Genomic DNA, 70832 nt, shown 5'->3' on the forward strand with positions numbered 1-70832 from the left:
TATTGAATTGGGATTCTTTTAAAAGATGAGAAGATATATTTTTAAAATAATAAATATAGTGATATGATAATGTCATAATAACCCATTTACATGGATGTGGAGGAGCCAGGATGAAAGTGACTTACGAGAGGGGGACAAATTTCTACTTCTTTTTTGCCTTCTAATTTTGATAAAAAAATTTCACCATGAAAACATTTATGAAACTTAAAAATACAATCTTTTACTTGTCCTACATTTTTGGAAGGCAATTCCAAGATCATTTTTCTATGGATAGGGGGGTCTATTTACAGTTTGAAGATGGATGAGGATAGAGAGAGAGAGAGAGACAAAGGGATAAAACATTGAATGTATGATAACTTAATGGATATTTAGATACATTTTAAATGATTATCGTATTATTAATTCAGAATTTATCATGTTATTATTTGAATCAACAAAATATTTATGCATAAGCTATAAATTCTAATTTTTGCACATTATGGTTATTTTTTACTAAACTCCTTGACTTCTTTGAAGTCATGCAGTTTCTGTCATGATGAGTATTCTATAGTTTCACATGTGAAGAAATTCACACGAATAAGAAGATACATTTCTTCAAGAGTTGGAGAATTTTTGAGAGTTTAGTGATTTTCAAAAGGGGGCTTGAAAGGAGAAAAAGAGTGTTTGGGCCTTCAAATGAGAAATCAGAGGAAGATGGGCCACTACCTGACCTGTCCATTGGGCTCTCAAAAGCCTTCCAAAGAAAGAAGATGAATATTACAAAGGGAAACTCTCAACCCATGGAGAAAAAAAGGCAAAAATGGCAAGAGAAGAAAATTAAAAAATACCCAAAGGGGTATTTTAGTAATTCTTCCAATATATAAGTACTCCTTTCTCCCTCATTTCCCCTCATTCTGGACGTGCTCTAGCAACTGGCTGGCCAGCAGGACAAGGTATATTTCAGAATCCAGGCTGTTCAAGCTGCTTAATGTAAGTTTGTTGAAGTTTTCATTCAATCTCATCTCTTGTTTACATTGAAAAACGCCTGATCCTGGAAAAATATAAGGATCCAGACTTGAGAGGAAGCATTGAGGGCTCAAAAGGTTTGCACTGAATTTTTAGGAACCTAGATTTCCTTTTTCACATCATCATTCATCCATTTACCATTAAAATTCATCAATTTCTCACTCTAAATACATATTTTCCCTACTTTCTCTCTCTAGAATCATTCATTTTCTCTCTAAATTTTCATTCATATCCCTAGTTCATCCTCTAAAAAGTTATCAAAAGTTTCCTTCATTTTCACCTTCAAATTCTATCTCAAACTTCTTCTACACTCTCTCCATTTTCACCTATCTCTTCATTTCAGTCATTTTCTCTCTCTAAAACCATTTCTTTCTCTCTATAAAATCCATTCCATTCTCTCTCTATATCATCATTCACTCTTCCTTTAAATTTTCAAAAAAAAGTTAGTGTTAGAATTCCATCATTTAGGGCAAAAAAAGTGGAGAGTGGAGGACTTAGTCAAATTGACTAAGTCCTAATCATGTTGGGTCAAGCCCATTTGGCTAAGTCTTGACTTAGCCGAAATGGGCTGAACCTTAGTGGGTGACCCAATAAGGCCAGCCCTATAAGGGCTACACAAGGACCGCTGGCTCATCCGGTCCACCGCCGCCGCCGCCGCTGCCGCTCTGTCACTGTCGCCGCTGCCGCCACCGGCGATAGCTAGAATAGGTATTTTTATTATTTTATATATTTTCAAATTCTTTAAAAAATGAGGAAAATCCCTAAAATTAATTTAATCAATATTCAGTATTTTGTAACATCTACAAAATTTTAAAAAATATTTAACTCTCTTTTTTAATATTTCTAGCATTTTTGGTGTTAATTAAATTCAAAAAAATTAAAATATTTATTTATTTCCAATTTCTAGTGTTACTTAAAATTTTTAAAATTAGTCTAAAATATTTTTCGTGTTTTCTTTATAATTATGATTTAATTAAGACCATAGGAATTTATATAAATTGACTAAAAATCCATAAAATCTCAGAAATTATATATCTCACTTTTAAACTAACTTCCTTCATTCCAAGCTTGAGAAACATTCTGAAATTAAATTTCTGCCTCTCTGTGGATCGACCCCTTACTTTCCTTATATTAATTATAGAGTATTTAAGTGGAAAATTTTCATCAATATTGTTGGTTTAGTCTGAATCAAAACAACGACATAAAATCCCTAAATTTGGACTTATCAATATACCTTCTGGGGAACTCGTTCCACCCTTGACTTTTCTGCTCTAAGATTATTCTGAAGCCGATCGCTCGGCACTTGGATCTCCACGTCTTCTTCTTCAACTCTTCTTGAAAATCTAGAAGATCTTCTCACCATGAAGACACTCTCCTTGGATGAGAGGAGAAGAGAGTGGAGAAAGGGAGGGGCTCTCAAATCTTGCTGGCCTGAGTGCTTGAAATGAGAGCCATTTTCCTCTTTATATTTCACTTAAGGTTTTTCTAAAAAATCCTACAAAGTAAAATATATCCACAATGCCCTTATGACCTTGTGTGTATGACCCTCTAGGACTATGTATCATTCTAGTAAATAACTTTAGTGGCCCAATAACATTTATTGACCAATCTTATTATTCAACTATATCAACATATAGATTAATTAAATAAAGATTGATTTAACCCAATCGATAGGTTAAGTTTCCAACGCGTGGGGTGCCAAGCTACAACTCGTGCTCTAGAAGATACCGAGTAGTGTTGAACTCTCTCATGGAACCTTTACTGTCATCGGTTACCGTATATGTATAATCCATGATCCGCGCAAGACTCTCGAACAACTTACGGTATGGTTTATCGTCAAACCCTAATCTGCCATTCGATTAGTATTGATGCGTAACGGGGATCATTGGAGAACTCCTTATCCGATATCCTCACTACCCTGGCCAAGGATTTTTATGCATCGTCTTCCTTGAGTCGATCTTCTCTTATACCGAGGGCAGATGATTCCGTCTTGACCACTCAATCATCTCCGTGAGCTTCTTACTACATCTGAACTATAACTTGTTTGAAACCCATGATTAGAGTCTTGTAAGTCGTAGTCAAAATATAATTGTCCACTTACGAGATGACCTTGATGTCTCAAGTCAGTGGATCAATTACACAACCATGACTTGAATCAACCTGATTCATGTTTAGGTACCATTTAGGGATTCGTATGGATCAATTCAATGAACTCTTTTTCCAAAGAGCAACCACTATCTGTCCTTATTGTTGTCACACTAATAGCCACATGATCAGCTATACCTATAGTGTAAGTAGGATCAGCTAATGCTATTCTTTCAGGATAATTTGATGTCCATCTCGACCATCCATCGAATATGAATATTTTGAATACATTTTTAAAGACTAGTTATCACTGTATTATGATCTCATCATAATTCACTATGTCATTACACGTATTCATGGACTTCATTATAAACATCACATTGGAGTAATAATGAACATAAATATTTTATTCAATGAACTTTAATAAACATGGTGGTGTGATTGGCTTGACAGCCACATAATATCCATCATCGCCTGCACGAATTCATTTTCTCTGATCCAAAAGTTCCATGTGTCAACATTTTTATTGGTCTTTAAGAGACCTTGATGGTAATTTTAATCATTTTTATGTGCTGACATGTGTCCCACTTTCCCATTAGATTTATTACAATTTAAATCTTCATTTTTCCTAGCACTTACATGCGTGCACATGTTCCATATGTAGATTTTGCCAGTTAGCCATCCCTTTTTCAGCCGTCACCTGTTCCCGCAAATTAGACTTCAACTCCTGATTGGGCCGTTATGTCATTGCAATTTTTTATGCCATAATACAACCTTTTGGAATGATTAGCTCTGTAAATCATTAGTAAATCTCAATGATTGGTATATGTTTAAATAATTTCATTTTCCAGTTTTATTAAACGAATCTGGACATAACTTATAGATTTCATTCAAATATTCTAAAGACATATATATATATTATAATTTATAAACATCCAAAAGATAATAATATTTTTCTACTCAAAATAATTTCCTTTACAAATATAATTTCGGAATGCCCCAAATATATATTAGGACCTAAAAAATGTTTTCTTTACAAATATTATGACTGAAATTTTTATAAAAACTTATTAAAAATCCATTAATTTTTAATATCATTCTAAAACTAAATCTAACAATTTGAAGCTTGATACATGTGTATATCAACATTTTACTTTAGTTAAATGCATCCAACTAATGTTCTTAATCCATTGTCCTAGCATTTCATCATAGACGTCTACCACTCTGCCCTATCCCTTTAAAAGTTAATCTCCGATCCTCCTTTGTTTCTGAGCATTCTCTTTGAGCATGAACCAGCAGCCAGAAGAATATTGCATTCAGCCCAAAAGATTTTTAGATGCCAACAAGCCACTATTAGCGGCTATTCAATCAATCCACATGCCTCAAGTGTGAAACGTTAAAAAAAAGTAAGTTGTGACATGAAATAGTGCAAAAAACATATTCCACTCCATGGGAGTGATGACTATATTTAGATAATCATACTTTAAAACATGTGGCAAAAATCTCTGATACCAATTGATAAGATTTAGGATCCATCAAGATCAATGGAAAGGGAGTGGATATTCTGAACTTTCACAATGGAGACTGATTCCTCTTTGCAGATGGGGCTCAAGGGACTCGTTTGAAAACCACAACCCTTTGAATATGTCCCATATTGAGTTTTTACCAGAATAAACTGCTACCATTGCTGAGCTTTCAACTTCCACATTTTCAGCTCATATTTATGTGTATCAGCTCACATATGATATCTAATACTTAAGGCTCTTTGTCTCCCTCATGCTCACTCACAGTCACTCCTCTCCGCAAATTTTGTGAACAAAAATGTTGGCGAAATAGAGGGCAGTTATATTATGCACTACTCCATTATGTTCCTCAAGGAGGGGATCATCTTGGAACACCAGCTGTGATGTAGAAGAAAATCTCAAGGCAAATGAACAAAAGTTACCTCTTGGTGACTCTTTTCTCAAGTGAAAATTCAACCCACCAGCACTATAAATCTGTTTATTTTTTTCCTTTTGTGTGTCGTAATATGCACATACTGAGCAGGAGACTGAGATTAGATCCACAACTATTATCAGGCAAAGGTGAAACAACACAAGCTTCCACATTTGAAAATTTTGATATTCGGCCCGTTCTTTCTCATTCCCTTCACATCTTGAGAAGAGGTCCATGGTTCTCTATCTCTCCCTTCACTCAAATAGGAGTTTGATGATACGTAGTGCTAGATTTTTCCCCCCCTTCTCTAGTAGTAACAAAATTTCATATTTTTCCACCTTTTAACTCATTCTGAAGCTTCATCCTTTTTCAATACAAATCTTCACATTATTGGATTCTTGATGCGAACTGAACGCTCCTTCATCTGTCTTCTTTATCTCTAATTATCTACCATAAAACATTTTATTTGAAATTAAATATTTCACTCTGTCTCTCATCTCTATCTCTTCCACAACATACTTTCTCTTCTATATATCATTCTTAAATCTAACATAATAATCTTTTGACCCTCCTGAGTGTCTCAACAAGAGATTGGACTTCCATCACCTTGGATGATCTTCAATATTAATAGCTGATGCTCCGATACCATGCTAGAGCTGAGGATAAGGCACAATGAAATGGCCTTTCAGCCAATTCATCTCTTGTTTTCACAATGGATCATTTTATTAAAGCCTACATATCCAATTTTCCCTGGGTCTCATATGCCATGGACAAATTTAAGATGTCAAAAGAATTCCAATACTTATTTTGAAAGTTTCAGATTTCACTACTCAAATTTAATAAGCAATTGATCATTACCGCATAACAGTAAATTTGAGTTATTTAATTTCATGGAGAGTACATTCCATCAAAAGTTATTTTAAAATATATAAACAGTTATATTCTCAATATATCTATCAAAATTGTTTAAAATACCCACAATTCCCAACTGCCTAAACTGAATCCATTAAATGGGGTGATTTGATATAATCAGTTATTCTGATCAACCAAACTGGTCAATAGACCACCTATCTGAGGATCTGTTAACTATCTAAATGAGATCTGGATTCTCCAATATTGATCAATCCCCAAAGCCTAGCATTGAAATGAATAATTTTTCACTGTTTAATCTAAGGATAAATGGCAAATGGTGTCAACATGAACTAGTCAACCACTGAAGAATTTTCGAAACCTAAGAACGAACCTAGCTCAGCTCCACCAAGCCAAAAGGAAAGAACCGCCGGAGGCAGATGGTAGAGTATGGCCAAGAGGCTTTTGGGTTCTATAAAGGACACAAAGTAAAGACCGTACTCCGGAGTGTACTGAAACTTTTGTTTCAACCGCTCATAAAGTAAAGGCCGCTCCTAAATTAAAAGGGAGGTGAAAGACCCAAAACTATCGTAGTTGCACCAAAAGGTCTGAATTTACATCATTTTATTGAGCTGAATAAGTTAATGTATTGATGGGGCTTACAAATACTAGAAAAATTGAGCTTATCTACCTCATGACCGACTAATAAATTTCGAAATAGAACAGTGAAAATATCATATGCACCATTTAACCGGAGGACAAGTGGTCAACCCCTTTCAAATTTACCCTTTTTGGATTTTTTTAGTAAGAGAAAGATGAAAAAAAGATTGCCCAAGTGTTCGTGACCAGGAACTTGGCGCCATGAGCTCCCAAGATCATAGCGATGCAGCTCGAACTGGGCAATAGCTTCAGAGCTTGCCAAAATACGAAAAACAATTCAACAAATAACAAAACTAGAATTCAGCTGAGAAAATCATTTACCAAGAAAAAAAGACATTTTCAAACCTTTTAGAGCCACAAAATTTGATGATATAACAAAAGCATCGATGATGTAGGCACAGGAAGTAGGAAACTCCCACACCTACACAAAAATAGATCAAATCATAAGTCGATTGGAGTTTCCAAAACACTCTAGAATTAACTAGAAAATTCCAGATCTTTGTGAATATTCTGTGAACGAAGACAATTTACACTAAACGCGTGATCATACCATCATCAACGCAAGGAACAGCTTGCAGTAGCTTGATAAGATCACAGCTAAGAAGATGTTCTTGATACTGGAGAAAGAATTCCCTCGCTTAGTCATATTCAGGACTTGAAATTTCCAACCCAGAATTTGAGATGAAAGTAGAGGTTGTGGGATTGATCGATTGCCTGGAGATATCTTGAATCGTTGAACTGTGTTGGCTCGCGAGAAATCTCTGGGCAAGAAGAAGAAATCCAAAAAAAGAAAGATTTCCACAGGCTACCTGCGCAAACACCTGCGCCGAATATCACTGGAATCGCTGAAATCGAAGAAAGTTTTGATGTGAGGTGGGTTTTTCATGATCTTACCTTTCCGCACGAGAAAGCAGAAAAAGAAGACCCTTTTGATGATTCCGTGTCGTTAAATAGCAGGATAGCCCTGTCTTGGAACGTTAAGAAGATAAATCTCGGAAGGATGAAAGAAAAAAAGGAAACTAGGGTTTCATAAACCGGATACATAACTCGGCGATGATGTAGATCATGCTCGATTTCCACATTATCGCCTACAAATTTTGATAAAAGCAATTCAATTCCCCAGTATACAGCCTAATCCAGCGAATTGATAAAACCAATTCGATAAGTTTACAGAAAGTTCTCCTTTCTACTTGATTCTTGCTTTGCGCGCTAATCTTCTAAGGATTGAATCGAAGAACCGACTAAAAGTTCACCCGGAATCGTAGAAAAAAGGGTACCTCTCGGCGAATCGAACCTCCGTTCAACGCGTTAAAGATTACATGCCTGTAAGCCTTCTCCTTGTGCAGAATCAAATCGATCAGGAGGATCTGCGTTGAAAGCAACCCATTAGTCCTTCCACTGCAAACTTGAATTCAAGAGAAAACCCAAGAAATTTCCAGGGAGAAAGACCATGAATTCGCACTCGAGGTAGGGATCAGCGACGGCGGAGCAGTTGCGCTGAGGAGGAACCGGGGAGAGATCAGATGGAGAAGAGAGAGAAAGGAAGAAGATTTGGAGAAGGGGAATGGGTTGATCAGGCCAACGCATTTCAAGAGGCGGATGTTGCCGGGAGAGTAGAACACGAGCAGCCTGTCCATCGCCTCGCCGCAGTTCACGCATCGAAACTCCATCAGTCTCCTTCGAACAGGCCGCTTGCTTCTACGCAAACTCCTTACACACACAGTTATATATATATAGAGAGAGAGATTGAGAGTGAAAGATGAACAGAGAATAGAGAAAGATATGAGACAGAGAGAGAGGAAGAGTAAAAGAAAGATCAAGAGAGAGAAAGATGGAGAGAGAGAGAGAGATAGAGAGGAAGAGTGAAAAGGAAGATAGAGGGAGAGAGAGAGAGAGAGGACGAGTAAAAGAAAGATCAAGAGAGAGAAAGATGGAGAGAGAGAGAGAGAGAGAGGAAGAGTGAAAAGGAAGATAGAGGGAGGGAGAGAGAGAGGAAGAGTAAAAGAAAGATAAAGAGAGAGAGAGAGAGAGATAGAGAGGAAGAGTAAAGGAAGATAAAGAGAGAGATAGATAGAGAGGAGGAATAAAAGGAAGATAGAGAGAGAGAGAGAGAAATAGAGAGGACGAGGAAAAGAAAGATCAAGAGAGAGAAAGATGGAAAGAGAGAGAGAGAGAGGAAGCGTAAAAGAAAGATAAAGCGAGAGAAAGATGGAAAGAGGGAGAGAGGGAGAGTAAAAGAAAGATGAAGAGAGAGAAATATGGAGAGAGAGAGAGACAGAGAGGAAGAGTAAAAGAAAGATAAAGAGAGAGAAAGATGGAAAGAGAGAGAGAGGAAGAGTAAAAGAAAGATAAAGAGAGAGAAAGATGGAAAGAGAGAGAGAGGAAGAGTAAAAGAAAGATAAAGAGAGAGAAAGATGGAAAGAGAGAGAGAGGAAGAGTAAAAGAAAGATAAAGAGAGAGAGGAATGGAAAGAGAGAGAGAGAGGAAGAGTAAAAGAAAGATGAAGAGAGAGAAAAATGGAAAGAGAGAGAGATAGATAGAGAGGAAGAGTAAAAGAAAGATGAAGAGAGAGAAAAATGGAAAGAGAGAGAGAGATAGATAGAGAGGAAGAGTAAAAGAAAGATGAAGAGAGAGAAAAATGGAAAGAGAGAGAGAGATAGATAGAGAGGAAGAGTAAAAGAAAGATGAAGAGAGAGAAAGATGGAAAGAGAGAGAGAGATAGATAGAGAGGAAGAGTAAAAGAAAGATAAAGAGAGAGAAAGATGGAAATAGAGAGAGAGATAGATAGATAGAGAGGAAGAGTAAAAGAAAGACAAAGAGAGAGAAAGATGGAAAGAGAGAGAGATAGAGAGGAAGAGTAAAAGAAAGATAAAGAGAGAATGATGGCGAGGACGCCAATGCATCAGCCCGGGACACGTCACCGCAGGCAGTCGGGGTCAACACAGATGTTACGGATCCAAAGATGAAGTCAACAGCAGTCAACCCACCTCGGTCAACAGAAGTCAACGAAGAAGTCAACACGCCACAACCGTCGTCCGCCACGTCACCACCCGCGCACGTCTCCACGCGCGTCATGACACGACGCCAAAGGCAGATCCACAACTGCCCTTTGGCGTGACGTGATGCACGTTTTCCCTTGCGTGTCTTATTTTCTAGTTATTTTCTCTTTCCTCCAAGGCCTATATAAGGTCATTTGTTTCAAGAACTCATTAGGCAATCATAATTCAAGAATTGAGTTTTCTTTCTAACTCTTCTTGGAGGATTGCCCTACCCCTTATCTTGCCCTACCCTTCCCCCGTCGTCGCCGCGCCGCCCACGCCGCTGCGCCGCCGTCGTCATCACCGCCCGCGCGCGGCAGCGCGGTCACACGCCGCGACCACGCCACCGCGCGTACCATCCCCGCCGCGCGTGCGCCTCCGCCGCACGCCAGCGGGCCTGGCGCTGCGCGCCGTCGGCGGCGCCTCAAGCGCCCAGCGCTCGCGCGCTCGGAGTGCGCTCGCGCGCTCCGTGCGCTCCGTGCGCTCCGCGCGCCGCGCGCGGGAGTTCGTCGCGCCCGACCCGGCGTCCCCGCTTCATAACGTCAACCAGGGCCGGACAACGCCCGGAGCGCCCGTTCCAGTATCACGCCGCCTTCGTCGCCACGAGCAGAATTACCTGCATCCTCTACACGCACTACGGTGCTGAGGTATACCTGAACCCTGTGGTGTCGACGTGTTCTCCGCTCAGTATTTTCTCGGGAAGTTTCCACCGCCGTCAGAATTAGACCTGGATTTCCTCTTCTTCTCTCCTTTTCTCGAGTGTTTCTTCGCGACGTGAATTCGAGGTATTGATTTCGGTGCTTAGGCATCGTCGCGGTGGGGGAAGACAGTACTCCCGCCCTCGATAAGGGTCGGAGCTGCACCACCAGATTTCATCGGTTTTAAGTCCGAGAATCGACCGTGATTTCTGTGGATTGTTTTATCCCTTACCCATTCCTACCCATAGCCTCGTCATCCGCCCTAAATCGTCCATCCCATAGTCGTCCTACGTCAGAGAAAGATGGAAAGAGAGAGGGAGGAAGAGTAAAAGAAAGATAAAGAGAGAAAGATGGAAAGAGAGAGGGAGGAAGAGTAAAGAAAGATGAAGAGAGAGAAAGATGGAAATAGAGAGAGAGATGGAGAGGAAGAGTAAAAGAAAAATAAAGAGACAGAAAGATTGGTAAGAGAGAGAGAGAAAGAGGTGCTATGCGTACGGGACTTGACATACACAATGGACACTATCATCACAGACCCGATATATGATTTCTTGAAGTCTTGATCATCTTCATGACATTCAGATATCCCACCTCTAGACTTACCCACACAATCTTCAAAGAGCTAGATCTTGTCCTTTGTCGGTTGACTCTGCTGTTGGAAATTTAATTTCCTCTGTATCTAGTCGAGGAACACTCAAGAAGAGAAATCGAAGGGGGAGCGCTCAAACTAATGAGGGCACCCCAGTATTTGTACTGTCCTTTGAAATTTTGTTGATATTCCTTGGGAAAATTTCACGAAAGTCCCTATCTTTGAGAGATTTTAATCAAAGTCCTCAAACTTAGAGTATCTACCTACGTCCAAAAATCATGTGTGTATGACCCTCTAGGAAGATTTACTCTATATCACAAATAATAATTAATAAAATATTGACTTAACCAGATCAAATGATTAAGTGATGAACCTGTAGGTTGCCAAGCTATACCCCGCACTTTAGAAGATACAAAAAAGTATGTCAATTTTTAGAACCGTTACTGTCATTGGTTACCATGTATCTATAATCGTTAATCCATGTGAGACATAAAAATGACTTAGGGTAAGACTAATCGACAAACCTTGATCGATTATTCTGGTTAGTAATAATATGTGGTAGAATTATTAGAGAATGTTTTCTACAATATTCATGTTACCCGACCCAAGGTAGGGATAAGGGTTACGAAGTGGAATCCCCAACATTCTTTCTGATATATATACATATACATATATATATATATATATATATATATATCTTATTCCTTGAAACAGTGAGATCATATATCTAATATTTTGGAAAGGGATTTAACATCGTCTTATTCCTTGAAACAGTGAGATCATATAGTATTATTCTTTCTCTACATTAGATCTACACTTCGATGTCCTTCTAGAATTTCCTTTGAGTACAAATACTCGGAACATATGTTTATAGACTAATGGTCACCTTATTATAATATCATCATAATTCATTTAGTCATAACATTCAATTATACAAATCACGTGCGCATTATAGTGAATATATTTGATTAAAGTTCACGTTGTCATTGCTGCCCCGCTTCCCCCAAGCTGAGACTATGCAACACCTTTTCTTCCATAGTGAGACCGCCCTAGACTATTGGCGCCAAATCACACACCATTGGCGCCCACTACTACGTACCCCCGCTACTCTAACACCGCTAGCGTATTTTGACAAGATTTTTCTCTCGCCAGCATGCTCTAAGCATAGCTCATTCCTTCAGGTCACCATAGCTTACTTACTTTGGGAGATATGGAAAGAGTGAAATTCTTCTCGTTTTGTAGGGACCCCCATGCAAGCACTCTATATCGTGTGCTGCGTCAAGCAATGGATAAAGCGTACCCACTATCTCATAGCGCCCCTCGCTCGCAACTCAGCCCTCACATGCAACCTCCTTCACACTTGAGGCACTCTGGTAACCCTCGCCCCCATCACCATTCGGCTACAAATTGTCCATTGGATTCCACCGCCAATCAGCATCCTCAAGGGAACCCGGGACCAGCCGGAGGGGGCGGTTTTCTCTGTGACCATACATGGAGCATTTTATCTATTTTTTATCTTTCTATGGCTTTCAAACTAATATGGTAGTCGAGGCTATGGCGATACGTGATGGTTTACTCCTTTGCGAGGAACAAAACCTTCACAATATCATCGTAGAATCAGACTCACAGGTGTTAGTTAACATGCTTCATGCATGTTTATGCTCTCAGTGGCGGCTGCACTACATATGGCAGGACATCATGTTGTGTCGCCCTCGCGTAATTAGTGTTTATCACCAACTGCGCGAGGGCAACCAGACAGCGGATGCCCTTGCCAATGACGCGATATGCACACAAACTCCTTCTCTTTTCCTCTCTTGACAGGAACTCCCTCAAGCAGCTCGTGGATGATATCGCGTTGAGCGCCTTGGCTTGCCGGCTCTTCGTACACGTCGCACACTATCAAAGTAAGGCCCGAGGGACTGACATATTGTATAGAGCTCGCCCTCTCGCCTGATAGGCCTACCTGCTATGCACCACTAAGTTGATATTTGCAGGGACTATACACACTCCATGCATTAGCATGTTGCGGGATCCAACACATTAACAACGACGAGCAACCTTCTCTTGACTACTTATAGGTATCACTCATGTATTGTTTTTCTTTTTTGCACCAAGGGCATGGATGCGAAGGGTCTGTGTAATAGAGACATGTACGCTCGCTCCACGCCTATAAACGCTGTTGAACACTACATGTAATAAATAAAATCTCCATGGGTGGCATCCATGGCACGGTTGGATCGCTCTACGGGCACAACCCTAGGGGTTGGTTGTACCCATCACCATTTTTTTTTGCCGATAAAAAAAGAAGATATTTGATTAATGATTTTTTATTGAGACATAAGATATGTGATTGGCAAGAAGGCCACATTTATAACTTTGCCAAATTTTATAATTTCCAATTATTTATTTGTCTACAAAGAGAGATAGTGAGACTATTTTCAAATGTTTAGAATTCCGCCTAATTCTATTATTTTAAATTTCAAATGTCCCAAATGAGATGGGGTACTGCACTAAATTTCATCATTTGTATTTTCCATGGCTCTAGGGGGAGAGATTAATCCTGGACATGTGCCTGGTTCTCAAATTTCATTATTTTCAAATTTTCATCTCTGGATAGAGAAAGAGAAATATGGAGAGAGAGAGAGAGAGAGTATTCCCACTTCCCAGATATACCCAGGTTGGGGGCCGTTTGGAACTCAGAATTTCATCATTTCCCATTTTTCATGTCTTTACCTAAAGAGAGAGAGTTAAGTTTCTGGATATATATGCTGTGTGGGGACCATTTGGAACTATGTATTTCATCATTCACAATTTTTTAATTTGGCATATCTCTCAAGAAAGAGTGAGAGTAAAGAGTATTACCAGATTTATGTGGACCTTCAAATTTCCTATGTCAAACCATTCAATGCGTTCCTCCCTCATTCGTTGGGGTGGAGGCATTTGGGATTTATGAGATAGATTGTAGACTGAGATAGAGGGAGACTGTGGGTGTGTGTGTGTGTGAGAGAGAGAGAGAGAGATCAATCATGCACTCTCTGGAACATTCCTATCTCATGGAACTAACAAGCCCCCAAAACAATGTGTATATATTTTAATCATGTCTGAGAGAGATAAGAGAGACTCCAAGAAAGGCTGGGATAAATATAGAGAGAGTGAGAGAGAAAGAGAGATATGGATAGATATATAGATTGATAGAGACTTCGATAGAAATAGAGAGAGAGAGAGAGGGTTTGATTGATATTGATAAAGATTGGGAAAGATCGGTAGAGACTGATATAGAAATAGAGAGAGATGGATAGATCAATAGATTGATAGAGGCTGACATGGTAATAAATAGAGACTAAGATAGAAATAGAGAGAGAGAGAGAGAGAGAGAGAGAGAGAGAGAGAAACTGCAGTTCAAGATGCTCAACGTAGGGACGCAACAGGATATCTAACTACAGCGTCTTCTTCTTCTCGAACTGATCCCTAACCCTAAACTCTAAAGTAAAGCTGGAGAATGAACAATCTACCGTGGCCTAAGCCAAGCAAGCAACCCTCTAAACCGTTGGTGTACCACCGACGCCTCCTTTAATCGGCTCGCCGCCGGCAGGCCCATAAGGTGGGTTGCCATAGCCTGGCCCAAACTTTCTTCTGTAGATGCCAGCATGAACAACCGCCGAGTAGAGCAGCTGGGTGAAGGTCACAGCGATGATCAAGCCCTCCAGCACTCTCATCCTCCATCCTCTGTATCCGCCTATGTGGATCTCCTTGCACGCCAAACTGCCAGGAGAGATACATAAAAGAATGAGACTAGGACATGGATGGATAGCATTGCAGGGATGGGAGAGAGATGGGTAGAGTGTAAAGAGAGAGAGTGGAGATGGATGGATACAGGATCAAGAGAGAGAGAGGGAGAAATAAATATACATTGTAAGAATTAGATAGATATGGATAGATTCATAGATATGCTGAGAAGGAGATGGATGGTTTTAGGATCAAGAGAGAAATATAAACATAACTTGAATATATACATTGAGAAATAGAGAGATGGTGAGATCATTAAAAAAAGATGGGTTGAGGATCAACGCACAGAATGAGGGAGAGAGATGGAGAGATACAAACCTTAAATAAATACACTGAGATATGGAGAGATGGTGAGATATTTAAAATAGACGTACAAAGAGTAGGTAAATAGATAGATAGTTACAGGATCGAGAGAGAGAGAGAGAGAGAGAGAGAGAGAGAGAGAGAGGGAGAGAGACACCATAAATAAATAGATTGAGATATGGAGAGATGGTGAGATTATTAAAATAGACTTATAAATAGACGGGAGATAGTTGCATACAGGATCGAGAGAGAGAGAGAGACCTTAAAAAATATATACTGAGACAAAGAGAGATGGTGAGATAATTAAAATAGACGTATAAAGAGAAGGAAGACAGATGGATACCGGTCCAAGAGAGATATTAGCATACCTTAAATAATTAGATTAAGATATAGATAGATAGTGAGATAATTGAGATATATGTTTACCGAGAAGGGAGATAGATGGATATTGAATTAAGAAAGAGAAATAACCACGCCCGTATAAGTATCGATAGCGAGATTATTAGAAGACAGATACACGGAGAAAGCAGATAAAGGAGAGAGATAAATAAACATACCTTAAATTAGTAAGTATAGCTTTCGCGATAGAGACTTAAATATATATATAGCGAGCGAGAGAGAAAGAGAGAGAGGGAGAGAGGAAGAGAGCGAGAGATAGAGAGAGAGGGAGAGAGGAAGAGGGGGGGAGAGAGATAGGGAGAGCGAGGGAGAGAAAGGGTGAGAGAGAGAGAGTGAGTGAGAGGGAGAGAGAGTGTGAGAGAGAGGGAGAGAGGGGGAGAGAGAGAGGGAGGGAGAGGGGGAGAGAGAGAGGGAGAGAGGAGAGAGAGAGGGAGAGAGAGAGATAGGGAGAGCGAGGGAGAGAGAGAGGAGAGAAAGGGTGAGAAAGAGTGTGTGTGAGAGAGAGAGAGTGAGAGAGAGAGGGAAAGAGAGAGAGAGGGAGCGAGAGGGAGAGAGAGAGGGGGGAGAGGGAGAGAGAGGAAGAGAGAGCGAGCGAGAAAGAGAGAGGGAGAGAGAAAGGGAGATGAACAAGAGAAAGAAGACGGACCCGAAGGCTAAAGCAGTAACGGCCCAGGCAACGAGGGCGGAGGCGGCGGCGGCGGCGAGGCTGTCGCTCCGCCAAGACCTGACATGGTTACCGCCGGCGAGCTTCGAGGCTACGCCGATAACCCCGGCCAAGATGGCGAAGACGAGGAAATAGAACGTCGCCCCGTTTCCAGCCACAGCTACAAAACAGTCCGTTCAGAAGACCCCTCCATACTCACCTAAAAGATTACAGATAACGGGGACGGCTCGTTCCGAATTCAACGGGGTGAAACGGCGACACTGAACGGAAGACTCATTCAGTCTAGCTCCGTTCTTTAGAGCTATTCGTATAAGAAGAGACGATTACCAGGGTGGTGGGAGAGGCCGTCGATGAAATTGTTGAGGTTCCAGCTAGCGAAGAAGACGACTGCAGCGTAAAGGAGAAAGTTGAGAAAGAGCAGCGGCGCCGCGACGTTGCGCAGTCCTTTCCCGGCCATGGTGGAAGGTAAAGATGGGGGAGAGAAAGACGTAGGAGATGGATATGGGATTGTTTATAGGGAGGTGGAGATGGCCACTGACACGTCGCTCGGCCGCCGAGCAGCATGGCTCCGCTGGTGTCTCCCGCTTACAGGTCATCGGACTCGTGTCACTCATTTCGTTACTCTCTCTCTCTCTCTCTCTCTCTCTAAAGAATCTGTCCTCTCTCTCTCCCTCTCTCTTTTGTTAAGGAGTTAGCCAACTCACAGCAGCCAATAGCCAGTTCGTTAGGGACTTAATCAAGATTAGATAGTAATGAATAAATAAGTATTATATACTCGTTAGAGATTTAGCAGGATTAAATGTAGGTTCAAACATAGATTAGGATTAAAGATAGATTGCTAGGATCAAATAGTAGATAGGAACGGCTGAGATCGGAACGCATATATCGGTAATAATGGACAGGATTACGGCTGAGATCTGATCACATATATCCGTTATAACGGACAATATTAAAACACCGATTTGAATATATATCTCCGTTGTAAACAGTTACAATGGATATAATCTAAAACTGAAAGTTTCTTTTAGTGATTGCCCGTCCCGATACCGGTATCGGACGACAGTATCAGGACAGATGCTGTACCAGATACCGGAAAGGGAATTTCCAGTATCTATTTTTTTTGATATTCAAATATCGGCTATCGATATCGGACACCGGTTGCTACAGTGAAAATATCCGATATCGATATCCGTCTCGATGTCGTTATCTGCCTGTGTCTCAGGGGGAAGATGACGACACTGGTTTTCGATGTTGGATATCGAACTCCGATATCCAACATCTGAAACATTATTTCGTGTATTTTCTAATCAAAACTTTGAAACTCTTTCGATTCAAAAGTTTTGAATCGAAAATACACAAATTTCATTTGGCGCCTTTGCGGACAGGGGACGGTCTGGCGGTCGGTAGACGGCGGACGGCAGCATCTTCAAACGGCGGCAGAGGCAGAATCGGCGTACAGCAAATGGTGGTAAGTTCTTCTTCCCGTTCTTCCCCTTCTCCCTGGAAGTCAATTTTTCTTCTTCTTCTCCTGCGATTTCTCTTCTTCTTCTTCTTCCGCCAATTCTCAATTCTCATCTTCTTCCTGTTAATTAAATGTTGAAATTTCCAGTCTGGTCGCATTTATTCAAAGAATTTTATTCCAAATTAAAGTATATGTAGCTTTAATTTGTTTTATCTTCCTCAATTAATTTAGCCTTTGCAAGTTTGAGTTCTAGTTTTTACCATTTTGTTCTTTGATATCTTTCAACAATAACCAGGTTATTTTCACGACTATGTGCATTCATGTTTTATCTTTGTTGAAGATGGTATTTAATTCATCTGTTTGATTTTATATCTCAGTTTGTTTTTTTAATTCATATGTTGTATGTTATTTACCCAGTATACTAAGTTTTCTAGTTGAAGAAAGTTGTATATACATGGGGTGGCATGTTATTTTCATATTCAGTCTCTCCCGATAGCTCTTACTTTCCCTTTGTCTTTCTCACTCTTTATCTTTCTCTTCATCTTTCATTCTGTCTCGCTCTCTCTTATTCTTTCTCTATCTCTGAAACACACTCTATCTCTTACTCTTTCTGTCTTAATCTTTCCCTCTTTCCCACTCTTTGTCTTTCTCCATGTCTTTCATTCTCTCTCACTGTCTCTTGCTCTGTCTCACTATTTCTCGATCTCTTACTCTCTCCTCTTTAAGTCTTTCTATCTCGCTTTCTCACTCGTGCTGTCTCTCTGTCTTTCTGTCTTTCTCTTACTCTATTTCCTAATGTGTCTCACTCTCTGTCCTTTTCACTCTTCATATATCTCTGTCTTCAGTATCTTTATCTCTCTAAGTGTGGGTGTGTCCCTCTCCCTGACTACATCTGGAGCCAAACATTTTCCATCACTCAATTCTCAATATGTCCCCCTATCTCTCTTATTTTTTCTACTTCTCTCTCATTATCTTTTACTATTTCTCCCTCTGTGTCTCTCACTCTTTATCTCTATGACTCTTTCAGTCGTTATCTCTATTTTTTCTCTCTTTTTCTTTGTCTTTATTTTTAAATCTCCCTTACTCTCTTTTTGTCTATCTCAATATATATCTCTTACTCTTTCTCTCTTTGTCTTTCCTGCTTTCTGTCTCTTACTCTTTCTCTCTTTGTCTCTCTCTCCCTTACGCTTACTCTTTCTCTCTTTGCCTTTGTCACTCTCTCACTCTACGACTCTTTCTCACTTTATCTCTCTCATTCTCCCTCTCTCTCACTCTTTCACTCTTTGTCTCTCTCATTCTTTCTCTGTGTCTTTAAGTCTCTCCCTCTTACTCCTCTCTCTCTATCTCTCTCTCAGTCACTTGCTTACTTAGTCTCTCTTTCCCACTCAGTTCTCTCTATCTCTGTGTCTTCCAGTTTTACTTTCAGTCACTTACTAAGTCTCTCTTTCTCATTCCTTCTCTTTGTCTTTTGTTTTTTATTTTTTTCTACCTTCATCTCCTCTGTCATTTCTCCAATTCTCTTATTCTTTCCTCTTCCTCTCTATTCTTCAATTCTCTTCAAGTGCATCTTCCTCCCCTCCTCTGCTCTTCTGCCCCATCCTCCACACCTCTCTCTTTTCTCAAATCTCTTCCCTTCTTCTCCTTCTCTCTTCTCATGGTTTGTTTAATTTTCAGTTCTAAGTTTGTTTCAGAAATTTGCACTGCTGCTATTTTTTTATTTACTTCTACCGTCTTCTCCTCTGTCATTTTTCCAATTCTCTTCTTCTTTCCTCTTCCTCTCTACTCTTCAATTCTCTTTAAGTGCATCTTCTTCCCCTCCTCTGCTCTTATGCCCTCTCCTCCCCTCTTCTCCTTCTCTCTTCACATGGTTTTTTTCTTTAATTTTCAATTCTAAATTTTTTAAAGAAATTTGTCCTGCTGCTGGGGTTTTCCTTTTTTAATTCTACCTTCCTCTCCTCTGTCTTTTTTCCAATTCTCTTCGTCTTTGTTTATCCCATCTGCTCTTCTATTCTCTTCTCATCATTGCATAACTTTTCTTCTTGTTCTTTTTTTTCCAGAAATTTGCCCTGCTGCTCCTGTTTTTTTATTTACTTCTACCTTCTTCTCCTATGTCATTTTTCCAATTCTCTTCTTCGTTCCTCTTCCTCTCTACTCTTCAATTCTCTTTAAGTGCATCTTCTTCCCCTCCTCTACTCTTCTGCCCTCTCCTCCACACCTCTCTCCTTTCTCAAATCTCATCCCATCTTCTCCTTCTCTCGTCGCATGGTTTCTTTAATTTTCAATTCTAAGGTTTTTACAGAAATTTGCCCTGTTGCTGCAGTTTTTCTTTTTTAATTCTACCTTCGTCTCCTCTGTCTTTTTTACAATTCTCTTATTTTTTCCTCATCCCCTCTACTCTTCTATTCTCTGCTCTTCTATTCTCTTCTCGTCATTGCATAACTTTTCTTCTTGTATGTTTTTTCCCAGAAAGTTGCTCCACTGCCGCTGCTTTTTTAAAGAGTGTCCAATTTTTTTATAGTGTTCAGTTTATTTTTTGTAATCATAGCTCATCAACATGGGTTGATATATGAACCAATCGTTGCTAACTAAATTATACTTCTAAAAACCATGAACCCACCTAGAGGTAGTGCCCCGCTCCAAAATTGCTCTGGGCAGGACCCAATTGTCTTGAAGGTACGGACGTGGGAATATCTCCTGCTGTATAGAGTCACCCTCGTTCGAACCGCTCAATCATCATTGACTACTTCGAACACATTGGTGATGTGTACCATGCATGCTTATTGAGTCATGAGAAGAACCCGCACAATAAGAGAAAAGGGATCAAGCGGCAGGCCGACAAGAGCACTAACGTATTTTGGAGACATTTCCAAGCTTGTCATCCTGTTCGTCATCTAGAGCTAAAGGGCTTGGTGGTGGATGACCATGATGAACTGCGTATAACGAAGGCAATGCACACCAGTCAATAGGGAGAGCCAAGTCGACAAGGATCAATAAGAGGGCATACGCCTGATGAGACGAAGAATGTCATCACACAATTTATATATTTAACTGATTCACCGTGGAGTATTGTTCAGAATGTGGCATTCAATGAGCTCTGGTGCTACGCGACACAGTTGGACTTGGATCCCCCTATTGCGAAGGTCATGAAGTAGTAGACGATCCAAATGCATGGACGCATGAAGGAAGACGTGAAGAAGCTGTGGGAGAACATGGACACAGAGTCCCTCACAATAGACGCGTGGACTGCGTAGAACTGTACTAGACTTCTAGGCATCACCGTTCATTGGTGGACGAGAAATGGGTGTACCGAGAGCGAGTACTTGCCATCCGAGAGATCGTCAGCAAGCATGATGGGGACACCATGGCATCCATCATTCTCTAGGTCCAGGAGGAATTCTTTTTGCGGCCAAAGGTCATTATTCAACATCGAACTGATCATTGTAATTAAACATGTGATTTTATATGTGACCTGTGTTTATGCAGGTTTACGCTGTGACTACTGACAATGCCTCTGCGAATAAAAGTATGTTGTTAGTGATTGCGAAGAAGATAAAAAGCATCAACCTGACGTTTAGCACCAGAAGGCACGTCCCTTGCATTGCACACATTCTGAACATTGTCGTACAAGTGTCAATAAAAAGCTTCGGCATTCCTTCAGCCAACGTAGTAGAGCTCGATGAAGGTGATGTGAGGAGGACAGTAGACTAGTACGACAACGACGAGGATAAGGATCATGGAGATATATTCTCAGCATCTGACTACAATGATTAAGCATACCGGCTGTTATAGTTCGGTGATGCAGTTGGAAAGGTGAAAACACTAGTGTGTAGTATCTGGAGCTCTACGCAACGAAGACTAGAGTATTTGAAGGCATGTGAAGATAACCACGAAGTCGAGGACTCTAACATGGTCATGTTGGACTATCCGACACGTTGGAACAATACTTGTGCTATGTTATTCGTCACTGTCAAGAAACGTGATGTCATTGATGAAGTATCAAAGAAATTTGGCTGGAAGGGGAAGTCGACGAAGATGTAGAAGGATGAGTGGGAGTTGGTGAAAGAATTCTGTCGCATCCTTGGGCGGTTCATTGTATCCACCGATCATGTTTGCAAGATAGTGACACTAGCCATATATGATGTATTATTTCTAATAGACGGTCTCATGCGCCGCATGGAGGAGGTGGTCTAGAAAATTGAAGACGGCACTTTCTTCAACTGCATATGTACGTTCTTTGTTACCATGCGACTTGCCGATGCATGCAGCGAGTGGGCACGTTGAAACTGAGCACTCAAAAGGTAGAGAGTTGGACTCTTGGCTACATAGCACTATGCAAAAAGTCCAACCGGCACCTGCGTCAACGAGGTCAGCATTGGACGAGTTCAACCAATACCTAATAGAGGTCATGCCTAATGAGGGAGTGTTCACCCCACTATCTTGGTGGGCCAAGGGCGAAATGCTTCCCCTTACTTGCCTCCATTACAAGGGAGTTGTTGTTTGTACATGCAACAAGCGCTCCTACTGAGCGCATGTTCTCGACAGGCAACGCTATTGTCACGTACAAGAGAGCACATTTGTCGTTGATAAGCATCGAAACACTCATCACTGTGAAGTGTTGGCTGCGTGCGGGCAACAAGCGATGGTACACTAATGTGGAGCTAGATTCAGACAGCGAGGATGGCCAGGATGGGGTAGTCGCATCTGTTCGAGGTACACATAACCTACATTGACTACCTTATATGCAAATTTTACATAATCATCATGTTTTATTTGTTCTCTTTCACTATGTAGGTGATGACCAATTAAGCACAAACCGTTGACGGAGCCGTGGGGGAAATTCTAATGCAAAGGGCATTTTTTTATGGTCAAATATTACAAAAGTAGTCAATTTTGTTGTACAATTCTTCTGTTAAAAATTCTCAACATTTTCCTATAAAATTCTAGAGTTTTCCAACATTAAAAATCTACACTTACCCAATGTATAGACTTCAAAATTAGTAATATACATATTTAAAATTTGCACATAATTCACTAATATAAATATTATGTATTTAAACCATGTTAAATATCCAGATAGTGTGGGCATATTTGTTAAAAATTTTCAAAATTTTCCTATAAAATTCTAGAATTTTTCAACATTTAAAATATACATTTACCCAATGTAGAGGCTCCAGAATTAGTAATACACATATTTAAAACTTCCACTTATTTTACTAATATAAATATAAGGTATTTAAACCATGCTAAATTTGCACTTAATTCGATAATGTAATACTTGGGTATATTGTGTGCCTGTAAGTCTTTAAATCATGTTTTAGATCAACATAGTGTGGGCATTAATTTCAAAATTTGCAAGATTTCCCTAACAGTTTTTATTTTTCCAAGATAGTTGATATTTAATTGTATAACTTTCAACAAAGTGTGGGCATTAATTGTAGAATTTTCAAAATTTCCCAAAAAGCTTCTTCATTTTATCAGGTATTTAGTGGTGGATAGGTAGACATCTTCCACATACATGCTATAAGTTTAAAAATAAGCTTCTAGTTTCTTTTCTAATTGCCAGAAAAATATTTTAAATATTCCATAGGGCCCATAAAAAAATTTAGGTTACACGTTGCATGATTATGAATCCAAATAAATTATTTATAGGGGCTTAATGAATAAATTTTTATTTTTGTATAGTTCTCCTACTCAAATTTGGACAATATAAAGTCAGAGGGGTATCTCTCTAATAATTTCACATGCAACATAATACAAGGGTTTACATGAAAAACGGCTGGACCGACTTTAAACCTTAAAAGATTTTAGAAATCTCCCATATGCGATTGCGACCGATTCGGAAAAAATATCCGGATATGGTTATTGATATCCGGATATCGAAACAGATATCTGGATATCGGTAACAAATATCTGATATCCGATATTCGTCTCATCTGTGGATCACCGGTATCCATCACCAATATCTGTCCACGCTTCAAAGACGGATATCGACTGATATCCGATATCCGATATCCGATATCAGGCACCGTCCCGATTTTACTGCCGATATTGGATATCAGTTGTTTGATATTGGATATCAGACAGACATCGGTTGGACAAACATTAGTTTCTATCAATGGATACTATATAATGTTATAAATAATACAACCAATGTAATTTTTTAATCTTGAGGAATACACCGATCTCTCAACCACTATTCTGGGTGTCTTTCGTCTTCCTTCTCTCTTCTCCCTATCTTGTACCTCTTTTTTCTTCCTTCTCGTTTGAAGATTCTTTACATCTTTCCCTCTCCCTCTCCCTCTTCTCCTCTATCTTCCTCTCCATCTCTCTCCCTTTCCCTCTCCCTCTCCCTCCTCCCCACCCTCTCCCTCCCCCTCTTCCCCTCTCTGACCCTCTCCCTCTTATCCTCTCCGCCCCTCTCCTTCTCCTTCTCCCTATCCCTATTCCTCTCTCTCTCTATCTCTCTATCTCTTTATCTCTCTCTCCCTTTCTCTCTCCTTCTCCGTATCCCTCTTTCTCTCTCTCCTTTTCCGTATCCCTCTTCCTCTCTCTCTCTATCTCTCTACCTCCTCTCTCTTTCTCTCTCCTCCTCCCTATCCCTATTCCTCTCTCTATCTCTATATCTCTTTCCCTTTCTCTCTCTATCTCTACCTCTCTCTCCCATTCTCTCTCCTTCTCCCTATCCCTCTTCCTCTCTCTATGTGTCTCCCTTTTTCTCCCTTTCTCTATTTTTTCTTTTTATCTCTCTATCTCTCCCTCTCCCTCTCTCTCTACTTATCCCTCTACTTCGCTCTCTCCCTCTCCATCTTCCTCTCCCTCTCTCTGTCTCCCTTTCTCACTTCTTCTCTCTTTATCTCTGTATCTCTCTCTCCCTCTCACTCTCTCTCTCTCTCCCTCTCTCACTCTCTTTCTCTCTATCTATCCATCTATCTATCTATCTGTCTGTCTATATGTCTCTTTCTATCTCAGCGTCTGCCAGTCTTTCTCTATAAATCAGTCTCTCTAAAAGTCTCTATATATATCTGTGTCCCAGAGTTTCTCTCTATCTATTCTCTCTTGGAGTTTCTCTCTCTATCTCTGTATCTTGCAGAGTCTCTCTCTATTTATCTCAGACGATCTCTCGACGTACATCTCAATCTCTCGTAGAGTTTCTCTCTCTTTCATTATGTCGCAGAGTCTCGCTCTATTTAACTATAACCGTCTCTAGCAGAGTCTCTCTCTATTTAACTATATCCATCTCGCAGAGTCTCTCTCTGTTCATCTATATCCATCTCTCTCGGAGTCTCTCTCTATCTCAGCATCTCGCATGGTCATTCTGTCTCTGTATATCTATCTCGAAGAGTCTCACTCTCTCTCTCTCTCTCACTCTCTCTCTCTCTCTCTCTCTCTCTCTCTCTCTCTCTCTCTCTCTCTCTCTCTCTCTTTATCTACATCTCTCAGCCTTTCACAGATTCTCACAATTTTTAACAAAAATAAATAAATGAGAAGTAATTTTCAGGCATCAGAAGCATGAAGACCCCATTGGGTTTATATTTTCTCTCTCCATGTTGCTCAAACTAAACACATATCGAAACTAACATTGGTACATCAGATAAAATCCCTAATCCCTAGTGGGGTATTGAATATCCTTGAGTTTATTCAAATTGATTAGAATGAGAGAGAGAGAGAGAGACAAAGAGGCATAGAGAGATAGAAAGAGAGATAAAACCCACAGAGAGAGAGAGAGAGACAAAGAGGCATACAGAGATAGAAAGAGAGATAAACCGAGAGAGAGAGGGCCTTGGTAGGTTTCTTTCCCATGCTCATTGATTAGATTGAAAGGCCTGGCTATTTGCTTCTGTCTTCTCTCTCAATATCCATGTGTATGATCAGAAAAAAATTTCTGTCTGTATATACAATTCATCTTTCAAGACATGTTTTAAATTCCAAATTGATGACGTAGCTTTCAAACTAATAGGTCTCTATCATTGAACATCTGACATACTAATGATTTCTCTTTATACATGCATTTAGGATCTTATTCATTGGTACACATATTTAACGAAACAGTTTAGGTAAGAGGAATAACTAATGCTGGTTGTTTGTTCTGAAGGAAAATTGGGCAGTAAGTGATAGAAATTATCAACAGAAGCATACTAGAGTCCATCTTCTTTGATGGCTTGTAGTGATTCTTCTGGATCACAATAGTGGAGACGGATTCCTCTAATGCAAATGGGAGCTGGAGGTTCTCACGTTCAGCATAATCCAGGGACCACAACTATCTTCTTATAGGCCTTCACAGGCATGTCACATTACAAAACCACTCATATAACTGACCCGGTTTCTACACATATATGCAGTCATAGCATTAAGAATGATGCCTTAACCCGTAACCTTATAAAACCACATCATATGGGATAAACTACTTCAATAATAACCATGGATATACAGTACAATGTGTGTATACCCACTTATGAGATCCAACAGTAAGTATTACTGATCCTAGTTTAGAGGGCATTTGAAACTGCCACCTCACTCCTAAACCTCATGAATTGAATTATTCTCTTCTTTTCTAAAGCATCAAAGAAATATTGTCCTGGGAGAGATCCCAAGAGAGCTTCAGAGTGGGGTCTCTAGGCAATCACTTGATGGAATATCTTGATCTTTGGCAAGAGGAATTGTTCCTCATGTACTTATCTTCACTTAATCAATTATTAAGTCCATCCATTATCGTGTATTTAATTCTCTCTATTTATTATTTCACATCTTGGATTTTCATTCTATCTTGAGATGGGGGATATCATTTTCTCTACAGCCTGTTTTTAAATAGATATATTACAATAATTGAACTTTATTAAGTGTAAACACATTATGTATGGAATGTTGATCATTATTATGGGCTTTTGAATTGGCATCTCATTGAATTAAGTGTATTAAAAATGATTAAATCATTCACAAATATGAAATACACTAGTGTTAATCTAATCATCAATAAATTTCATGAAAATAATGATTCGTCACTAAAACAAATTCATAAAAATTACATTTGTAATAATGATTGCTTTTTTATTATTATCAAGTAAATATCCTAAGTTGAACTTATCCTTTTTCTGATTAAATAAATTCACAAAACAAATATTAAATAAAATAATTGATATTTACACTTCTCTATCAACACTTTTAACTATAAATTTTGTCTCCAAAACCACAGACTTAACATTTTTAAATTTCTAAGATTTTTAGCACAGAATGACAAACCGAGTTTGTGAATGTTCATTTTGAATTCAAATGATATTAGAAACTAAATTGACCGTGATGTGGAACCAAGAACAATGCATGTTTCTTTCAACTAATAGGGCACTAATTATAAGGACATGGACATCGAACTTTATGATTTTAACTATAATGATAGGATGAGCATCACTAAACTATCAGAGACACTCATTACAATTGAGTCAATGTCATTTGTGAATGCTAAGATCATAGTAGCACATAAAAGAACCAAAATATCCAACCTAACAAGTAGAAAGAATTAGGGATAGAGAGAATGAGGAAAGGAGAAAGGAGAAGGATACAAGTATGAAGAGAAGGAAACAGGATAAACAATTTACATTTCTTGGCTGCCCTATTTTGAGGAAAAGCATGCCCGAAAACAAGTGAAAATAATTTACCTACTAAGGAATGGGATTCTATCAGTACTCCCCACTTCAATGACCAGCGTGTCATCAAGCTGACGCAGAGCAAATCGCTATGGGCCTAGATCGACCTGGCGGGGCCAAGCTTAGGCCTGACTGGGCCATGAGCTCAGTAGTGGTGTAAGCATGCACTTGAATATGAGCTCAGTCATGGCTCAGCCGGGGACTTGGGCCAGGTTGGCCCTCTCTTACACATTGGGCTGGTCCCTGGCTGTGTTGAGAGTGGGAACTGGGCTTTAGATTGTGCTAAGGCAGTCCACGGCTGATCTACAATTGCTCTAGGGATGTTCCATACTTGGTTTGAGGGCAGTCCATGATAAGTTTGCGGCTGATCTGTGGCAGATCAGCGTCAGTCCGTGGAAGGCCCCCGACAGGTCTGCGGTGAGCCCACATGTTCGTGCTGGCCAGAAATGGGCGCGTGGTGCTGGCACTTGGTGACCAGGTTTTGTGTGCTGGGATGATGCGATAAGTTCCACCTAGGTCACTGACATAGCTTCAACTATAGCGATAGAGTTTTCCCCGATGCGCTCCCCAGTAACAATAGGATAAGGTAGATCGGAGAAGACAAGAGAATGGAAGATAGGGGAAGAGAAGATAGTGAGGTAAGATCGGATCTCGATCTTCTTCTGGCCATTGGGAATGCTCCTTCCGACCACTCCAGCTCCCACCCGCCGCTTGGGGTTCTTGAAATAAGGTGTCGTAACTGCTTCCTCCCTCGCAGTCTTATTTATAGGTGCTTGTGGCGAACTCAAATTGCACTCCCTGCGTCGTTTCCCGGCCTCCGGAAACGAGGCCTTCTGTAAGCCTTGCTGAAGTGCTTATCAGTCACCCAAGTTGGTCCAATAGGGTCTGTTCGGCCCAGACTATAATAGTGGACTGGGCTAACTGGTGTGGATTCACCCAAGCATGGAGCCGTCTTGGTCATTTCCTTGGGTTTCTAACAGAAGGCCTCCCCTTGCTCTCGTCGCCAAATACAGAATAATGGATGGAGCTGGCACTGATAGTGGTGGCCTGTGAGTACAGTAGGAGCACTTCAGTGGCATTGGGTTTCACTGCCCAAGAAGACGGCAGTAGCGTGGGACATCTTTTGGCAAAAGAGATGGCATTAGTGTGTGGTAGTTCAATTAAGACCGGACACGACCAAGGGTGGTTTGGGCTGTAGAACAGTGCTTTGTAGAGAGGGGTTGGGCCCTATGGGCGCACCGAACACCTGAAAGATGAGATGGTGCTGAGTACAGAGTCAAGCAGCCAAGGCTCACAAGTGGTGGCTGCATTAACGGCAAAAGCCAATCGTCAGCAGCGAGGGGTTGGGCACTATGGCGCACAGGGCACAACAAAAGGAATGCAAGGGTGCCAAAAAGATGAGGCGAAGCTGAGTACAGTGGCAGGCAGCCAAGACCACTAGTATTGGATACATAATCAGGTACATTGAATATTCCAGAGTTGGCCAGGATGACATGTTGCTGGCAGCAGAAATGGGCTCCATAGGCAGTCGGAGTTGTAATGACAAATGCCCAATGATGGGGTACATGCCCATGCCATACCATCTTAATTGACATGTCAGCTGACGTCCACCTTTCTCATTTCTTTTTGTCCTTAAAGCCATGTATTTCGGATCCCTCATATCGGGTCCACAATACCCGATAAGTGTAAAACCTAGTATAAGTACTGGGTTATGATGTAAAACCTAATGACTCATTATGGCTGGTTGAATCTCGTTTTTCCTCTGGCGGCTAGGGTTTGGACAAGTGGAGAAGAAACTTCTCCATTGCTTCTCTCCAAGATCAGCTGAAAGCTGACACGACACCACCACCTACCTATAGAGGAAACAGCCCTGCTCATGACACACTGACAGCATCAACTCTAGATTCAGGACCCAAATTCTATTCAGTGTACATTTCTAAATTTTCTAAATATAGGGTAATTTCTCTCTCCTCCAAGGCCTAAAAATAGGCCTTAGCTGCGATGGATCACTTGGTGATTTTCGAAAGTGAGATCTTTCTTATCAAGAATTGCCCTAATCCCCTCTCTACCACCGTCCTTGCTTGGTGTCAGCAGTGCCAACAGGGGACTTTGCGTCATTCGTGTCATCCATGCTGAAACATCTTGATTTTTCCAGATATCTAGTATCACATTGTCAAACCTTGGGTATCAGGATCGACATAGAAAGGAAACAGATAGGGAAAGGAAGAAATGGAAAATGAGGCTCAATTTACTCTTTTTGGCAGCTCAAGAAATGGAAAATCCTGTCCTATTCAAAGGAAAAACATGCCCAGGAAGTAAATGACAAAAATACCTTCGAGATATGATGGGGATTGTATCACCAAACTGCACGTCTGTTCAAAATCATACTAATTATAAGCATGGATACTAACATCTAACTGTGGTTTTTTACTCTTAAATACTCTAATAATGGGATGAGCATCACCACAATAAGAGATACGCATTACCTTGCATTGGAGTTCTTCATTGCCAATGTTATTTGTTTGAATCCCATGACCAACACGTTGAATTTAGTCCGAAACACTACTAACACTGCCTTGCAAATGTTTGGTACAGAAAGTAAGAGTTGAGCTCTTTCAAATAACTTAACTATATGATAGTGAGTAATTTTTTACCCTCACACAATGTTTGCTGCACGGGTGGCTTCCCTTTTTAATGATTTTCATTAGCCACTTTAAGTGATGCCTGTTTTTTAACACCTGACTTTGGTCAAACAATAAAATTTTAATGCAAGTCGAGTGAAGTCTACATAATGTATCTTTTTAATGATTTTCATGACTCACTTTGATGATATGGCTGATTGACTGGAACTAGGTGCTAATGGTAAAACACGTAACTCTTGTCAAATAATAAACAATGGCCTAGTTAGGAATAAGTCTATAAATATATTTAATCGTACCCAAAGTAAACATAATGAAACATGGGATATGCTCTATCACTTTTACAAGTACTTCAAAAAAGGTACAGGCTTTACAATCTTATCCATGGTTATGTTTAAATAATTGGCAAAGAACAGAAATAAAACGCTACACTACCACATTAAATGTAAGGGATCATAAATTTTCATATTCTAATTCTTCCTTTCCAGATATACAGTTAACTGATGTTTTTCTCAGTAATGCCCAAAATTTTTGAAAATTTGCTCATCGAGATTACAGGATTTTTCACAAAATTACAAAAGGAAACCAGGGTTCAGGATGGTAAGGGTGGGTACCTTAGCAGAATCTTCAGGTCTCATTAACAAAAACAAAAACCGGCGCATGATCATTAGTGTATCGTGATGCCAACTGATCTTTTTCCTGCAAGAGAAAAGGAGATAAAAGAACGCAACAATCAAATCCTTTTCCTGGGATTAAATACATTTTTTTATTAAAATATCACAATTTTACCCTTGGAACGGGACTTGTCCCTGCACTCCATACTGTCGCAGAGGCATTGGAATGCTTTGACTGGGTGCTCGTGATCATCAAAGTCAATCCCGTAGTCCTACAAGATAGGTCAAAAGACTTGAGAAAAGAGCTAATTTTCAGTATCTTTTCATGGACATCCATCCTTACCCAGGTCAATTCTTCGAAAGCGTCAATTTTTCTTGCAGTAAAAAAAGCAACCTAAAGAGGAAAAAATATAGGCAGAGATTTCAATTTTTGGATTAATAAATTCGAAAGAAAATAATATTAAATAAGCATGATAATTGAGTATGAAATTCATTACATGGTAGTAATGACGGTCTGGTGTCTCCACTTCAACCGGAATCTCCACCAAATTTGCGTCATAACATCTGGAAGAATGGAAAAAAAATTCATACCGAGGAAATGGGGGGAGAAAATCGGTCGACAAGGAAAAAATAACCAGTCACCAAAATGGAAATTAATGATTACGAGACTGAACAGTTGAGCATTAGAGATTGCAAATCAGGACCAATGCCTTTAATAAATTATAAATTTGAAATGCTCGTGACGTGAAAATTCTTTAGGCAGATCAAACTCATACGTTACTAGCCCCACGTTGGGGAGTTTTCCTCAAAGTTGGGGACGAAACAATTCGGGAGATTCCTTCTCATTCACTCTCTTAGCTAACAACTTCATCCTGTAAGGTCTCAACCTCAAGTAAACTTTGTTGCCCACTTCCAACAGTAGCTCTCTTCAATGTTCATCTGCCTCCCTTTTTATTCTTGATTGTGCATAAGTAAATAGTCTTAATTTTCTCAGAGTCTCATCTCTTTCTGTCTGCAAGTTGCCCAAAGAATCGATCAGAAAATCTTCGGGGGTTCTTTGCCATAAAAAGCTTTGGATTGAGATATCTGAATTGAAAAGTAGAAAGCAGTATTCCTTGACAAACTGCCTATAGTTGAAACCTATAAACAAACAGGAGGGGGAATGGGTCATGACATCTGAAAATGTCATTCCAAGAACAGTGCTGATGCATCTTGGCTGGAGGACAGAGATCCTCTCAATTCTGGCAGGAGGAAATAGTTGATCCGACTCAATCCTAGACTTCTATCTTCCCGTTGTCTTCATCTTCAGTTTTTCTCACCCTCTTTCTTATAGCAATTATTTGAACTGTATCTTGGAGGATAATACTACAATTGAAAATTTCTTAAAGGAATTCTCATTTTGATCTCTACAAAACAATCTCCACCCTGCATCCTTTTTTTTTACCAGTAGTACTGGACTGGCGAAAGGACTCTGTTATGGTAAATAAATTCTGACTTATAGAGCTCACTAATCAGTTACTCAATCTCATCCTTCTGTATATAACAATATTTATAAGGTTGCAGATTCACAGATTTGGCGTTTGGCAGCAAGTGGTAGACTGATTTATCTTTTCTCATTGCCTTCACCAGTCTTTTCCATCGATGTGTTAGGTCTGTGATGGGGTTCCATCATTGTAGCTGCTGTAGCATCAGAATTTATTCAACTGTCCCTTTCCAGCGTCCAAGTTGGCCATCATACACCCAGATTATGTTTCCCTGCTTTAAACGATGTTACAATGCAGGCTTCATATATATGGTCTGTAGCCATTTTTCTGCGCCAAAACCACCTTCATAATGATCCTCAGTTCGCATGGTTTAATTCTTAAAAGTTCTGACCGTATTTGGTGATTTAATCCTTTCAAAAAGGTATCTTCCAGGACCATAACTGGCAGCAGTAGTAAGTACATTATAATGTTTCAAATTCATCCGTGTACTCTTTGACACAGCCTGTCCATTGAATGTCCATGAATTGATGTAATATGCTCTTTGACAACGTTTCTCCAAATGTTTGGCCTACTTGAATTTTCAAAGCAGTCTAGTCAGTAATATTGTAGCAATCTTACGTACAGATATATCATTGCAATGGGGATCCTTTCAGTCAATTCATAACATTCCCTATACGCACCTTGTCAGTGATAACACGGAAATACCGTTCCCTGATAAAAAGCTGCGCGTTCAGATCACTTCCTTTGAAAATTGGAGCATCCAACTTTCTTCCCCTATTCGACATATTTGCTTGGCCTGGTTAAATCTCATGTCAAGATCCTGAACGATCAATGTGGCCTAGTTGGGCCGCATAAGGCTCTGATTCCTCGAGAACATTGTGGCCTCAGCCGCGTTAGCTATGAACAAAGTTGTGACTGCCTGCATGTTCTCGTCAGACAATTCAACGGGCTTTTGAGCCTCGCCAGTCAGATAGGCCAACCCACGTGATACCGACGTGGGCTAGTAAGAACAATGCAGTACTCCTTGAGCACCTTTGTGTCGTGGAGGTTTCTGAGGATTATAATTGAGAAGGGGCCAATGGACAACCTGGGGAGGGTGACATGTACAAGGACCAGCCTGGCAACACCGTGTAGGACCAAATGCAGACGGATCCAGATGTCTGTTGATGGCGCAGGGACTGTCGCTAAGAAAGAAATAAAATGGTCAGAGGGGACTATGGTTCACCCGATCTTAGTGGCCCAATCACTTGAATAGGACTAACTTCGTGCAAACAAAGTGGCCAATCCTATGGAGTTCTTTCATAAGAGCCAAGAGCCACACCTACAGAGTCTGCTCCGAATATCACACAGGCAACCTTGGCCAAGTAGCCCTGTAACCAGTTCATAGGCCTTGGCCAATGTGGTGATAGGTAAGGAACCAGTTCATCTTACTGGCCAGGACCAGCAAGAGTGCGTTGATGCACAAGTAGAGTGGTAAAATAAAATAGGTGACTAAAAGTATGCTCTGAATTTGAAAGGTCTATTTACAAATATGAGAAGGGATGTGGATCCAGGAAGGAAATCATGTAATGCTTAAACCCCTATGATGGCGCACGCCATCTCGACCCGTCGAAGGCATCATCCGAGCCGCCGCCATCGTCGTTGACTGCCCGCCGACTCGCATCCAGCCGACCGGCGTGCCAAGACACCAACGAAGACACCTGGCGTCGACACACCGGGTGAATTGTGCTCACCATTATCGCGTTTTGAATTCTTTTGGCCCTTCGTCTAGTCGCCGTCATCGTATCGTGTCCGTCATTTTTGTCTGTGTTTTTGTGTCCTTGTCATTATTTTGTAGTTATTTGGAACCCCCTCCCTTTCCCCTTTTAGGTGTTTTTATTTTCCCTTATTTTGTTGTAATGGGGTCCATTATATAAGGGCCCCTCTTATTGGATTACCCCTTTCCACCCCCCTTAGGGACCCATTAGAGCCCATTAATTTTCCTACTTAAGGGAAGAATGGCGCCCTAATGCACTCAGACCAGGTAATATTTTGGAAGGATTTTGTCCCGTTTACTTGGTCTCACCCCCAATTCAGGAGAAAGGAAAGAGGAGATCGACGAGGTGAAGAAGAAATATCAGACAACAAGAAGATCGCAGAGTTGTAGTGGTATTTCTCCCCCACCCCTTCTCGTGATCACGACGCCGGCACCCGGTGCTCCATACGATCAAACTGGAATGACGCACCATTGATGGGGAGGACAGAGGACAATTCCCTGAATCGGGATTGCCCTGTGAGGCTGGCGGGTCAATACTCGTTCTAGTCGATCCCCCAGCAGACGTCCTAGCCATCACGAACGTAGGGCTCATTTGCTGATCGGGAAAATTCTCGCAGCCCCCTGGGTGCCCCGCCGTCGCCCAAAACGCATCTCCTGGGCTGACCGACCCCTTTTCCAGGCTTCCAGGTTACCTGCGGACGGGTTACGCCTTCCGGGCCCCCTGTTCGACGCCTCAATCCTGTTCAACGCCTCGAGCCGTTGGATAGCATCTGAAGTACTCGACGGTTCCACCAATCGCCCCAACCGATCGGGATCTGGCGAGCTGGCCCACGTCTGTCAACCAGTCAATGCAGGTGAAATTCCAGCGATGGGAAGGTCGCCGGGTGCACTCCTGGTCCACCGGGACTACATCGCTTCTGCCAACACAGATACGAGGTGGCCACATCTAGACTCTGGCCGTGAGACCTTTTCAATCAGCGAGGGGTCGGTCGGACTTCTCCAGGTGACTGAGACTGGCGCCCTCGCACTAGTCGGCGTCCCCGTCGGATCCAGCTTGCGACGCTGGTGTCCAGCATTCCGTCTGCCATTGGCCCGAGCCAATCCTCGTAAGACAACACATCCTGCCCACGAGGTCCGTCGCTAGGAAAGTGCCCATCAGTCAGCTGCCGCCGCATTTATCCAGGCCGCCACTCTCTCCTCCCGTCGACTCCTCTTCTCCGAAATCGGACAATTTGTTCTTCTGCCTACAGCCAGTCGAGCGACGCCAACACCTCTCCGACTCCCCTCTACCTGCAACCGCGCCAGCTGCTGCAGCGACGAAGATTCTGCACAATGAGCCACGCGCCGACGAGGTACGTCGTCTTCCCACCCGCTCATTATATTATGATTTGCAGTATATTTTTGAATGGCCTCCACCGCGCTCGGGCTAGATAAGTGAGAGAGGAAAATTGAGAGATAGCTATGATCATTGAGCGCCTTTACCGATACGGACGAGCCCATCCGTTACGTGCGGGCCGCTACGGATTGATTCCGTTCGGCACCGTAGTCGTCGTCGTCCCCTCCGATGAGTTTTGAGAGGCCACCGTCGCCATCACCCGGCGACTTCTTCGGAGCTCGGCACTCTCCATCGAGTCGGAGCCTGCAAGTACGACACGTAGGACGCATTCATTTCATCGTAGCTACATTACCCATTAGGGTTTCATTCGTCGGACGACGACACTGTCGACGTCCGACATCACTATCTCGGTACCCGAGCATCGACTCGGTACTGACCGGACAACATCCTAGGCGACGTCCAGCATCACCCTAAAGTTAAATCCAAGGCTGGCAGAGTTAAGGCACATCTATTTAGACTTATCTCCCCTCTCTTTATATCCCATGTTGGATTTCTTCTCCCAACATGCTCTTGGCAGCCAAGTGGATCAGATTTCTTTGTACCATTCTTGTTCCACTAGAATCTATGAGAAATCATTCAAGTTTGATCGATTCTGATATCAATCCATTTGTGTACAGCAACTGGCTGCTCATGGCCCTGGCCTGTAAGGTGAACTGGTTCCAAACTGTCAGCAGAAGCCCTATTTCTGTTTTCTATTGATTTTATTTTGTTTTACTCTTTGTATGTAAATGTGGCCCCGCTCAAAAGAGGCCCACTTATACGGTAGCGCATCAACATGGGACAAGCCCATTTTCTTGCATTTCACTGGTTTTTAAACCAGTGAAACTCTATCCAATGGATAGGTGGTTTTTCCTTGTGTTCTCTCATTCTCACTGACGGCTAGGTCAACAGCAGACCAGCCAGGGAGCTCGCTAACACAAACATATCACCACATAGGCCAAGGCCAAATACAGGGCTTCTTTGGCAAATTTCGCAGCAGACTCTCAAGCCTCTTTAGGTGAGGCTCTTGCCAAGGCCATCCATAGGGTTGGCCACTTTGTTAGCACAAAGTTAGTCGTACTCAAGGGGCTTGGCACCTAAGATCAGTAAGACCACAGTCTCCTCTGACAGTTTCATTCCTTTCGTAGTAACAGTCTCTGCCCAATCGAAGAACATCCAGATTTCCCAGCCAGCTCCGCCAAGCCGGACCTTGTCCATGTGGCTCTCGCTAGGTTGGTCATGGGGCCCTTCTCAATGATAATCCTGAGAAACTTCGACGACACAAAGGTGCGCATGGAGTACCGCGTTGTTCTTGCCAGCCCACTTCTGTATCATGTGGGTCTGGCCTATCTGACCAGCGAGGCTCAAAAGCCCATCATATTGTCTGACGACAACATGTAGGCAGTCGCAGCTTTGTTCATAGCTCACACAGCTGTGAATACAATGCTCTCAAAGAGTCAGAGCCTGATGCAGTCCAACGAGGCCAAGCTGAGCCTCAAGGATCTCGAAATGAGAAGTGCCCTAGATGGCTCGCAGGTCCTCTGCAATCTTCCCCAAGAGTGGATCTCAAGCAATTTCCTTATCCACAAGCAATAGTTATGTTGAATAAGGAAATGAGATGGGTAGAATCTGCAGAGACACCTTGTTTTGCACCTGTGACAACGCATATGCCGCTTGATTCTCTTTTCGCAGTCAGTAGATGACAGAAAAATCGTATCCCAAGATCTTGGCCACCCAGCACTAATGGTCTGGTTGAACCTATCTACTCGAACAGATGGCCAAGACTGATTTAATCTGTGTAGACCATGAAATGATGCCATGAAGTCCTACTACTGCCATGAAGTCCTGCTTAAAGATTGGAGAGAACCAATTTCAACCCAACAATCGGGCAGTTGAAGAGCAGAAAAGGGCTGGAGCAGCAGGCACGAGCCTGATGAACCAGAGGAGGGGATATCCAATCGGATTCCTCCTACCATATCTTCTTGCTTTTTGAATTCTTCCTAGGATGTTCACTACTGTTTTGAAAGACATCTTGATTGTCTGTTCCTGCGACCAACATTGTGAAATTTCATACAATTCTTGACTGATCTCTTGAAGCATACAGTCTTGATACAGTTTAGCTATATCACATTCATCAGTAGATGACATATAATTATTGTCATAGGCCTTTATCCAAGCTAAACGTGGATGACAAAGGCAATTCATCATCCACCAACGGGTGAGGTTGATCAGGACAACAAACTATTTTAACCATCACCATTATCCAGTTTCTAAGGGCTGGCATTGGAATTATCCCCCATCAGTAGATGACGAATTCTCATTCATCCAACGGGAGTCTGGATGACGAAATTTATGGACGACTATGATGCACATGTGTTTGGCATTAACTGCCAACTCTTAAATAATAGTTATTCAATAGAATTTTAGTTTATATTGTTAATACTTATTTCTATAGCAAACACTTATTCCATGCAACTACGTGAAAATGGAGTACCTGTGGTTGATGAACCTTGCAACGTTTCCGTAAAAGGTTGCATCAAGACAGAGAGCTTCTTCATCCTTCAACACCCCTTCCGAGCCCCAATCAGCATCAAGAAGGATAGGATAAGTGTGCTTCGTGTTCCCCATCTTAAGAGTTCTGTCATAAAGTTCCATATTTGTAAGAACCTCGCCAACATACTCACAAACAAATGCTCCTCGGGGTAGGTCATCAGTGCATCTCAGGCCCCAGCCTTTCCTAGTCCCCGTCCAAAACACCTAGAAATAATAAAGAAAACCAATTATGTTGATTTTTTCGTCCTCTGAATTATCAAATAGTAAAAAGCTAAAGACCTTGATATTTTCTTTATATGAATAATCAAAACGACTGAACTAATAGAAGGTGATAAATTTAAAATAAAAAAGAAATATTGATATTTATCTTCGTCTGAATTCTCAAAACAACTAAAATGGGAAACGGTGATATATTTAATAAGGAAAAATCGCGGTGACTATCTACATCTGAATAATCAAAACAATTTAAATGGGTAAGGGTGATATAATTAAAAAATAAAAGATATGGATATTTGTCTTCATCTGAATTATCAACACAATTAAAATGGTCAACGGTGATAAAATTATGATAGTTCATGAAAAAGTCAAAGATCTTGATTTTTATCTTCCTCAAAATATTCGAAAAGATTAAAATGGGCGACGGTGATAAAGAAAAACCCCTAAATCTTGATAATTGTCCACATCTGAATTATCAAAATATATTAAAAGGGGAAATATGATGAATTATTCAGAAAAAACCTGCAAATTACACCAAATGCCTTGCTGGACCACTCGATTGCCACACTGTTTGTGACACCCGCACTTCCTCCAACACTCTTTGATAAACTTTCTCACCAAATGGCCCTTGCATTTATCAGGGAAAGCATCGTTCTTGGCCCTCTCAATGGGGCAGTCCTTGCAGTAGAAAATTCGGTTCTTTGGCGCACCATCACGGCACATGGCGATGCAATCGTCTAAGAACTTCTCTTTCAGCAGACCACCAGGCATGTAAGCAAACTCGCCGCCAGTTTCACGGGCACATGCACAAGGTATGGAGGCCAACAAGCAATTGTTGTAGCAATCAGAGCAGTAGTCTTCATCTCCCATTCGGGCAAGAGAGAAGTTAAGATATGCATTTTGGTAGATAATGCTGTGAGGGATGTAGGTGAAGTGGGTCGGACATTGTTGACCTGGGAAATCGTTGACTATAGGAATTCGGACGGTTTCTTCACCTTTGCAGATATCATTGATATCGTGGACCGGGCGGATGCTGCCAAACGCGGGCTCGTGCTGAGGCACCAGAGCCAGAGCACTCGAGGGGTGTGGAGCTCCATTTACAGCTTTTCCCTTACGCTTGTAGGCCTCATCACAGCTAGAAAGACCAATGGCCATTGATCCAGATGGTTCCTCCTGGTGATCATCTGTGTGGGGAGTCCCCAGTTCAAGTACCGACTTGCAAACTTCATTCATGATACCAATCAGAGAGATAGAAGGGTTAAGAATCATGTATGATCGCAGGCACTTGTCTTCAACCCTCTTGAGAACTGATTCGATGCTAGGGAAATGGAACTGAGGGAGGTCTGGGACGTTAAAAAGCAAGGAGACTTTCTTTTCGCCATCAGCTGACGAAGCAATCTCAATAGAGTTGGTGGAATCTTCAACTTTTGTGATTGTAGTGGCAGACTCGTCCTTCTCCATAGTGTGATTAGGGTCACTTTCATAGCAATCACCATTGAATGTTTGAGTTGGAGAAGGCATGTTCGTGTCACCTTCTGGAGATGATTTTCCCATTCAAAGAAAGGTGAGATTTATGACTTACTTTTTTGAATAAAGAGGAGAGATTTATGATATCAAACTGAAGCTATTTAAATAAAAGGACATCAGGGGACATGGCGCAAAGAAGAATGCAATTTAAAGTTTTGACTAATTCAAGTAAATAAAAAACCTATCAGACGGCCATTGAAAGACTTTTTGAGAACATTAAAAGGGACAGCCATTTTAAGATTGATCGAGTATGTTTGACTGAAAAGTGTAAAATCCAGAAAAGACCAAGAATTATAGATGACGTCAGCTTTATGACATCAAGTACATAACAAGATCAAGTATTTTTTGACTGCGATCTCAATAAAAACCACAATCAACCGAAGTCTCTGCAGGAACTCGACTTTCAACAGCAAATTATTGTTTGAAATCCAAGGACTACGGTTATTTCCAGGACCGAGCAAAAAAGTAAAACAAACGAGATGTTTGCAATGAGGAGACAAAGGAGACATTTTAAAATTCAAGTAAAACAAAGGAGACATTTGAGGGGTGGGCAATTAAAAATTCATCCAGGGCATCATAGAATCAGGTATACTTCTAAGGATGTAAGCATAATATGTTTGCAATCTAAGTCCCATGAAACGATCAACGTTCGATGTCATAATGTTTCATTTGGAAGTTTAAACCTCACGGAATTTCCAGAAAAGATAAAAAAAAAGTAGTAACAATTGCAATGCGAGCAATTCCAGATCACTGGGCGGCAATTCCAGGGTAAAAAAATACCTTCTTCAATGATGGGAAGTGTAGGGGGTGGATGAATCATCAGGACTGGAAACTCTACAGATAGAGGTTCACATGCAATTGGCTCGTGTATGTCTTGTTGCGCTGCTTCTTTACGTGCCGAGGAATAATGTGTATCAACTCTGGGATGTATAAGGGACTCAGTAGTCGTTACTTTTGTTGGCGATATATTATTAGCAAGTGGACAATGCGTTTGGCTCTGAGTTTGGACTTCTGTTTGACTTAAAACTTCAGATACTACCTTTTTCTGATGATCAGCCCCAAGTTCAAACTCTTCTTGAACATGGGAAGCACTAGCCGTCATATGATCCCTTCTTGTGTTGTACTTATGCTTATCCTTAGAATAAAGGAGGCCCGAACGATTTTCTACTGGAGTACTAATGACTGGGGAGTCATCGATTTCTAACTTTGGAGCCTTGAGCGGTGAAATATTCTCAGTCAACACATAGGCAGGTAGTGCAGCTTTGTCTTGACGACTTTCCATCTGTCTCTTTCGATGAGGTTCCACCTCTTCTTCCCTTGCTTTTTTTCTCTTCTTCACATCCTCATCCTCCTTAGAACACGTCTGTGGATGTAAAGGGTAAAAAAATTGTCTATTAAGAAGTGACTATACGAGAATTCTAACGAAATAACAGAAAATGGACACACAATCAGAAATAGCCAACGCTCTGATTTCCCGACCAATAAAGACGAGAAGAAAAACAAGATGAGATCGGTAGATTATTAGGAAAACAAAAGGAAATAAAGACGAATGCACCTCTGGGCTGTCAGCTTCGAATATAGATTCAACGAGCAGCCTGTAGTTCTCCGATTCAATATGCTTCCAATCATTTTCACATGCTTTGAGGAGTATCTTCAGCACAGGTACAATTTTGCTACCCTGAAATCCCAACGCTTTCATTGCATCCACGGCCCTCTTTGCGCGTGATGCTGCTTTCGATCCCATTCTTAATGCGAATCCGCAAACGCCTTCCGTGAACAAAGAGAAAATGGACGAGCAAAGATCAAACTCTAGAAAGATATCTTAAGGGAAAGAAACTTCGATAACTGAAAGAACAGCATAAAGGAGGCATTGAAGACTGACACCTTCAGGTTAGGAATGTTTGTCTCGGTCTTCTTGTCTAAGCGATTACAGCAAACAGAGAAAGAGAATCGTGAACAAAACATAACCGAGGTAGAAGAAAGAAGCAGAGAATGCTCTGGAAGTTTACGTTTCAAAAGAAATGATAGCACACAGAATAAATAGCCGGAATACAGTTCATCAGATATCACGAAAAGAAAAGAGCAAGGCTTGGACATTTAGAACGAGATGAAAAACACAAACAAGAGAAAACAAGCATGCATTTCAAATAACTCGAAATGAATCCCCTAGCGAAGCAGAATTCATCATCAGAAAATAAAACGAAAAAAGAAAAAAAACAGATAACGAAAAAAGCATTCACGATCTTTAACCTGTTTGATTCATTTCGACTTATGAGAATGCAAACATACATTTCCAATAACCCGAAGCGAAGCCCCTAGGGAAGCAGAATTCAGCATCAAGCCGGAAAGATTGCTCATCTAGCAAAAAAAAAGAAACGAAAACTGCATTCACGATCTTCAACCTGTTCGTTTCATTTCGAGTTATTAGAAAGCAAAAAATATGCATTCACGATATATGTTTCCAATCTCTGAAGCCCCTAGGGAAACAGAATTCAACATCAAGGTGGAAAGATTGCGCGGTCTCCCGAAAAAAAAAGAAAAACCGATAACGATAACATCGTTCATGATCATCAACCTGTTCGATTCCTCCGAGGCGAGCTGATAAGAGATCGAGAGAGTTGATCACAAGAGAGAATGAAATTTGAATCAAATGGCGCAATTCTTTCAACTGCAGATATGGAGGGAAGCTCTTATAGTACGAACAGAGGCAGGAGGGCTGTTAAAAGACTGCGCGGAGCATACTACTCTTAAGTTGCACCCTGCCTCGCGCTCTGATCAGAGAGAATGACATCGTCAGCATTGTTGCCGTCGATCTAAGAATATACGGTCAAGATTTGTGTAAAGGTATTCACTTATGCTGCTCCGCAGTTCAGCGCAACACTCGTTGCACTCTTCCCAGCACGTTGAAGCGACCGCTGCGACACCCCTGTAAGTCTGTTACATCTCGTTTAGAATGCGGATCCCGTGCGGGTATTCGGATACCGTCATTATCGTCAGAGTCTCTGAGATAAGTTTTGTTAATAATTACTTATTGTACAAAGACGCTAATCACATTATTTGCCTACAAGGCTACAACACGAAACAGCTCTCTCTCTCTCTCTCTCTCTCTCTCTCTCTCTCTCTCTCTCTCTCTCTCTCTCTCTCTCTCTCTCTCTCTCTCTCTCTCTCTCTCTCTCTCTCTCTCTCTCTCTCTCTCTCTCTCTCTCTCTCTCTCTCTCTCTCTCTCTCTCTCTCTCTCTCTCTCTCTCTCTCTCTCTCTCTCTCTCTCTCTCTCTCTCTCTCTCTCTCTCTCTCTCTCTCTCTCTCTCTCTCTCTCTCTCTCTCTCTCTCTCTCTCTCTCTCTCTCTCTCTCTCTCTCTCTCTCTCTCTCTCTCTCTCTCTCTCTCTCTCTCTCTCTCTCTCTCTCTCTCTCTCTCTCTCTCTCTCTCTCTCTCTCTCTCTCTCTCTCTCTCTCTCTCTCTCTCTCTCTCTCTCTCTCTCTCTCTCTCTCTCTCTCTCTCTCTCTCTCTCTCTCTCTCTCTCTCTCTCTCTCTCTCTCTCTCTCTCTCTCTCTCTCTCTCTCTCTCTCTCTCTCTCTCTCTCTCTCTCTCTCTCTCTCTCTCTCTCTCTCTCTCTCTCTCTCTCTCTCTCTCTCTCTCTCTCTCTCTCTCTCTCTCTCTCTCTCTCTCTCTCTCTCTCTCTCTCTCTCTCTCTCTCTCTCTCTCTCTCTCTCTCTCTCTCTCTCTCTCTCTCTCTCTCTCTCTCTCTCTCTCTCTCTCTCTCTCTCTCTCTCTCTCTCTCTCTCTCTCTCTCTCTCTCTCTCTCTCTCTCTCTCTCTCTCTCTCTCTCTGAAAGTGTACTTCGTAAAGTTGTTAAATTAACACCAAAATAATATTAATTAAGTATTCCTTGAGGTTGATCCGAATATGTTTAACCCTGTAGAAGGGGAATAAGTCAGTGGAGCAGGGATTTAATAAGGAAAATTAGGGAATAACTATGATATCTTTAACTTAATGGAAGCAGGAGATTTGAAATAATCAATCATGTTTAGCACACAGATATGTAAGGTAAACAACTACTCAAAGCAAATCAACAATTATTATGAACCAACAATTATCTCAAAGTTAAGGTGTCATCAGGTACCTTAGAGATGGGAGCCAATAGCTTGATTGCTCTGATGTTGAATGGCATTGATTGTGGTTGATCTACAGCTCCACGTAGAGCTGGAGGACTAAAATGAGTGACGCTTATGAACGGACGGGATGAAACGGAACAAACTTGCGTTCCGTTATTCGTAGGACGAAATTTTTTTCGTCATTTTCGTCATTCAACGCCGTTTCGACATCTTGATGATTCTGTCAATCGTCCATTGTAAGTAAACGGAACGGAACGGGCGTCCCAGTGATGGAACGGACGTCCTTGACCCCCCCCTCTCCCCCTCTTCGTATGTCACCACTCTCCCCCCCTTCGCCTGTCGCTGCTCTCCCCCTCTTCAGATGTCGCCTCTCGCCCCCTCTTCCTCTGTCGACTCTCTCCCCCTCTCCAGTGTAAAAAATGAAGTTATATGGTAGATGGATAAGGCGTGAGAATTAATGAAGATAAGAAGAATGGAGACAATGAGACACGAGATGGAGATTATAGAGGTGAGATGAAGGGATGTGTTGAATAAGGTTAAGGGGTGAGATGGTAGGAAAATGATGGAGAAGATAATGTACAGAGAAAGGGAAGGAAGAACTCAAGAGGAGTTTATCGATGTTGAAGACGAGAAGTTGCTGTTGCCATTCTGTTGACGTTATCACCTTAAAATACCAGATAATCACTCTTTTATGAGAAACAAACTTCACATTAATTCTCAAGCGAGTGTCCATACAAACAGGCTCATTGCCCTTTTAAAGGAAAAGAAAATATGACGTTAACGAGAAATAAACCATGGATGGTTTAAGAGAAAGTGATAAAGAGATTGGTGGTTTACGTGTTGATAGCTGTGGGGAAAGGTGAGGGAGAGAGGTTATGAGAAAAGTCAATTTGGAAGTTATAGGGAAGAGAGAAAAGAAAGAAAATTAGAGAAGGAAGAGAGTAGTGGAATGTCAATAGTAGTGCATGGATAAGAGGATGAGAGAGCGGATAGAAAGAAATAGAATAGATGGAGAATAAAAGTCAAATAAAATGGCCGAGTGAGGAGAGAGAGAAAAAGAATGTGAGAGAGAGAGGAGAAAAGTTAAAGGAACGGGCTGAGCTAGGAGAAAGAAAAAGAACATTTCCTTCAGTCTGTCCATCTCTATGTGTTTCTCTCTCTGTCTTTATGTCTCTTTGTCTCTAGCTCTTATGTCTCTATATGTTTCTCTGACTCTCTCTGTCTCTCTATCTATATATCTCTCGCTTTGTCTCTTTGTCTCTTTGTCTCTCTCTCTTTGTCTATCTCTCTCTCTATCTCTCTTTGTCTCTCTGTCTCTCTCTGTGTGTCTCTCTATCTCTCTCTCTCTTTGTCTCTCTGTCTCTCTCTATGTATCTCTCTATCTCTCTCTCTCTTTGTCTCTCTGTCTCTCTCTATGTATCTCTCTATCTCTCTCTCTCTTTGTCTCTCTGTCTCTCTCTATGTATCTCTCTATCTCTCTCTCTTTGTCTCTCTGTCTCTCTCTCTTTGTCCATATATATCTCTCTCTCTATCTTCTCTTTGTCTCTCTCTCTCTCTCTGTCTCTCTATCTATCTCTCTCTCTCTTTGTCTCTATCTCTCTCTCTGTCTCTCTGTCTCTCTCTCTTTTTCTCTCTATCTCTCTCTCTTTGTCTCTCTCACTTTTTTCTCTCTATCTCTCTCTTTGTCTCTCTCTCTGTCTCTCTATCTTTCTGTGTCTTTGTCTCTCTGTCTTTGTCTCTTTGTCTATCTATCTCTCTATATATATCTCTCTCTTTGTCTCTCTGTCTCTCTCTCTCTCTCTCTGTCTCTCTCTCTCTTTTTCTCTCTATCTCTCTCTTTGTCTCTCTCGCTTTTTTCTCTCTATCTCTCTCTCTCTCTCTCTCTTTCTCTCTATTTCTCTCTATTTCTCTCTATCTCTCTCTATCTCTCTCTATCTCTCTCTATCTCTCTCTCTTTGTCTCTCTCTCTGTCTCTCTATCTTTCTGTGTCTTTGTCTCTCTGTCTTTGTCTCTTTGTCTATCTATCTCTCTATATATATCTCTCTTTGTCTCTCTCTCTTTTTCTATCTATTTCTTTCTATCTCTCTCTCTTTGTCTCTCTCTCCGTCTCTCTATCTTTCTGTGTCTTTGTCTCTATCTCTCTCTATGTTTCTCTCTATCTATACATCTATCTATCTATCCATTTTTCTATCTATCTCTTTCTCACTACCTATCTATCTCCCTCTATCTCTTTCTCATAAATACATATAAGTATCTCTATCTCTCTCTATCTATCTCATAAATATATATAAGTATATCTGATGTCTCACGTCATGGGGGATGTCGTCCGGCCGGTACCGAGATGATGCTCGGATACCTAAATGATGTCTGATGTCGTCAGTGATGTCGGAAAAATTCCCTAAGGGGAGTGTAACTATCTGAATGTGGTGAACCTAGATAGATGTACGTGCAGGGCCTGACTCGTTGGGATTCGCCGAGCTCCGAGCTCCAGGGTGGGCGACCGGTGACGGTGACGGTGACCTTCTGACCCTCTTTAGAGTGACGACGGCGACTACGGCGTCGAACAGAGTATTTCCATTGGCGCTCGCACGTAACGGAGAGGCTCGACCCGTACCTAGGAAAAGACTCAACTCGTAGTTTTCTTGCTATAATCTCTCACCTAAACTAACCGGAGTGCAGTCAAAAGATATACTGAAAGACGTAACTTAACGAACGAGCAAGGGGAATGACGTAGCTCGTAGGTAGTGAAACTCGTCGTCGATATCTTCATTGGTGCGCTAGCTGGTATGGGTAGGTGCGGTGGAGGAGTGCCGGGGAGGGGGCCCGGGGTAGTTCGACAGGTGGCGAGGTCGCGCCGCAGGAGCGTGTCATTGGAGATAGGCAATGTAGAGAAGGGGCGAGGTGTGCGGTAGTGGAGTGGCTCGAGCGATTGGACAAGCCCGGTGGCGTGACCTTGGGGAGGCCAGCGCTGGCGACGACGGCGAGCCGCACATAGGTGAAGCGTGAGGCAGTTCGGGCTGAGCGGTAGGTGGCAGCACATCAAATGCGTTGGGGTCTGGTGTGCAGCGCTTTATATGCGTTGGGGATCGGTGAGCGGTGCAAAGGGGAGGGTGAACGGTGCAAGGCATGGAGCCGCCAGAGCGGGTTGACCGACCGCAGCATAATAGGGATGACACTCCTTCAAGACCATGCAAAGGCCAGGCAGAGCAACGCGGACGTCGCAGGAGGCAACCAATGGGCCGCTACGCGATCAAGTAATGCCGAGAGCGACAATCAACCTTGCAGGCCGGTCGAGCGCAGCTTTGGTCAGCGCCTGGCGTTGGGTCTGTTAAGGAGTCAGCACCAGGCGAACAGTGCACCAACTCGCCAAGTCAAAGGACATGCGCAGCGATCTTCAACTAGGACCTAATCAAGATTAGATAGTAAAAATCAACACATATACTATACTCGTTAGAGGTTTAGATGTTAGGATTAAATATAGGTTCAAACATAGAACAAGATTAAATCTAGACAGCCAAGATTAAATCTAGATAGGATTATAACAGTTAGGATTATAATGGGTCTATAGCACCGATCAACGGTTGTCATCGGTGCACCCATTTGGTTAAAATGGTTCAGATCTAATCAGTTCAACGTTATAAGGAAAGAGCTCATGGCACCGATCAACGGTCAGGATCGGTGCACCCTTTTTAATTATAACGGTGCAGATTAGATCTGCATTTAAATGAAATATATCCGTTGTAAACTGTTACGATGGATATATCTCAATAACGGAAATTTACTATTCTTTATCACCTATATGTATTATAAAAACCAATCTAATGTAGATCTTCAATTCTTGGGGAGTAACAACTATCCAACCTTACACCTCTTTTCTTATCTAATCTTGATTAGGTCCTAGCTGAAGATCACCACGCATGTCCTCTGACTTTGCGAGTTGGCGCATTGTTCGTCTGGTGCTGACTCCTTAACAGGGTCTGCAGGCAGTATCGCGAAATGCGGCTTGGCTGGTGGAAGCACGCCTGTGGAATGGCCCCGGTTGCAGGGGATCCCGTGGTCTTCCGTCGGCGGCTCAGTGAGGCCGCGTGGCGCAAACGGATGTGTAAAAGCCCCCCACCCCACGCACCCACGATGGTGCAAGAGGAACCACACGCTTGGCGAGAGCGACACCCTAGCCGGACGGGTCGGTTGACTAGCTGAGCGTGACTTGGGGGTCTCGACTAACTGGGAAGGACCACAGAGAAGCCGCGGGAAGCGTCGCCCTCATTCCTCTCAGCCAATTTCCTCTCCGTCTTCCTCGTTTCCTTCTCTCTTTTTCCGGCCCTTCTTCTCTTCCTTATTCTTCTAGTGAGACCAGCCGATAGAACAAAAATATTCAACTTGATAAAACTGGTCTAACCGACCTAGGGAGCCTCTTCTCCCCTTATATAGGGGATCAAGATGGGCCCCCCAGGGAAGTTCCATTAAGGGGGTCCATATCCATCGGACCCCCTTTAAAACCAAAGAAAATCTAAAGACCCAAAAAGACACGATGACATACGGTACACGACAAAACAAAACAATGCATGACGCAACAAACATGGGGCTGTCAATGATGACGATGGTGGCTCCGAAGACGTCTCAGGTGCAATATCTCTATCTTTCTCTCTACCTCTCTCTCATAAAAAGATATAAGTATATCTCTATCTTTCTCTATATCTCTCTATCTATCTTTTTCATAAGTATATATAAGTATATCTCTATCTTTCTCTTTATCTCTCTCTTTATTTGTCTATCTTTTTCATAAATATATATAAGTATATCTCTATCTTTCTCTTTATCTCTCTCTTTATCTATCTATCTATCTATCTCTCTCTCATATATATATAAATGTATATTTCTATGTCTATGTATACATCTCTATCTATATCTCTCACTCTCACAAATATATGTAAGTATATCTCTCTCTAATTTTATATATCTCTCTCATAAATATATAAGTATATCTTTATATTTCTCTCTATCTCTCTCTTTCATAAATATATATAAGTATATATCTATATTTCTCTATATCTCTCTATCTCTCCCATTCTCATAAGTATATATCTATCTATCTCTAGCTATCTCTGTCATAAATATATATACAAGTATATGTCTATCTTTCTCTATATCTCTCTCTCTATCTATCTATCTCTCTTTCATACATTTATATAAGTATATATCTATCTTTCTCTATATATATATATATCTCTATCTATCTCTCTCTCATAAATATACATAAGTATATATCTATCTCTGTCTAGCTATCTCTGTCATAAATATATATAAGTATATCTCTATCTTTCTCTATATATATCTCTATCTCTCTTTCATACATATATATAAGTATATCTCTATCTTTCTCTATATATATCTCTATCTATCTATCTATCTCTCTTTCATACATATATATAAGTATATCTCTATCTTTCTCTATATCTATCCCTCTCACTCTCATAAATATATGTAAGTATATCTCTATCTTTCTCTCTATCTCTCGCTCTCTATCTATCTATTCTCATTATATATAAGTTTATCTCTATATTTATCTCTATCTCTCTCTCATAAATAAATTTAAGTATCTACCTGTTTTTCTCTATGGCTCTACCTCATCTCTATCTCATACATATATAAGTATATCTCTATCTTTCTCCCTATCTCCCTCTCATAAAAAAATATAAGTATATACCTATCTTTCTCTATGGCTCTACCTCAATCTCTCTCCCTCGTACATAGTACTATGGTTGCAAGTGTTTGTAGAAACCAAGTCAGTAATATAACTGTGATGGGTAGGTTTCTAATGTGGCATACCCATGTGGGCCTATAAAAGATGGTTGTGTTCCTAGGATTAGGCAGTACATGATACGCTCCAGCCCCCATCTGCATCAGAGAAACCAATCTCTAATGTTGTGTGGCCGAAGGACAATAATGGTGATAAAAGTTTGGTGCTGAGTTGCATGGGAGGGCGATAGTGTTGCAACTCATCCGAGAAAAAGAACATGTGAGCAGTTGTTTTAAGTGACCACTCACCCATGTGAAAATTGGTCAACCTTTAGGGGGTGAGTGATTGCATAAAGCGACCACGAGAAAAAAGGGTGGTGAGTGGTCATTTTAAGCAACCTCTTGTTGGGTTCTGTGCTTTGGTTCGTCCATGGAAAACACGATTCCATGGATGTGAAAGCATAATGATCGATTCCCAATGTATCTTTAAAATCATACATTTTGTATACCTTTTGGGGAACTCGTTCCACCCTTTACTTTACCACTTCGAGATCGTTCTGAATCCATTCATGCATCGGGTCTCCAGAAGTATCCACGCGATCACTCGGTGCTTGGATCTCCACATCCTCTTCTTCGACTCTTCTTGAAAATCTAGAAGATCTTCTCACCATGAAGATACTCTCCTTGGATGAGTGGATAAGAGAGTGGAGAAAGGGATGGGCTCTCAAATCTGGCTTGCCTGGGTGCTTGAAATGAGATCCCTTTCCCTCTTTATATTTCACTTAAAGTTTTTCTCAAAAACCCTAAAATTAAAATATGTCCACCAATGCCCTTATAACCTTATGCTTGTGACCCTTTAAGCCCATGTATCGTTCTAGTTAATAACTTTAGTGGCCCAATACCAATTATTGACCAACCTTATTAATTAATTATATCAACATATATATTAATTAAATAAGGATCGTGATAACATCCTAAATTTGGTCATTATTTCAAGCAATTTAGCACAATTTTATGCATTTAAAGAGATTAAAATGGGGTTGTTATGATATATTTATATGTAATTAATGTTTTCAAGTGATTTTTGATTTTTCCCTAACTTTCTGTTAATTTTATGAATTTTATGGGATTTATTTGAGGAAGAAATGAATTTTTAAAGAGGAAAAGGATATTTTATAGGGGGAAAATGAGTTTTAAAGTAATTTTCAAACTTCTAGGGGCTTTTTGTGAATATGTGTTGCAATTATACCCCTAAAATGGCTCTCGGTCGTTTTGGCAGGGGCATACATACAATTATGAAAAATTTTCAGGGATTTAATTGAAAATTGTCAGGGTATTTTTGTGATTTCAGGAAAAATTCGGAGGAGAGAGAATGCGTAAGGGCATATACACAATTACTTTTTGGCTGCATCAAATAGCAAAGTCACATTTTGAAAAGGACTCACATGCAAAACCTCAAGGCGATTTTTCGGACAACCTACGTGGCCTCATCCCGGCCGTCGGATGAGAATCTGATGGCGCTTCCCATTCACACACGCACGGGCAGTGACGTGGCATCTTCCCATTCACGAAATCTGTGTAAGACGCACAGTTAAATGCGTGCTCAATGTACAACGCTCATTTTTTCTACTATTTTCTTTGTATTTTTATTTTTGCCAAAAAAACGAATTCAAATGGTGCCAGCCAATCAGCATTCGACACATCATTGAGTGTTAAAAAATAAAATTAATAAATAAATGAATTTCAATCCAATGGCTAAGATTGGTCAAAATTCATTATTCATAACATTTGATCCTAAAGTCCGATTGAGATGATTTTTTTATGGATTAGCTCATCTTGATCTCTTTCTATCTATATGTTGGAGCAGTCAAATCAAGCCTGCATTGATAGATACAAATTAATTACTAAATGGGGATAAAATGGTAATTCTTATCATGCAACCTAAGTATAAAAGCTGAATTTTGAGAGGGGGAGCTCATTCTGGATGGTGTTCTATCACAACTGCAAGACAGAGAGGAGCTCCAGCTTGGATCAACCTGTTTGGTACCTTTTTATTCATTCTATTTGATTTTTTGGTGTATTTGGATGATGCTTTAGTTAAATTCATTTCATCATTCTTCTTGATCTTGGTCTGAACTTCTAATTTCTAGGCTTGAGCGAAATGTACAAGCTCTTACTGAGATTGAAAGGAGAGATTGAGAGATCTACTTAGCTATTCCAAGTGCACACATAAAAAAACTATTAAAAAAGATTTAATTTTTAGGAGATTAAATTACCCCTTTTACTATCTAATAGTGTAGTTATATCTGAATTATCAAACCTACAAAACCAACCAAACCACAATCAAATTTCCTTCTGAATCCCTCTAATTGACTACTTTGATCCTTTAAATTGGATCAAATAATTCAATTTGGAAAGGGAGGTCGGAGAGATGAGAGGGATAGAAGAAATATGGGCTCTAAATTGAATTATGTGATCCAATTTAAAGGATCAAAGTAGTCAATTAGAGGGATTCATAAGGAAATTTGATTGTGGTTTGGTTGGTTTTGTAGGTTTGATAATTCAGATATAACTACACTATTACATAGTAAAAGGGGCAATTTAATCTCCTAAAAATTAAATCTCATATTTCTTCTATCCCTCTCATCTCTCCGACCTCCCTTTCTAAATTCCTCATTTAATTAGGGTGATTTGATCTTCATTGAAGATAAAATTAACTTTAATTAGTGTCAAAATTTTCAAGTAGATCATTAGTTGAATTAACTTACTAGCTTCCCTTGGATGATACCCTTTACTTATCACTACACATCTTAAGTAGGGTTTTTATAAACTTTATTGTATAAGCTAAAATTAACAACGACAAGGGATTATAAAATTGCATAATTTACCACTATTTTTTGGCTTATCAGATCGATTTAGCCCAATTGATAGGTTAAGTTTCCAGCCCGTGGGGTGCCAAGCTATACCTCGTGCTTTAGAAGATACCGAGTAGTGTTGACCTTTCTCATGGAACCTTTGCCATCATTGGTTAACAAATATGTATAATCCATCATTCGTGTGAACCTCTCGAATGATTTAGGGTATGGTATACCGTCAAACCCTAATCCGTCATTCGATTAGTACTGATGTATAACTAGGATCATTGGAGAACGCCTTCTCCAATATCCTCACTACCCTGGCCAAGGATTTTTCTACATCGTCTTCCTTGAGTCAATCCCCTCTTATACCGAGGGCGGATGATCCCGTCTTGACCACTCAATCATCTTCGTAAGCTTCTTACTACATCTGACTATGACTTGTTTGAATCCCATGATTAGAGGCTCATAAGTTGTAGTCAAAATGTAGTCATCCATTCACGAGACGTCCTTGGTGTCTCAGGTCTAAGGACCACTTACACAGCCGTGACATGAATCAACCTAATTGACAGTTTGGTATAATACCATTAAGGTATTCATTCGAATCAATTCAGTGAACTCTTTCCACCAAAGAGCACCCGCTATCTATCCTTAGTGTCTCTACACTAATAGCCACAAGATCAACTATACTTATCGTATAAGTAACAACTAGTACTATTCTATCTGGATAATTCGATGTCCGTCTCAACTGTCCATCGAATAGGAATATTTTGAATACATGTTTAAAGACTAGTGATCACAATTCACTATGTCATTACAAAGATTCATGGACTTCATTATAAATATCACACCGGAATAACAATGAACGTAAATATTTTATTCAATGAACTTAAATAAACATGGTGGTGTGATTGGCGTGACAGCCACATAATATCCATCACCTCTCACCATGGTCAAATTGACTAGAGGCAAGGGTGAGAAGTTGCTCAAAGTGACCGCCCGCAAATCCAATTTAAGAAAAATGGCCTAATAAGCAAGATTCGCTTCTCGGGGGCGAGCAGTCGATTAGAGTGACCACTACGAATGTGGGCTGAATTATTTTATTCTTAGGCCCGAGACTCTGGATGGCATTCTGAGCACCAATCAAGTCCCGAGGGCAAACGGGCTAGATGGCCCTTAAGGGCTAGGCGAGGTATGGAAACTGGTTACCCATTATGTATAACTCATCATGTTCTTTTCAATTTTAAACCTTTTGATTTATGTGAAATAACCAATTTGCATTCCAAATTCAATTCAATCATGCGACTTTATATTTTCTATATCTGGTTGATGAATTGGATACTCAGAGATTGGTGTATGAGAATCACTATGTGCACGGGAACCATTGTGATGCATATAATATATATTAAGATTGTATTGTGCACTATATTCACTATATTTGGAATATTTTGTTGATGAATTGGATACATAGAGATTGGTGTATGAGAACACTATGTGCATGGGAACCGTTGTGATGCATATTGATGGCGACCATGAGAACACACCAGTACCGAACGTGCCTCCACCTTCACACGAGACGTCCCGCATCATGACATATCACAATGCCAACTTCAGAACTGTCCTTTGACGTGACTCATTGACTCATCGCCAACATTGATTAATATTAGGTTTTAAATTAGTGGTTATCTTATTTTTTATTTCCTCCAAGGCCTATACATAGGCCAATGTTGCAAGAAATACATGGTGAATTTTCTTTTGGAATTGAAGTTTCTTCTTCGAAAAAGGAAGTTTACCCTAGCTGTCGTCCCTCCCGAGCCGCCACCGCTGCCTCTTGCCGCTACAGACATCGTCGAGGGAAGACCATTAGCCTCCTGCGCCCGCCGTGCATACATCATCCTCCCGCGCCCTCCGCGCACCGAGCCGCCCGCTTGCGTCCTCTGCGTCCGCTGCGCGCAGGTCACCCACCGCGCGCAGGTCACCCGCCGCGCGCAGGTCGCCCGCCGCCACGCGCAGGTCACCTGGCCGCGCCCGCCACGTACATGCCATCCACCTGTGCCCTCTGCGTGCGGAACCATCGCCCGTGCCTACTGCGCACAAGCTGCCCGCCCGCACCCGCGCGTACAGACTGTCCACCCGCGCTCTCCGCGCACACAGTGCGCAGGCCGCTCGCCCATGACCGTCGTGCGCAGGCCGCACACCCGCGCCCTCTGCACGTAGATCCACCCGCCCGCGCCTTGTTCTGCAAGTGCACGTCCCATATACCATTTAGGTTTCGGGGCGCTGCCCCGTACCCCGCAAGGGGGCGACTCCCCCCTTGACCCCCTGCCAACTGACCGTGCAGTTGGATCTATGACACCCTATTGAAGCGCACATCACTCGCCCTTGCCAACGATGCATCAAGAATTACCCACATCGCCACGTCGTACTGCTTTAAGTGTCGAGGTAAATTCTATCCTCTTTGATGTCCGTGTTCTTCATCCAGTGTTCCTTGATTGTTTTTTCCACCGCCGTCGGATTATCTGATTTGACTTTTGAATCTCCTTGCGATAAGTTGATTAGGCCTATGAATCTTCTAGCAATCGACCAATTGATTCATTGAAATTGTTGCTTTGTTTTCACCACGGTGGTTGATGACAGTACTCCCGCCCTCGAACGAGGAAATGGGCTGCACCATCAGTATTTATACCGGACTTAAATCTTCAAATTCGATCATGTGAATTGTGCTCTGATTTATCCCACCCTACACTAGATAGCCTTTCCTACCCGGTCTCCCCTATCATCCTACATCACATATAATCTATTTTATGATTATATTGTGCACTATATTCATTCAGACTCTTATTGGCCCAAAGATAATAGGTGTTTGGACGAATCCATTACACACATGGCTAATTAAAATAGTGGTATTAGTCTGGTATTTTTTTTTAAATAGACTTTTGATTAACATGTTGAAAAGACAACCTTTTTTATGAAAGTATGTCTATTCAAATGCTAAGATGACTAAGTGATGTTAGATTTGCGGATACTTGTTGGCCCAAAGGAAAATGAGTATTTGGCCAAATAACACTCACATCAATGAAAGTAAATTTGACAATTATTAAGGTTCAATGACAACATCGAGCCGGCCCAAAGGAAGTTTTTTTTAATGTCATTTTTATCGTCTAGATTTGACTATTACGTCAAGATGATCACTTATAAGTCAGTATATTATCCAAAGATGTGTATTGATGCTATGATGGATCTCTTGAGATGTAAAATACCATTCTTTGAAATATGCTTACTTACTTTTCCACTCTTATGTGAGTATTTTTAGTTATTTGTTGAGGCTCAAGTTCAGTTTCAAATATTTGCACAAATGTAAATTCCATTCCGATGCTCAATGCTTCAATTTTTAAGAACTTTGTCTCAGTGACATATTTACTGCTAATAGAGATCAATAGAAACAGTACTACAATTGTATGTTTAATTCGGAGACCAAAGGTTTCAGTTTAGTAAAAACCTTCTTCTTGATTGAATCCCATGACCATAACTCTGGCTTTATAGCAATCTATCTCTCCAATGGGTTTATACTTTAGTTTGTAGACCATTTGGATCCTATAATATGTTAGTTCAGGTTTTGGGGAACCAGACACCATGTTTTATTTTTTTATTCAATTTCATTCTGTAGGACCTGCATCCAAATTTTGTCCTTGGCTGCAACACTGAAAGATGAAGGTTTAATGATGTATGTTATTTTTGTTGTGTGACGTCATGGCATTAAATGTCTAATGGCGGCACAAAATAAACATATTAATTTTTTTCCTTTTTTATATTAATCATTTATTTTTTTAACATTTTCTACAATCTAACCCTCTTGAAGATACACATCAGTCAAAGATTTAATTGTTGTGTTGGTAGCCAGGTTCATGAAATCTGTCTAAGGTGCAAGAGATTACTTCAGATGATGATCATTGTTTTCTACTAGAAGAGATTATTCAACTTGATTTTTTGTGATAGATCATCAATTATTACTTATTCATTTTGAGAGTTATCTTCCTGATAAGAGATAAGTCTGGGACTGGGACTCAAACTTTTCTTGAGTCATATTTTGATTTATGATTATATTTATGAGTGAAGATGTGCATAGATGACTGCCAAGCAGTTCTGATGCTTCATTGATCCTTGAAGTATCAAACAAAAGGAAGATATGCTCATAAAAAATAACATGACTTGAGACAGAAAATTTACTAGTACAAACAGATATAAATTTTTACCCAAGGTGTGTTGGGTTCTAGAGGCCTAGATCTAGATGAAGAAAAAAAATGTTACGCAATGGAAGACTTTAACAAAATCGCACGGCATCGATAAAATCATTAATATGAAGTACCTTTACACGGATCACATCCGTGAGTTCTTGGATCCCGGAGCGAGACGAGTTGAGCTGCTCAAGTGTGCAGCCTCATGACATATCCACACAATCCTTGGCACGTCAAATCTCCTCCTTCTCATTGACGAGCCCCATTCAATCTCTGCCATCATCGTTGCATCATCCCGATCACATCGGGGATAGAGAGGGGCTGTAGGGAGAAGGGAGAAGAAGGGAAAGGCCCATGAACAATTTTGGCATGGGTCAATTTCATTCAGGGCCTTCCCCTATTCACACTAAGTGGGTATTTTTCATAAAAACCCCCAAAACTTAAGTATATCTTCCGACGTCCAAAAGATCATTTTCGTGTGACCCTCTAGGCCCTTGTATCAATCTATTCTAGTTAATGACTCCAGCGGACCAATAACCTTTATTGGCCTTCTAAATTAATTAACTATATCATCATATAGATTAATTAATGTCAGATCAATTTAACCCAATCGATAGGTCGAGTCTCCAACACGTGGGGTGCCAAGCTATACATTGTGCTCTAGAAGATACAAAGGAATGTGTATTGACTCGCTCTTGGAACCTGTTCATCATCGGTTACCATGTACTTATAGTCCCTCATCCACTTGGCACTCCTTGGATGACTTAGGGTATGGTCAACTGTCAAACCCTAATCGATCATCTAAGTTAGTACTGATGTATTTGAAAATCATCGGAGAACTCTTCTATGATATTTCAGTGCCTTGGCCAAGGACTTCATCGCATCATCTTCCTTAAACTGTCAGCTCTTATATCGAGGGTGCACGATCCCATCTTGCCCACTCAATCATCTGTGTGTACTTCTTGATGTACCCAAACTAAGACTATTTAGAGTCTCATGATTAGGGACACGTTGGTCGTAGTCAACGTACAACTGTCCGTCCACAAGATGTCTTTGGTGTCTCAGGTCTAAGGACCACTGACACAACCGTGACATGAATCAACCTGATTGATAATTCAGTAAAATATCATTTAGGGATTTATACGGATAAATTCAGTGAGCTCTTTCCACTAAAGAGCACCCACTATCTATTCTTAGTGTCTCCACACTAATGGCTACGAGACTGGCCATACTCATCACATGAGTAAGGCTAGATAGTGTTATTCTATCCAGATACTTTGATGTCCTTCTTGTGTATCATTGGAATAGGAATGTTTAGAACACATGCTTAAAGACTAGTGATCTCCGTATTACGATCTCATCATAGTTCACTAAGTCCGATCGTGTATTCATGGACTTCTTTATAAGCGTCACACGTGTACTAGAATGAATATGTTCTATTAATGGACATGGAACGAGATGTGGAATGTGTGATTGGCTTGCCGGCCACATATATTTCTATCAAGGTGCACTGAACTGTACTCTAGAAAGACACACAATTTGGATCTTGTATTTAACTTATTCTGGGCATAATGTATCAAATAGGAATAACATAAACAACCAGATGTCTTAAAGTAAGTATAGTCAGGTTGCATAATAAGGAGTACTTCATAAGGAGAATTATCTTTTAGAACATTTGTGTCATTCTATTTATAATAAAACACATTGTAGCTACAGCCTCATCTTGAAATTTCTTTGGTGTGCTGGTTTGATGTAACAAGGTAAGAGTTGTTTCTACTATATCTCTATGCTCTGTGGGCAGTGTCATTTTTTACTAATGTATGGAACATGAAACTCAACGTATGATTCCCTTATTTTAAAGAACTATTGAAGATTCTGATACTCTCTATCCCAACCTTATTCAAAGTATTTGATCTCAGTGAAAAATTTATTCTCCAGCTGTTTTTGAAAAGTGGTAAAGAAAGATAGAAGATAATTATTTCATTTATGAGGATAGTGCCATGTGTATTTGCTAAAATTATCAACAAAATACTATAGCACAGAAAACCTCAATAAGAAACAACAGGTGAAGGTACCCACAAATCTGAATAAAATTTTCTAATCGGTGATTAGAGGAAATAATATGTAATTTACGAGATTTTGAAAAACTAGAGGGTTGACACATATTTGGAGCAGACAATCCAAATTATTTTCTTACAACTTGAAGAATGCACAAGATGTGAGGATGCCCAAGATGTCCATGCCACTTTTCCGTTTAGGCTAGTTCCCTACATTACCCATATAATTAGTAACTATCGCCTTATTTTCTCAATATTTCCTACTTGATTCTATCTAATATCTTATAAAATACCCATTTTCATCCCCTAATCACAATTTAAAAAGACATTAATTCCATAAGATATTTTCCATTCAGAGACTACCCTGCTCATCACTATTTAGTTATATCTCACTGAGTCAAGGTCCTCATAAAACTAAACACCCAGAACTGAACTTATCAACCACATCATTATATAAGGTCAAGTTCTCTGACTCTCATTCTCTCTTTATTCCCTTGTCCCTTTTTATTCTGTAACTCTCTTTTGCTCTATCCCAAATATATTTTCCCATTGGAGACTACCCAGCTCATTACTATTTATTTAAATCTCACAGAGTCAAGGTCACCACAAAACTAAACACACCAAAACTGAATTTATCACCCACACCATTATATAAGGTCAAGTTCTCTTACTCTCATTCTCTCTTTATCCCCTTGTCCCTTTTTATTCTGTAACTCTCTTTTGCTCTATACAAAATATATTTTCTATTTGGAGCCAACCCAGCTCATCACTATTTAGTTAAATCTCACAGAGCCAAGGTCATCACAAAACTAAACACCCAAGAATTCAATTTATCAACCACACCATGGCATTAGGTGAAGTTCTCTAACACTCATTCTCCCTTTTCAATCTGCAACTCTCTTTTGCTCTATCCCTTTTTATTCCCTTCTCCCTTTTTATTAAGTTTCTCTCTTTTGCTCTATCTCAAATATATTTTCCATTCGGAGACTACCCAGCTTATCACTATTCAGTTAAATCTCACGGAGCAAAGGTCATCACAAAACTAAACACCCAAAAATTCAATTTATCAACCACACTCATTCTTCCTTTTTCATTCTGGACTAACAGTCTCCTGCCCACATCCACTTCTTAACATTCCTTTACCGGTTGCACTGCAGCAGTCAATGCCTCAAAATAAATAAAAAAAATAAAAAAAATAAAAAAAATAAAAAAATAAAAAAATAAAAATAAAACAACAAATTAAGTGAGAAAGCGAGAGAACAGCAGTGAAGTGGGATAAATATTCCCATCGCCTCCTCTTGCCTACCGGGCCAACTACGTACCTTCCGCAGCCTCCCAATCATCTTCCCTCGATCGCCGACTTGATCTTTATTTTGCTTCTGCAAAAATTAGATCCAGGATTCGAGCGTGTAGTTACACTTGTAGGAGTTGACGGCGCCGAGGTGGGCGAACAGCTCGGACGAAACCATGGCGTCTTCTTCTTCCTTCATCGTCACCTGCGACGAGGAAGAGAAACCCTAAACGTCACAGGCGGCGGTTTGAGATTTGATTATTTGTTTTTCTAATTGGGAGATTCAGTGTTGGGGTACATCTTCGTCGTCGTCTTCTTCGTGGTTCCTCGACCCGGTCCTCGTCGTCTCCCCGAAGTCGTCGTTCTTCGCGAATCTTCCCCGGACTCTTGGTCGGCTGTCCGCTAGGGTTTTTCTGCATGCGTACTGCACCTTCTTCCGTTCAGTCAATCTCGCGGAGTAATTAGAGAAGCGACGGAGAAGAAGATGGAAGAAGAAGAAGAACGAGAACCTAGAAGAAGAAGATGATGAAGAGATCACGGATTAACCGTCGGAGCTAGAGGAGAGAAGATGAAGAAGCTAGAAGAAGAGGTAGATAGAAGAAGCTAGACAAAGATAAAGCACCTAGAATAATAATAATAATAATAATATTAATAATAAAATAATAATTACATTAGATGATGAAGAAGAAGAAGCTAGACGAAGATAAAGAAGCTATAATAATAATAATAACAATAAGATGATGATGATGATGATGAAGAAGAAGAAACTAGACGAAGATAAACAAGCTAGAAATATAATAATAATAACAACAATAAGATGAAGAAGAAGAAGAAGAAGCGAGAGCTAGCAGAAAAAAAAGCGAGAGCTAGAAGAAAAATAAGCCAGAAGGAGAAAAAGCTAGTAGAAGAAAAATAAGCTAGAAGAAGAAGGTAGATGAAGATAAAGAAGCTACAATAATAATAATAATAATAATAGTAAGAAGAAGAAGACGAAGAAGAAGAAGAAGAAGAAGAAGCTATACGAAGATACAGAAGCTAGAATAATAATAATAATAACAATAACAATAATAATAATAACAATAATAATTACAATAATAATAATAATAATAATAATAATAATAATTATAAGTTTAGTACTAGTAAGACAATCAAGAAGAGTAAAATATAGAGAAGAATCGCATGAGAAGAGGCTTATTAAAGAGACGACGAAGACTAAAAAATAGAGAGCAATATTTTGTGGGAAACGGTGAAGAAGATGATAATGATAACCTCGAAGAAGAATCTAGTAACATCACAAACAAAAGAAAGAAAACTTTTACGACTGAGATTTATTTTCTTGCCGAATGGAAAACCTTGATTTTCTTGCTGAAGTTCCTCTCGTTCCTCTTCTTAATGTATCTGTGAATCTTCTCTCTCCGTTCCTCCACGGACAATCGCCCAACTTTAAAGCTCGACTCATCCAACGACGGCACATCAGAGCCGAGAGACGAGGAGCTGTTGCAGCCGCCCAAAAGCGGAGCCCCATCGCCGTAAAGCCTCTGAAAAACCTACAACCAATTCTCAGCCAAAACGGCAAAATTCTCGGAACGAACTTCGAGAAATAAAAAAAAATTCAGAGTTGGAACCTGGGATTCGCCAGAGCCGCAGAAAACTCTTTGTTGCAGAGACCCGTCGTGGGGGTAGAAGCCGTGGTAGTCGGCCTGGTACTCCTGGGCGGTCCCCGCCAGCGTGTACGGCGCGGCGCGGTCGGCATAGAAGGGTCCGGCCATGGGCTGGTCCATGAACGAGCAGGCCTTCGAGCCAGGGGCCGAGTCCAGGCCCATGAACCCACCCAACGGCAGCATCCCGTCGTCTTCAAACACGGACGGTAACGGCAGAGTCCGCGTCGGTAACGGTAGAAGAGCGTCGGAGGTGAAGGATGGGTAGTCGAAGGTCTGGTTCATGAACGCCGCCGCCGAGGGCGGCGGCGGCGGCGGCGGCTGGTAGCTTGGCGCGAGAAGTATCTCCTGTTCTTGCTGTGGCTGAGCTTCTAGAATCGCTGATATGGTTGACGCGTCGATGGAAGAGAAGGGCGGGAAATCGGACGATAGAGATCCGTCGTCGAAGCAGCAGATCTCGGCCACGGCGCCGCCGGAGCATGACGTCACCTCGGCGCTTCTCATCGTCTCTGAGAACAGTTCCTCGTCGCAGAAGCTCAGAATCTGCGCCGAGATCGGGCTGGGCATCCGCTCCTGTCGTCAATGCGAATGCAAAGAAACACTTGAAATCGCGAGAACGAGCGCGATATAAATTGATTGATAGATAGATTCCAAAGCAGAAATAGTTCGATTGAAAAAAAGAGATAAATAGATCAAATTATCTGCCAATGCGATGCAATAGTTCAATCACGGGAGCGAAGGCGAGAAAGACAGACATGCAGATAGATTTACTGCGAATGCAACGAAACAGTTCAATCACAAGAGCGAGGGCGGGAATAGATGGATAGATTGATAGATAGATTTATTTACTGTGAATCCAACAAAACAGTTGAATCACAAGAACGAGGGCGGGAAAAGATGGATGATAGATTAATTTACTGCGAACGCAACGAAAGAGTTCAATCATAAGAGCGAGGCCGAGAAAGCATTAGAAGATAAATCGATAGATAGATTGGTTTACTTGGAATACAACGAAACAGTTCAATGACAAGAGCGAAGGCGAGAAAAGATGGATAGATCGACAAATAGATAAGTAGATAGACACATAGATTTACTGCGAATGCAACGAAACAATTCAATCACGAGAGTGCGCGCGAGAAAAGATATGATTCAATCACGAGAGTGAGCGCGAGAAAAAGATAGAATATAGATCGACAGACAGATTGATTAACTGCGAATGCAACGAAACAGTTCAACGAAGTCGAGAAAAAATGGACAGATCGATAAATAGATAAGCGGATTGATAGGTTGATTTACGGTGAATGCAATGAAACAATTCAATCACGAGAGTGTGCGCGAGAAAAGATAGAATGTAGATCCATAGACAGGTTGATTTAATGCGAATGCAGCGAAACAGTTAAATCACGAGAGCGAGGACGAGAAAAGATTGATAGATCGACAAAAAGATTATTAGATTTATAATTTGATTTACTGCGAATGCAACAGAACTGTTCGATCACGAGAGCGTGGACGACAAAAGATAGATATATTGATTTACGGAGAATGCAACAAAACAACTAAATCACAAGAGCGAGGGCGAGAAAGAAAGACAAATAGATAAAGTGATAGATAGAATTACTGTAGGCGCTTGCTCCGGAGTGGTTCTTTGTCCTGGATCATCGTCCTTGTCTTCTTCCGATCTGCAGAAGACGAGGAGGCAACGGTGAAGATCGAATCGAGATTGTAATTTATTTCAATTTCCGCCCAATTCACCTCATTCTTCTTCTTCTTCGTTCTCGCCTCTTCTCCGACGATCGCGCAAGGAAGAAATGGGCGCAAGCTCAACTAACTAAACCGATGTGCTCTTTGGGTATTTATAGAGGCTTGAGAGAGACACACAAAGAGGTAGAGAGAGATAGTGTGTATGTTTCCGCGTGTGCAAGATAGGAGAGGTTATATATAGAGACTTCTAATTTGGGAGAACTCACGTGAGAGACGAGCCGTTTGCCGTCGCAACTGACGCCGTTAGGGAGTGAGCCTGCTTTTTAACGGAGGGAAGTTTTGAACGCCGTTTAGTTGGGCTGCCACGTAGGACCGATGCCACGTCGGTTCTATCCTTGCTGGCGCTTTGAACGCGGCGAGCTTGCCGGATCGTTGACCAAAATAATCGGGCAGCGTTGTCGTGTTCTTCTAAACTATCTCCACGTGGCGCATTTCTATTGGTTTTGAAATTTTTTGGTGCGAAGTCAACAGGGTGGAGTTGGCAAGTCAGGCTAAAGCCGTCGATGGGGCCCACGCGACGGCTATAAATATGGTCCGAAAGTTCCGTAATTTCAAATTTAAGTTTCTCCCGCCAAAACTTCCCGCGGCGGACACCGTGATCGCTCTCGATGGACGACGTGAGCAGGAAGCGATCGAGGGCTCCGGTGAGTGTACGCTCGTATTGTGGAAGATCTGGACGAATTTTGATTGGATTATGAGTTTTTTTTCGATTTTGACGCAAATTCAGGTTATTGTTTTCTTCGTTTTTGCGCGTTCTGGCAAGAATTTGGAAGGAGTTTCGATATCGCGATTTTTTTTTTTCTGATTTCGATTTAGATCGAGTTTGGATTATGATTTCTCTGAGTGTTTTTCGCCGAAGGAGAGCCTGATGGAGCAGGAGATGGTAATAGCAGAGGAAGGAAGCTCCGGAGCTGTAGAAGACGAGTTGGAAGAGGATACGCAACTCAGTAATTCATGTTCGGAGGAAACGATAGAGAGGATCAGGCATATCTACCTGAAGATGGAGCAATTCACCCTGCAGGTCACTCAGACCGTTTCTCTACGAACTATGAAACCTCCTTCTTTGCAAGTCTCGTCATGCGTTTGATTTGATTCATTTTCCTTGAGAGATCATTCGTGCCTGGTTTTTCTCCATCGACCCTGCCCCGTGTTAGGTTTCCGAGCTGCTCGAAGCGGGAAAAGCAACGTTTAAAAGCATTATCACGGAGTTCGAGGAACGTCTTATTGCGTTAGTGCTCTTTACTCGCTCTTTACTGCTTCTACACTATCTTTCACTCTGCCTTTGAACTTTTTAACTCTGCTTTATTTTATTTCCCAGCATTCACAGGGAGCAGATTGAGAAGTGGGATGAAGAGATTAGGGAGCTTCGTCTCCTGGACATGGCAAATGAAGAGGCACGCGCATTGCTGCGAAAAGTTCGTCTTCATCTCGCTCACAACGTCCAGATAAGTCTCTGAGTCATAAGATTCGAATTTATGGTTTCAAATTTTTACTACCGCTCGCTGATAAAATCTGGGGACGGCACTCGGGAAAAAACTGTTGTCTACCATCGAGAATGATGATCTAACATGGATGAAATACAAACAAATTATGTACAAGAAACGCGAGTGTTAGTCGCGATTCCTAGCAAGATGTTCGCTCGGGAAGTTCAGAAGAGCATGTGTTGAATATAATTACATAATTGTAATACAGTCAGATCTGCCGCGACTTAAATTAGGCTATTAATGTTTTGAATGTTCAAGAATGTGACATTCGTGAGCTTATAAATTATAATGTTCAATTATCGAAGAAAGTTCTCGTCCGTTTTGAGACATTGTAATTTCTTCTCGAGAATGCATTTAAATATTGATCTTTGAAAAAATGCATTAAAATATTGAACGGGTAAATGGCTCAATAATTAATTAATGATTTTAAAATATTTTGAGAAACCTGACAGAATATAAGCAGAAAAATGGATTACCCCAGAACTTCAACAAATTTGAGCTTTTTATTGAATAATCTCATATCTGATCATGACGTAAGACCTACGCAGTCACAAACCATATAGTTAATCAATGGATAAGTGGAAACCACACATATGATGGGAGTGGGGAATTTAGTTTGCATTTCGATTCATCCCTAATGGATATCTATTTTGAATAAAATTAGCAACTGTGCTTTTATAGTATTACTTACTAGACTACAAATAGAAGCTGTATATTTTTATGTTAATTCATAGATATTGGTCTTGCTTTGCCCAGTATTTCCTTTTTGAGCTTTTCTGGCTGATCAATATCATTTGGCTGTTGATAGTGGGAAGTTATCTCTCACTCGGTTAGCATCCTGGCATGTATAACAGGTGATGTAAAAACTAGCAGATCTTCTATCATGAATATCACAAGGTAACACAGTTAGCAGTTTTCTTTCGACCTTCGTGGCATGAATATATATATATCAAATCTTAAAGTTCTGCTTTAGTATTTTTGGTTATCCTCTGCATTTCTATGACATTAATTTTGATTAGTATCACCAATTAGACTGTTCTTCTACCAAGACAAAAGCAAAATTTCAGTAGACTTTCAACAACTTTCTAAGGTTTTCTTTGTTGACCTCCAAAAGGCGTTGGAGCTTCCCCGCCTTCTCATCAACCACTTTGGCTTACACAGTGGTGGTGATTTATCTCTTGCCACCTATGGATATTTTGGAGATTTAATATTTAATAATTTTTTAAAAGATTCTTCCTTCGAGTTTAAATATTCTAAATTCTTTATCCACAAATGGTTGGTGAAGGATTTGGCTAATAAATCAGTACACTTCTATTTTTAAATGCACAGTACATATCCCGGCCAATTGGCACTTCAGTTCAGTGCACAATTCTCTCAAAAATAAATTTATGATTTTTTTCCGAGTTTGGTAATGCACAAGCTAACCAGATCTACAAAGTCAATAGAAATAAATCATATTAATCTTTTGAGTGAGGTTAACCAAAATTAAATATTTCCACTAGAATAGATACTAAGCCTAATTCTCTAGCTAATGTTGTTGATTCAAACTAAATAAATTTGACCTGCTCTTAGTTAGATCTTCTATTTGAATTTTATTATAATTTATCCAACATTCTCACATTGTCTCTATGTTACAGACTCACTAAGCCTGGAGAAATATCCAATATATTCAACAATCTCTTAAAATGCGCCGCAACAATGATTCAGTTTTGAAGTATTACATATAAATAGGTAGTTGAATTATTACTCTCTCACCATTTATCTCTATAAATTATGTCCTACGTTTCCATAAAATTTTAAAAAATACAAATGAAAAAGCTACTCAAGAGTTTACTAAAAAATATTGAAAGATGAGCAAAAGGCGTGAGTTTACGACCGGGCGCGAGGAGCATAATCATAGCGAAGATGAATCAATGATGAAAGGTTATGATGTAAATAATTTCTGGATCTGAGTGGGGATAGTGGCGGCCATTCCTAACCAATATTGAAAAGGTTTCCTTATGCTGGAGGGAGCATCCCCACTTAGTGATCGATCCGCTAGTTTACACAAATCTGAAGAAGTTATCACGAACGAGCCACATGCAGGGAAACTTGCACGTGTGGTTCTGGCCGTTTAAAACCTATGGTATCTAATACCCTTGCTTCGGCACGCCGCTGGCGCACCTCTCCTAAATATTGCCCATTTTTATGGAATAATTTTTTTAGGAGGGACCATGCCACATATGATATGATCCAGCACAGGGTCTACATTTGGCGGAAGGCCCGACACGGGTCTAGTATGCAAGACACGGCCCGAATCGCCCCTTCCCCTACTTAAGGGGGCCCTCGGCAGGGCACCATACATGCATTCACACAGTAAGCTCTTCTCTCTCTTTCTCTTGCCCTCTCACTCTCTTTCCCTAATCTCTCCTCCCTCTTGTGGTTCGTAGGTCGACGCACAGTTCAATATACAGATACTACATGACAATCAAAGTTATAAATAATCTTAATAATTTAAACTCTAATAAAAAACATAAGAGTTCAAATAGTTTGATTTTACTTGTAGGTCAATATACAGATACTACATGACAATCAAAGTTATAAATAATCTTAATAATTTAAACTCTAATAAAAAAACATAAGGAAAAGGACTATTTTACAGTACAGATTTAATGTCTGATACAATATATCTCTCACTCTTGACTTGAATTGAGATATATTGGTCTCTTTGAAATATTGTTGCAAGCGACTTTTATTTTTCCATTTTAATGAGAGATAAACCACTAATTAAGTCTTAGAGTTAAGTCTTTCAGGGGAGGAGGATAAATAATTATAGGACCCAGCTACACGGGCAACAGGTTGCCCCAAAGGAATCTTGGGCAACTGGGACACGTGGAAAAAGAACCACGTGTCTTCCAAGGATAGGACGTAATCCCCTCTCGCTCTCTCTAAAAACCAACCGGTTGCCTCATTTTTTTTGGCGCTCTTCTTTCGCGCTCTCTCTCTCGCGCATTTCATTTTCCTATATTCTCTCTCTCTTCCCGGCGATCCTCCGGCGATCCTCTGGCGATCCTCCGGCGATTCTCCGGAGATTCTCCAGCCTCCGGAAAGCCCCGCCACCAATCACCGCTGCCGCCGCCACCGGCCTCCGCTCGTAAGCGCCAGCCTTACGCGCAGCTGCCTTGTACGTGTCCGGCAGCTGCAACCCATCCCGCATCTGTGCGCGCCTGGCGCCCACCCTAGCCCAGCCGCGCGGCCCTCTTGCGCGCGCGCCCTATTGACCGGCATCCGCGCGGCCCCCTCGCGCGCATCCTGGTGTCCGGCGCCCGCTCGGCCATCTCTCGTGCCCATCTCTCAACGATATCCTCCCATCTGGGCTAACATCTCTATCAAATCCATCTCCCTCTTCTCCCCGTCCTCAGACTGTGACGTAATCGGAGGAGCCGTCGCCAGCTCTCCTTCTCCATTGAAAGTATCCGCGTCTTCAAAGAAGAACTCTGGAAGATCGACGATATCAAGCTCGACGTCAGCTCGTCCGCCTTCATTGGTGACCTTTGAAGGCGGCGTGTCGGAGGAGTGAAGCGCGCTGATGTAATCCTGAAGAAGAGAGCTCTGACGGGGCACTTTGTCGCCACTTCGGCTTCGTCAGCGAGCAAATTGGCGGCGTTTAGTAGCATTCCAGTGATTTTTGATGGAGTTTTCCGTTCTTCCGGTCAGCCATCGAGCAATCTCCGCCCACCTGTTGCCAAGCTCCATATGGGCCTGGATCAGGATCTTGTCTTCTTCTTCGCTCCATGTATTTTTCTGTCATTCGTTGGATGGATATTTTTCAGAATTATTATCTGTTGTGTTGGGTTTAATGACGGTGCGCCGATTAAATGGCTTTGATTCTCATTTAATTTGCATTAATCACTTTTTAAAGTCTCGTGGACTAACGCGGAGGAGGGGAATGAGACGCGCACGCCAGGAGAGAATTCGAAATGTAGAGAACGATAGATATATATATATATATAGAGAGAGAGAAAGAGAGGAGTACAAAGAATAAGATAAGAAGAATGTTATGGTCAAGAAGAAGAACGCGGTGAAGAAGAAAAAGAAAAGAAATGCTACACAGAAAAAGAAGAAGAAGACGGAGAAGAAGAAGAACAATGCGAGGAGTGAGGCGCGGGAAGAGGAGCGAGACGCACACAAAGTAGAGAGCGGAGTGCAGCACACAATTTGAATAGAGAGAGCGATAGAGAGAGTAAGAAGAATAAGAATAAGAAGAACGTTATGGTGAAGAAGAAGAACGATGTGAACAAGAATATAGGAAAATGAAGACAGAATCGCCAGAGAATCGCCGGAGGATCGCCGGGAAGAGAGAGAGAATATAGGAAAATGAAATGGGCGAGAGAGAGAGCGCGAAAGAAGAGCGCCAAAAAAAATGAGGCAACCGCTTGGTTTTTAGAGAGAGAGAGAGGGGATTACGTCCAATCCTTGGAAGACATGTGGTTCTTTTTCCACGTGTCCTGGTTGCCCAAGATTCCTTTGGGGCAACCGGTTGCCCGTGTAGCAGGGTCCATAATTATATCACATAGTTATAAACTGAAATTAAACATCACATTTTCTTCTTCTCTTTGCCTTATACCTACATTATTTTTATAATATTATTTTAAACAATCATGAATTCTTCAATAATTATTGTTAATTTATCCAATGTTTCTTGTTATGAAATAGTACAAACTAGAATGATGGATCCTGGCTTGACTTTTAACCATACCTTAAGTCATTTGAGAGTCTCACAAAAATGAAAGATAGTACATATAATATTAGATATATTATAGAGCATGAGGTATAGCTTAGAACCCCACTGGCTCGTAACTTAACATGTCATAAGAGTTATCCTTGATCAAATAATATACATATATCAGTATAGGTAATTAATAAGATTGTCCAATAAATATTATTGGTCCATTGAAGTTATTAAATAGACTGATACATAGTCTTAAAGGGTCATACACATGGGATCTATGGACATTAGTGTATATACTCAAAGTTATACATACTTTTCTGAAAATATATTGAATAAGTAAAAATAAGGGGCAACCATTTTAGTTGCCCATGCCAGCCTGACCTTCATGCCCCCTTCTTCTTTTCTTCTCAAGACGCTCCTTCAACAAATGAAACTTGATGGTGAGAAGATCTACGTGATCCTCAAGGAGAGTTGGAGAACTTGACGAGGATGTAGATGCTGGGGAAAGTGAATGACTTGAATAGAGTGTTCCAAGGAGCAATGTGAAGGTGGAACAATTTCTATGAAAAGTAATAAGAACATATTTGAATTCCAATTACAATACAATGTGATTTACATCTGATTCTTATGCATTTATTGTGTCATTTATAAATCAGGTCCAATAAAAACCCAAGTGTATCACGAGTTGAACACTTAACATGAGATGATATGTGTTTCTCCTCAACTGGTTTTGAGGTCTATGCTTAATACAACAAAGTGTAATTGTATTCCATCAAGTCAAGGCATTCCCTTAAGCATACAGTTTGGTTTTCTGGACCCTAAGCATGCCTTGCAATGTTTGAAATATTGTGATAGGCAGAGTATTCTGTAGGAAAATATATATCGTCTGCTAAAACACGACCAAGCCTCCAAAAGTGAAGGCCGAGCTGTAGATCAAATTTGTATCCACCCAAGAGTGGACAAATATATACCTTTCATTACTCACGCTGTTTTTTAAGGTGTATAAAAGAGTAATTTCTTGTGTATAAAAGCAAGTGCAGTGAAGAAACTCATGGGTAACATATTATCCTGAAAAAATGAATCTGTTAAATTAGGGGATTACAATATCCAGATTTGATCTTTATTAGTTTAATATTTTTTAAAATAATAGATATTACAATAAGTGGACTTATAGACTCTAAATATCCCTTCACCAACTCCTTTGTACATATGCAGATTTTTCTTTCGATAAGGTTTTGTATTCCTTACTGGAACAAGGATATTTAATCTATCAATACATATTTTTTTATAAATGAATGGCAAAATATATACAAGTTTTGAAAAATATTTTTGTGTGGGGCTTAGTTGACCTTCCCAAGTGTGGAGGGAAACAAGTGAATCCTTGAATTAGATAAAAGAAATGCAATAAATATGTCTGTTAAGGGCCTTATTAGAATCAATTTATGTTCTTAAATAGCACTAATGAAACACTTAAGCCCTAAACTCCATTACTGAAAGCCGTGCCCGTAGATAGAACCTACAAAACTAAGGTTCCTCTTCTGATGACATACACATTCACATCGTGGGTTTTTGGGGTTTGTGGGCTATGAATGAATGCTTAAAAAACGTTTTTCTTTGCATTGGAAGACAAAATCAAAAAAAAAAAATTTCCTCAA

At 40.8% G+C, this 70832-nt stretch overlaps 5 protein-coding genes and 1 long non-coding RNA gene across 9 annotated transcripts; 2 read left to right on the forward strand and 4 right to left on the reverse strand.

Moving 5' to 3' along the window:
• Positions 1-6584: 6584 nt before the first annotated feature.
• LOC144710588 (protein ARV 2-like) lies at positions 6585-8280 on the reverse strand. Of its 3 annotated transcripts, XM_078584401.1 has the most exons (9): positions 8118-8270; positions 7984-8031; positions 7812-7901; positions 7577-7622; positions 7429-7502; positions 7249-7355; positions 7085-7151; positions 6880-6955; positions 6585-6788 (listed from the first exon to the last, which is right to left on the reverse strand). In XM_078584401.1, the coding sequence occupies exons 1-9, from the start codon at positions 8202-8204 to the stop codon at positions 6676-6678; spliced, it is 708 nt and encodes a 235-aa protein (XP_078440527.1). In that variant the 5' UTR covers positions 8205-8270; the 3' UTR covers positions 6585-6675. The 3 variants fall into 3 exon arrangements, with proteins under 3 accessions (XP_078440527.1, XP_078440526.1, XP_078440525.1); XM_078584400.1 differs by having other exon boundaries at positions 7249-7343; positions 7984-8280; XM_078584399.1 differs by having other exon boundaries at positions 7984-8266.
• A 5844-nt stretch (positions 8281-14124) lies between these two features.
• LOC144710356 (membrane protein PM19L-like) lies at positions 14125-16706 on the reverse strand. The gene is made up of 3 exons (XM_078584103.1): positions 16336-16706; positions 15991-16168; positions 14125-14618 (listed from the first exon to the last, which is right to left on the reverse strand). Exons 1-3 carry the CDS (start codon positions 16463-16465, stop codon positions 14396-14398), a joined length of 531 nt encoding a protein of 176 aa, XP_078440229.1. The 5' UTR covers positions 16466-16706; the 3' UTR covers positions 14125-14395.
• Positions 16707-29954: 13248 nt separating this feature from the next.
• On the reverse strand, positions 29955-41917 carry LOC144710262 (putative inactive histone-lysine N-methyltransferase SUVR2). The gene is made up of 9 exons (XM_078583987.1): positions 41848-41917; positions 40828-41039; positions 40053-40635; positions 38268-39280; positions 37471-37733; positions 30859-30925; positions 30705-30755; positions 30537-30633; positions 29955-30446 (listed from the first exon to the last, which is right to left on the reverse strand). Exons 2-9 carry the CDS (start codon positions 41014-41016, stop codon positions 30415-30417), a joined length of 2295 nt encoding a protein of 764 aa, XP_078440113.1. The 5' UTR covers positions 41017-41039; positions 41848-41917; the 3' UTR covers positions 29955-30414.
• On the forward strand, positions 33880-35851 carry LOC144710403 (uncharacterized). The gene is made up of 2 exons (XR_013583280.1): positions 33880-34953; positions 35615-35851. It is a non-coding gene; the product is annotated as an uncharacterized LOC144710403 (long non-coding RNA).
• Positions 41918-59433: 17516 nt separating the features above from the next.
• LOC144710322 (uncharacterized) lies at positions 59434-63203 on the reverse strand. The gene is made up of 6 exons (XM_078584057.1): positions 62974-63203; positions 62840-62900; positions 61189-61794; positions 60916-61110; positions 59862-59987; positions 59434-59768 (listed from the first exon to the last, which is right to left on the reverse strand). Exons 1-6 carry the CDS (start codon positions 62976-62978, stop codon positions 59661-59663), a joined length of 1101 nt encoding a protein of 366 aa, XP_078440183.1. The 5' UTR covers positions 62979-63203; the 3' UTR covers positions 59434-59660.
• A 228-nt stretch (positions 63204-63431) lies between these two features.
• On the forward strand, positions 63432-64690 carry LOC144710472 (knotted 1-binding protein). 2 transcript variants are annotated; one of them, XM_078584264.1, is made up of 4 exons: positions 63432-63626; positions 63842-64003; positions 64137-64210; positions 64301-64690. In XM_078584264.1, exons 1-4 carry the CDS (start codon positions 63591-63593, stop codon positions 64437-64439), a joined length of 411 nt encoding a protein of 136 aa, XP_078440390.1. In that variant the 5' UTR covers positions 63432-63590; the 3' UTR covers positions 64440-64690. The 2 variants fall into 2 exon arrangements, with proteins under 2 accessions (XP_078440390.1, XP_078440391.1); XM_078584265.1 differs by lacking the exon at positions 63432-63626 and adding an exon at positions 63644-63709.
• The last annotated feature ends 6142 nt before the right edge of the window (positions 64691-70832 follow it).

The sequence above is a fragment of the Wolffia australiana genome, chromosome 12, assembly GCF_029677425.1.
Source record: "Wolffia australiana isolate 7733 chromosome 12, ASM2967742v1".
In the NCBI taxonomy this organism is placed as follows: Eukaryota; Viridiplantae; Streptophyta; class Magnoliopsida; order Alismatales; family Araceae; genus Wolffia; species Wolffia australiana.

Bases quoted from the DNA above. Each gene is read 5' to 3' on its own strand.
- LOC144710262 (XM_078583987.1), bottom strand. From the start codon at position 41,016: ATGGGATCGAAAGCAGCATCACGCGCAAAGAGGGCCGTGGATGCAATG. The intron at 40,636-40,827 runs GTGCATTCGTCT...TTACATCCACAG, and splicing joins TCGAAGCTGACAGCCCAGAG to ACGTGTTCTAAGGAGGATGA. The intron at 30,634-30,704 runs GTAAGGATGGAT...CCTATCTTGTAG, and splicing joins CTTTCGAAGAATTGACCTGG to GACTACGGGATTGACTTTGA.
- LOC144710356 (XM_078584103.1), bottom strand. From the start codon at position 16,465: ATGGCCGGGAAAGGACTGCGCAACGTCGCGGCGCCGCTGCTCTTTCTC. The intron at 16,169-16,335 runs GTAATCGTCTCT...ACTGTTTTGTAG, and splicing joins CGGCCTCTCCCACCACCCTG to CTGTGGCTGGAAACGGGGCG. The intron at 14,619-15,990 runs GTCCGTCTTCTT...CTCTCCTGGCAG, and splicing joins GTTACTGCTTTAGCCTTCGG to TTTGGCGTGCAAGGAGATCC.
- LOC144710322 (XM_078584057.1), bottom strand. The intron at 61,795-62,839 runs GTAATTCTATCT...CATTGACGACAG, and splicing joins CTCCGGAGCAAGCGCCTACA to GAGCGGATGCCCAGCCCGAT. The intron at 59,988-60,915 runs GTTTTCCATTCG...AAGAAGGTGCAG, and splicing joins ACTTCAGCAAGAAAATCAAG to TACGCATGCAGAAAAACCCT.
- LOC144710472 (XM_078584264.1), top strand. From the start codon at position 63,591: ATGGACGACGTGAGCAGGAAGCGATCGAGGGCTCCG. The intron at 64,004-64,136 runs GTCACTCAGACC...GCCCCGTGTTAG, and splicing joins TGGAGCAATTCACCCTGCAG to GTTTCCGAGCTGCTCGAAGC. The intron at 64,211-64,300 runs GTTAGTGCTCTT...TTTATTTCCCAG, and splicing joins TTCGAGGAACGTCTTATTGC to CATTCACAGGGAGCAGATTG.
- LOC144710588 (XM_078584399.1), bottom strand. From the start codon at position 8,193: ATGCGTGAACTGCGGCGAGGCGATGGACAGGCTGCTCGTGTTCTACTC. The intron at 7,623-7,811 runs GTACCCTTTTTT...CAAAATTTGTAG, and splicing joins GAGGTTCGATTCGCCGAGAG to GCGATAATGTGGAAATCGAG. The intron at 7,356-7,428 runs GTAAGATCATGA...TATTCGGCGCAG, and splicing joins CTGCTTTCTCGTGCGGAAAG to GTGTTTGCGCAGGTAGCCTG.